The following is a 71,754-nucleotide window of genomic DNA, read 5'->3' as shown; positions in this document are numbered from 1 at the left end:
TTCTTAACTCAAAGTCAATTAACTCATAGCTTCTTTCTCCACTCTCTTTTTGCTGTGTCTGAAAGGAAATGGACAAGAGACTGCTTTCCAAATTTCTTATAATATTAGCATTTCTCTCACATATTAATAGCATGAGTTCTTTCTAGTCTTTGACAGGAACTGGAACCAATGAAAACTTTCCCATATTCCTTACATTCATATGGTTTCTGTCCACTGGGAGTCCTTTCATCTGTTGCAATGTACTTTGAACAACAGAAGGTTTTACCACCATGCTGACACTTATAGGGTTTCTCCACAGTGTAAAACATTTTATATATTCAAAAAAGAGTTAGAACAACTGAAAGCTTTACTACATTACTCGCATTCATAGGGTTTCTCTCCTGTGTGAGTTCTGTCATGCATATGAAATACACTGGGAACAAGAAAGGCTTTCCCACATATCTTACATATATAAATTCCATTTCCAGGGTGCATTATGTATCTTCAAAGGCTTGCGAGACAGGTAAAGGCTTTCCAACAATCCTTGAATTCATAGAATTTCTCTCCAGCATGACTCTTTTGTTAATTTTGAACAGAATTGAGATGTCTAAAGAGAAACCACATAGTTTACATTCATAGTGGTTCTCTATAGTTTGACTTTTCCTGCATTTGAAAATAACTGCTGAAGCCTTTCCCACATTGCTTACATTCATAGAGTTTCTCTGCAGTATGTGTTCCTTCATGCATCTGAACAGCATGGGAAAATCAAAGGCTTTCCCTTTGTATGTAAGATATTCCCAAAGGCATATCTTATATTTGTAAGGTCCCACTCCAGTATGCATCATCATGTCTTCAAACCTTTATGAGACAAGTGAATGATTTCCCACATTTCTTACATTGAAAAGGTTTCTCTCCTGTGTGCTTTCTTTTCATGAGTTCGAAAAGAACTGCGATAAATAAAGGCTTTGCCACATGTTTTGCATTCATAGGGTTTCTCACCAGTGTGAATTCTTCCATGCTCTCGCAAGTTATTGGGATGAGTGAAGGCTTTCCCACATTGCTTGCATTCATAGGGCCTCTCTCCAGTGTGAGTCCTTTCATGTACAAACAATAAACTGGGATAATCAAAGGTTTTCCCACAAGGCTTACATTTATAAGGTCCACGTCCCATGTGTATTACCACATGTCTTCGAATAGTTTTCAATGAAATGAAGGTTTTTCCACATTCCTTACACTCATAGGGTTGCTCTCCAGTGTGAGGCCTTTCATATGTTGAAAGAGAGTAGTAATCAGTGAAGAATTTCTCATATTGGTTACGTGTATATGGCTTCTCTCCAAATTCCTTAAATTCATCTGCTTCATGTCCATTGTGATCTCTGATGTGCCTATTGTGAAATGAATGACTCATGGCAACTCCTCCATACACACTGTTTTCACATGCTTTTACTCCAGAAGCAGTTTTCTTGTTCAGAACACACTCTGGAATCTGGTTCAAGGTTTCTCCACCTTGACGCATTTCCTTACTTTCACGGAGTCTCTCTGCCACATAACGTCTGTAAAAAATGTGAAGCACATTGTTGAGGATTTATTTATAAAGGACTGTACATGTGTTAATAGGTTTTAAACTTAAATTTTTAACAGTATCAGGGGAAGTGTAGGCTTTGTGTCCTGTCTTGAGTTCTTTGATGTGAATGAACTGAATGCTCTGCAAATGGCTCAATTGCAGCTATTATCAAAACAGTGGTATTCATACAGGGTTTCTTAACACTGTTTCCAAGGAAACCATTTTGCCAACAGTAAACGTCTATGTCACTTTTATGTGTATATTTTGATGACAATTTTCTAAGAATAAACAAATCTGAAGCTGGGCTTAACTTGTTATATTTGCTTGTTTTTAACACTTTCTGATATTCTAAGATTCTCTCTCAAGGAAATCGCCTTCTCTCCTGAGTGCAAATTACCTTAGATTTCTCCCTGGATTTTTGATTTGATCTTCACTGTCCTGGTCTTTCCATTTTATTCCTAAATATAAACACAGAAAAATTACAGAATTATAGAGACTTAGATTGTCGGTTGATTGCACACATCAGTCATGCTTTATTTTTTCACCAAAGCATTCCCTTTCCATATTGAGCAAGAAACACTTGTTTTCTAAATCACTTAAGTGAAGGAATAATATCCTTACCTACAAAGGACAGGTTCCGCAAGGTTTCCCGTATCACATCTCTGTAGAGACTCTTCTGGGAAGGATTCATTAAAGCCCATTCCCCTTGAGTGAAGGTCACAGCCACATCCTCAAAGGTCACTGAGTCCTGAAACATCCCACATGTTCAGAGGAGATGGATGACACTGAATAGCAGTGGGGATATATACTCAATTCATAAGAGGTTCACATGATGCTGTGGTCTCCAAACATTTATTCCATGACTTTGTCATCAGACTCTTATTCATTGTCTACACTCACTCCCCCAAACAACAATTATGATACTAGAATTGAACAATTTAGTGAAGTAACAACTGAATAGGAACATGCCTCTTGTTGGTGAGTTCAGGAAGATAGGTCACCTCTAATGTCTCTCAGTACAGTGGGTCTGTAATGCCTGTAATAATAAAGCCCTACTACCTAGTGTTCAGAAGAAATACAACATTAGCTGTCCTGAGACTGTTTATCCTTAGAAACTGCACCTGGCTTATTTCACATGTTTTGTCACAAATTTTTGCCTTTGGGATGTGATTATATTAACAGAGAACATTTGGAAGCTGTAACCTGGTTTCCTACAGACCAAATTTAACTAAGTATGATGAAAGGTTAACGAGGCCGGGTGCTCTGGGAGGCCGAGGCAGGTGGATCGTTTGAGCTCAGGAGTTTGAGACCAGCCTGAGCAAGAGTGAGACCCTGTCTCTACTAAAAATAGAAAGAAATTAGCTGGACAACTAAAAATATATATAAAAAATTAGCCAGGCATGGTGGCACATGCCTGTAGTCCCAGCTACTCTGGAGGCTGAGGCAGGAGGATCGCTTGAGCCCAGGAGTTTGAGGTTGCTGTGAGTTAGGCTGATGTCACAGCACTCTAGCCAGGGCAAAAGAGTGAGACTCTGTCCCACAAAAAAAAAAAGTTAATGAAAGGTATCCCACCATTGTAATAGAGAAATGTTAAACTCTTTATTGGGTAGTAACAAAGAAGAAGCAAACAGGAGAAAAGATGGCACATGTTCTTGAAATGAATTCAATATCACCAAGATGATACCTCTCACAAATATCTAAAGTTCCTTAAACTCCACAGACAGACTTTTAATTAGTCAACAAAAACTACATCAAACCTAACAGAAGTATCTAATGTCTAACAATGGTAAAAAATCTTTTGAACAAAGGAGTGACAGCATGCCTAACCTTCATAAGGAATTTTGAGGCTAGGTAAGGTGGCTCACACCTGTAATCCTAACACTCTAGGAGGCCAAGTGGGAGGATTGCTTGAAGTCAGGAGTTCAAGATCAGCCTGGGCAAGAGGGAGGCACCATCTCTACCAAAAAAAAAACAAAAAAAAACAACTAGGAAAATTAGCTGGGCATAGTGGCGCATGCCTGCAGTCCCAGCTACTCAGGAGGCTGAGGCAGTAGAGTCGCTTAGCAGTTTGCAGCTGCACTGAGCTATGATGACACCATTGCACTCTATCCTGGGTGACAGAGCAAGACCTTGTTGCAAAAAAAAATTTCTTTTGAAACTGTAATATTCAGGGCACCATATTATTAGCAGAGAGATAAACAGACCAAGGTTAAGAAAAAGAATCTTCAATGAAAAGTTGATCACAGATAGAACAGATATTGTGAAATACTGGAAGAAATCATGACCTTTTTAATACATGAGGCAGAGACAAACTGATATCTAAGTGGATAAACGCTCTGTATTCCCCTTTATTCCATGGACAATAAGCAATTTATAGCGCAGGCAGGTAAATGTGAAAGATAAAATTAGAATGCTTTGATAAGTCACAGGTAAATGTCTTTTTGATGCAATGATAGAGAATTTTCTCACATAAGAAAAAGAGTTTTTAGCCATTGTAACAAAAAAAAAAGAGTAAGCCACAAACAAGTCAATTGGAATATTTAAATATGTTATAATTAATGAAGGTAAAAGACAAAGTAGGAGAAAAATATCTGTAATACATGCATATATAAAATGATTAGTGTGCAGAGCAAAAGTGAATGAATACAGAATCAATTTCTGGGAAAATGACCAAAACATATTTAAGAGAAGATAAAAGACCATATCTGAAAAAGGGTCCATCTCTTTGGTTAAAAGGAAATGGCCAAATAAAACATCAAGTAGATCCTATTTCACAGTGATCAGAAAAGCAGAAATTAGCCAATCAGATAATGCCAAGTGTCGATGACCACAGCAAAAAACTAACTCCTGATGCATGAGTGGAGGAAGGATGAACCGATACATTCAGTTACTGTTTCCAGTAAACAGAACAGTAAATCACACTTGAAAAATCCCAAACATTATAATCAGTGGAATAGATGAGGCCAAAAGCCTCAGATACTTGAATATGTGAAACACAGTGATGCAAAGGAACCACTGATAGATCTTTTTACTGTAATAAACTCACTGCAAGTTTAAAGGAGGCAAAAAGAAAAGCACATAGCTAGGTAAAAAAGAAAAAAAAAACAGATGTTAAAGATTTTTACAAAATAACCAAAGAATCAGGACAGCCAGTCACCTATGGCACAAACTGGAGATGAGCCAAGGAGGGGACACTTCGGAGACCCTACCAACTACCCAAGGCCAGTTTTATGAATTTTGATGAGGATTGCAAGGATATTTATATTGTTATTATTATAAGTCTTATAACAATCTTTTTATTCATCCTTGTGTGAATATAATTCACAATAAAAATGTAAATTAAGAATTAAATTTGGAAAAGAACATAATTTGTTACGTTCATCTGCCATATAGCGTGGCAATTTGAGTTTTAATTCACATATTTGGCATTGAAAAACAAGCACAAAACAGCACAGTTCACAGTCTGAGCTCCCCAGCAAACACAGCAGGCCACTGTGCATGATGAGGAAGCAGAGCTGGTGAGCGAGTCAGAACAACGTAAGACAGACACTGGGAGGTGGGCAATGTCCAGACATCCTGCTTATGGCAAGTATTTTTACAGTCACCTTCAGAGAGATGTGGTTCTGATATGGAGAGTGATGGTTATGTGGCACATTGTGGGGAAAAACACCCTCAATGTGTTCTTTCCGGTCTCTCACTCAAAACCAACAACCAACACAGAAGACTTCCGTGACCAAACGTGTGCAAGTTTTCCCCACACACCATGAAAGCAATCAATTCTACAGTGTATGTCAGCTGGGTGTTCTCCAATTTGAGTCAATATTGGCACTATCTACTGTAGATAGTGTCAGATCCAGCAGGTTGAGGGCTCAGTGTCACAAGACTGCCTCCCCTTCAGAACACCTGTTGAAATCGAGGCCTCTGAAACTTCTGACCCAGTGGCTTCAAGTTGGGTTCCCATGACCCCCTTTGGGTTCCATTAATTTGCTAGAGTGGCTTATAGAACTCAAAAGAAACACTTATGTTTACTATTTATTCAAAAGGGGGTCTTATGACCAACAACCAATGTAGGTCACAGAATTTTTTTATAGCCAGCTCCAACACAGGAAGAGGGTGGTACATTAGAGTCTTGACACGGGAAGAAATAGGAATAGGTGAACAGAGGCAGAAGGAAGTCAGAGAGAGATTCTGTTTTCTGAGGCTTCCTTCTGAGGCCTAAAGGACTCCAACCTTATAACAAAAGACAATAATAAGGGATATGGGAATTACAAGCCAGGAATCATGGAGGAAAAACTATATATAAATATATCATAATATCACACACATGCATGTACACAATTGTTGTCTCCGGGGAGAATAGAACAGGCCTCTTAACCGGGTGTGAAATGTCCTGAGAGAACAACCTGGCTTGGGTGTTTCATTAAGATGAGGTGGGGAGCTGGGTGAGAATTCACTCTCGTGTGCAGAGATTAGCTTGGTTTGAGTCTTCTGTCAGTGCCAAAGGAGGGAGCACTCAGCCTTTCTTACACAGGAAGACATAGGGTTGAGGCTTAAAGCTGTCAGCAAACATCAAAAAATGGACTCAGACACTTGTGGTTTCCACTCTGGCATGAAAAGACATGAGGGCACATTCATGTCCAACAGGAAAAAAAGCAAACAAACCTAAAATCAACAATCTTCTTACATCTTTTGAGAACTGAGGTCATAGGGCAAACTGCTGTCTCCACAGAGAGGCAGAACCAGAGAATCATAGACACCCATAAGCAGAAACCTTTGTACAGGCAGTACAAAGGTAGGAAAACCTCAACTATACTTGAAGAATTGCTGAATGCTGAGTATGGATTAGTTTGAGACATGAACAATCCAGGAAAATTCATATGGGGTCCACACAAATATGTGAGATTTACCCTACTACTTCTCACATTCACCATCAGAGAAAAATCTTTTCCTGCTTCTGGAAGGAGGAGGGGAAAGGTCACCATTGTGACATATGCTCATAGAATTTTCTTCTTCTTAACAAGTTCTGCCTTCAAAAGAAACTATTTCAAAATGCCTAACCAACTAAGATTTTATTACAGCCAAACCTCTGTGGTAAGGGAAGTAACCAGTTCCATCCCCTCTAATCTCCTGCCTCAGACAATGGAGGGATGAGGATCATAAGTACTTAGGAAAGTCACAATGCAGGGACATAGGCTTCCTAAAAAATGAGGCCAAATCATAGGTCAATGGAATGTGAAACAAATAAGGCTAAATCACAGGTCAATGGAACTATTCACTGTTCACAAAAGAAAAGGGCCAGGCCCAGATGAAATCATTGGTTTGTTCTGCCAAACACTTAAGTAAGAAACAATCTTGGCCTGGCGCGGTGGCTCATGGGCGTGGTGGCTCACGACTATAATCCTAGCCCTCTGGGAGGCCAAGGTAGGTGGATCGCTCGAGGTCAGGAGTTTGAGACCAGCCTGAGCAAGACCCCGTCTCTACTAAAAATAGAAATAAAAATTATCTGGACAACTAAAATATATATATAGAAAAAATTAGCTTGGCATGGCGACGCATGCCTGTAGTCCCAGCTACTCGGGAGGCTGAGGCAGTAGGATCGCTTAAGCCCAGGAGTTTGAGGTTGCTGTGAGCTAGGCTGACGCCACGGCACTCACTCTAGCCGGGGCAACAAAGTGAGACTCTGTCTCAAAAAAATAAATAAATAAATAAAGAAACAGCCGGGCGCGGTGGCTCACGCCTGTAATCCTAGCTCTGGGAGGCCGAGGCGGGTGGATCGCTTGAGGTCAGGAGTTCGAGACCAGCCTGAGCAAGAGTGAGACCCCGTCTCTACCAAAAATAGAAAGAAATTGTCTGGCCAACTAAAAATATATATACAAAAAAAATTAGCCGGGCATGGTGGCTCATGCCTGTAGTCCCAGCTACTCGGGAGGCTGAGGCAGTAGGATCGCTTTAAGCCCAGGAGTCTGAGGTTGCTGTGAGCTGGGCTGATGCCACGGCACTCACTCTAGCCCGGGCAACAAAGTGAGACTCTGTCTCAAAAAAAAAAAAAAAAAAAAAAAGAAACAATCTTTATGAGAAAATAGAAGCAGAAGGAACTCTTCCTACTCCATGCTAGGAGGCGAACATTTGCCTAAAACCAAAACTAGACAGAGACATTACAAGGAAGGAAAATCACAGAACAAGATCTCTTACGAACACAGATGCAAAAATATTCAACAAATGTTAGGAAATAGAATCTAACAATGTATAAAAAGAATTATACAGCACAACCAAGTGGGAATTATTACAGGTATGTCAAATTTATTCAACATCTCTTAAATGTAACCAATGCCATCAACAGGTTAAAGTACAAAAATCTTACGATCATAGCAATAGATGTAGGGAAAAGAGGGCAAGAAAGAAAAATAAATGGCATTGAAATTGAGAAGGAAGATATAAATTGTTGACAGATGACATGACTGTCTATATAGAAAATCCCAAGGAACCAACTATTAATAAAAACTCCTGGAATTAATGAGACTGTGGCAAGTTTGTAGAACTAAGTCAATACGACAACAACAACAAAAAAACCCCATCATTTAACTATACACCAGCCATGAACAATTGGATTTGAAATTAAAACACAACACCATTTATATAGCACAAAGAAAATAAAGAAAAAAAGAAACAATATCACAGAAAATGAAAGACCATGTAGGAAAAATGCTCAACACCAGTGGTAATCGGTATAAAGCAATATATAATAATGCAGAGATGTTAATGCTAGATGGACAAAAATAAATAAAGCAGATAATTTTCAGTATAGGCAAATCACAAGAATAAATACATATGCAGGAATGCTTGTATGTCTAATTTAAATACTCCATAGACATTTCCTAGTAAGTTTGAATTTATTCATGATCCACAAACCCAGCAGTTTTTTTCCCATTGTGTAAACAACTGATGATGCATTAGCAGGTGGGGACAAGAATAACATTGTCAACAAGATCAAAAAATAAACTTCAGGCCGGGCGCGGTGGCTCACGCCTGTAATCCTAGCACTCTGGGAGGCCGAGGCGGGTGGATCATTTGTGCTCAGGAGTTCAAGATCAGCCTGAGCAAGTGAGACCCCATCTCTACTAAAAAAATAGAAAGAAATTAGCCAAACAACTAAAACTGTATAGAAAAAATTAGTCGGGCATGGTGGCGCATGCCTGTAGTCCCAGCTACTTGGGAGGCTGAGGCAGTAGGATTGCTTGAGCCCAGGAGTTTGAGGTTGCTGTGAGCTAGGCTGAAGCCACGGCACTCTAGCCTGGGCAACAGAGTGAGACTCTGTCTCAAAAAAAATAAAATAAAATAAAATAAACTTCAAACAACCCAAGTCCCATAAGCAGTAGAAAGAATGAGTAAATCGAGTGATCCACATCCTCAGACAGCAGAAAGTGTGCCTAAGACTGAAAAAAAAAAAACAAAACACACACACACACACAAAATCCCTTTTCAGCATAGTATTAATGATAATATTAACTTATTGAAATTTTCAAACAGGCAAAACCTAGCATAACTCAGCTGCATAATAAATAGATGGGAAAGTCATAAATATCCAAAAGAGGGCTGGGTGTGGTGCTGTAATCCTAGCACTTTGGGAGGCCGAGGTGGGAGGATTGCTTCAGGCCATGAATTCCAGACCAACCTGAGCAAGAGGGAGACCCCGTCTTTACAAACAACTAGAAATATTAACTGGGCATGGCATCATGCACCTGTAGTCCCAGCTACTAGGGAGGCTGAGGCAGGAGGATCACTTGAGCCCAGGAGTCTGAGGTTGCAGTGAGCTATGATGATGCCACTGTACTTCAGCCCAGGTGAGAGTGAGCCCCTGCCTCACAAAACAAAAAAACAAAAGAATGTAAAAAACAATCAGGACTCTGGTTTGTGGTTATAGAAGGGAGATGAGATCAGGGAGACAACCCTGAACTGTTTATTTACCTGGGTGGTGTATCCATATGTGTTTACATTCTTATTATTGAAACGTACCATAAAACAAATAATTCAAGAACTTTCTTTGCTTCTTAAGACCTCATCATTTGATCCACTCAGGTTCCAACCAAGAAAAATGAAAAACTTTACATTCACATTGTGGATTAAAATTATTAAATGTATGGACAAAGTACAATTATATGGAGCTATATTCTAGAAAGAAAACAGAAGGGAAGCAGCTCAGGTAAACAGCCTGCATCACCCACCGTTCACAAGAACACCCACAGTCAGAAGGTTCTACATCCCCAAGACAATGCAGCCTCCCAAATAGCATTACCCCCCCGTCCAACCACATGGGCTTGTGGGTCCTTAGCTTTTCAGTGCTCAGCACCAAGGCTTCCTTCCTTGCTGGATGTGAGCAGCTGAAATACCTGCTCCTGCTCCCCACCCACCCAGGAAGAACCAACTAGGCCTTCAATTACCTCCCTTTGCAGGCCCAGAATTGGCCTTTGTTTACAGTCTATGGCCTCAGGATTCCGATCTCCAGTAAAGGCTATTCACTTATATTATGAGAGAAAAGGGGAGTGTATATTCAAGGTGACAAAAATCTTTGCTCCCTGGTGGCAGGGAATAAATAAATAAGAGATAAAGTTCCCAAGCTTGGGGACCACTCTCTCCCAAGGTGGCTCACTCTCAAGTAGTGCAAGATGGAAACCTGAACAGCTGGGAAATTTACTTCTGGGAGCTCCACACACCCTACTCTCCCCTCCTTACAATGTGTAAAGGCTCCCTCCTCCAGGAACTCAGTTCTCAGCAGAGACCAACCAAACAGCCAGGATAAGTTTAGGTTTTTACCTATGAGTCTTTCTTACACCAAATGTATGGTGTTTCCTGATCACTGATTCTCCAACATCAATTGGGTGTCCAACAATTCAACGCTTACACCACCCAGAGACAGCAGAAGACTCCACAAGTTCAAGTCTCAGTCCCACTAATCTGCCCCCAGCTCAGATGCCAGTGTGCAATATGTGTTTGCTGTTTCTGGTCAGAAGTCCCCATCCTGAAGCTACCTGGAGGAGCCACCCAGAGAGACCCAATTAGTGTAAATTCAGATACTACCTGCAAAGGCTTGTTATGACCAAGAAGATACTCCTATTGCTCAAGAAATTCCAACCAAGAGTTTTAGGACCTCTTGCAGAAACTGGTGACAAAGATCAAATACAACTAAACTCTTAAACCCATTAATCTTTTCTCCAGGAGGCAGAACTGAAAGGTGTCTGTCTTTCTCTGAATCTGACCATCAAAGACTTTCTCAACTGGCACAAATACACTAACTATACCAACTCTGTGCATGTAAAACCAAACTGGGAACAATTTTGAATTTTACTCAAACCCTATAATCCTGGTAAATACCTACAATCAATTTTTTTGTGCTCTGGAGAGGCACTCTAATGCAAAAAAAACACCCTTCCCATTTAAACTTAGATAATGTCCTTCCCCCCCCCCCCCCCGTTTTTTTTAACCTATGACAAGGCCAGACACACACTTTCCAAATTCACATTCTTTGCCTCATCAACCGTTAGCTGAACTGAACAGCTGGAAGAAAACACTTGTGAATCAAACTTTCCTTTAGTTTCTCTCTTTCCTAAGGACCCTGAACCTGCCTGCAACTCCCATTTCATTACCCTCCTAAGAACGGGCTAAATTCAGGGTAAAACGTTCTCTGATCTGCTATCTGATTTTGCCATCCTCCATGATTCTCTCTCTTCCAATCTTCCTTTTAATCCTGTTTGCTGCAGGCTATAAAATAAAAGTCACTTTCAGTCCAACCCTTGGGATGCTAGCAGATCTTTTTTTTTTTTTTTTTTTTTTTTTTTTTGAGACAGAGTCTCGCTCTTTTGCCCTGGCTAGAGTACTGTGGTGTCAGCCTAGCTCACAGCAACCTCAAACTCCTGGGCTTAAGCAATCCTTCTGCCTCAGCCTTCTGAGTAGCTGGGACTACAGGCATGTGCCACCATGCCCGGCTAATTTTTCTATATATATTTTTAGCTGTCCATATAATTTCTTTGTATTTTTTTAGTAGAGACAGGGGTCTTACTGTTGCTCAGGTTGGTCTCGAACTCCTGACCTGGAGCCATCCTCCTGCCTCGGCCTCCCAGAGTGCTAGGATTACAGGCGTGAGCCACCTCGCCTGGCCTAGCAGATCTTATAATTGGAGTTTTACCCTATCATGGTAGTCCTTTCAAGGGAAGTCACTTTCTACCCCAATCAGGATGTCATTTGCAAAACAATGTCTAGAAACACCCCCAAGACAGTTAACAATTACAACCTCCCAAGTAGCATTAACCCTGCTTCCACTCCACCCCCAGCCACACGTGCTTGTGGATTCCCCCAGCTTTACCAGGCTCAGCACTAAGGCATCCTTCTTGCAGGCTGTGAGCAGCTGGAATAACTGCAGGGGAGCACCCCCACCCCAGGAAGAACCAATTAGGCCTTCAATTACCTCCCTTTGCAGGCCCAAGATTGGCCTTTGTCTGCACCCACCTGCCTTAGGATTCCAATCCCCAGTAAAGGCTATTCACTTATTTTACAAGAGAAAAGGGGAGTAATATATTCAAGACAACTTGAATCTATGCTCCCAGGTGGCAGGAAATAAATAATTAAAAGATAAAATTCCCAGTGTCTGAAGAATCCAGTAAAGTCATTCAAACTATATATACATAGGAGGAAAGGACAAATTGTAAGGTACTTATATTTTATAGCTCAACAGGAAAAGCAATTGTATCTAATCCTTTCAGACAATAAAGAGGTCATTTAATTATTTCCATGATGAACAAGTCTCGGGGTTCCCAAGTCCCAACTCATAGTATTAATCTCTGAAGGCCACAGACCAGAGTTATTCACTGTCATGGTTTTCCACCATGGAAAGGAGAGCAAGCCATGTTTTGGTACATCTGTACAATTCACCAATTTATCTACCACACTTTCTTGTAGAAGTGTATTCATTTCTCCGGAATGGAAGAGTGACTTTCCCTATTTCTTTGAGATTCTTATCCCCAGTAACATCCTCAAGGCTAAGAGGAAGACAAAAGGTAGAGAGGCACATAGATTTTTTTTCCAGCAGAGTGTCAGGTGGATATTCTCTGCTTTCCTCACATGTGAAATGCTCACAAACAAAATAATCTTTATTAGAAAACAAACAAACAAACAAACAAACACTATTAGTTGGAGACCAGCCTGGGCAACACAGCGAGACTCGTCTCTACGAAAAATTAAAAAGTTAGCTAGATGTGGTGGCATGTACCAGTGGTCCCAGCTACTTAGGAGGCTGAGGCAGGAGGATGGCTTGAGCCCAGGAATTCGAGGTTGCAGTGATCTATGATCCGGCCACTGCACTCCAGCCTGGACGACAGAGTTAGATTCTGTCTCAAAAACAAAACAAAACAAAACAAAAAAGAACCCCTTATTAGTCTGTGGGAAAATGATAAGCAACTAATATACTGCAGCTGAATGTAATGTAGTATGAGGGGTAAATAGTTGATAAAGTTGTTGTGAAGTAGAGAGTAGTTAGTGTTTGGAAATGTGGGGAAGGATCTGGAAATTTAGGGATTTATTCCCAGCGCTAGGAAGAGCTAGGCTGGGGTTTAAAGCCGTAGGTTTGAGACCCAGCTTCATAAATGTTTCGAACACTCTGAAAAAGAGGGGAGAGAAGGGAAAGACTTGGGACCCCACGGACGGCAGGCCCTCACACGCACGACCCCTCACACGCACGACCCCACACACCGAGTCGGGCCCCTCCCCTGATGACCCTCCCGCCGTCACCGCACAATCTGGAGACATGCGGAGCTGCCCAGGGAAGGTTCCCGGGCCGGGGCCCAGATCGCCGCCCGCTGACCTGACAGGACGCCCGGGGGGGCCCGGCTGCCGGCCCAGCCCCACCGCACGGGCCGGAGGGACCGAGGGTCCAGCAGCACTAGCGGCGACTCGGGCCCGCAGACTCCGGAGCGGACCGCGGGGAGGCCCGGGTCCCACCACAGCTGGTTCCGAACGGTTCCGACCAGCCCCTTCTCCACAGTCTCGGACCCCTACTCCGCACACTCACCATTTCTCGGCTTCTGGGTTGTCTCCAGGTCTCCCTACGCCTTTCACGGTCAGGTCACAGCTCCAACATAGGATGCAGCGCAGACCCGATGCCAGAGCTAAAACCCTGCGATTTTGTGGAGCTTCCCGCCCTCCCCTCAGCGGAGCCTGATTGGACATCTTGCGAAATACCGCTGCTGATTGGGTAGCCCTACAGGTCCCACCCATTAGGGGGCGGAGTGAGAGTAGGACGGGGCGTGGCTGAGCGGATCCCGAATGAAAAGTTGCAGCCACAGCCTTTGAGAGGCGGGGCTTCCTCCTCCCAGCTAGGACCTGGCCCCAACCCTGGGGATATTTGCATTTCAGTAGAACTTGCTTCGGGCTTTCCGGAACAGACACTGGTGTATTCTCCTCTTCAATGAGCTCTTCCTTCTTCCTCCTGGATGAGTCACTGGGGTGCACTGCGAATTGGAGACTCATTGTTTAATGGAGCAATCACCTAGCCTCAGGGCATGAGGGATGCCCAGGGCTGGTCAGGCCACACTGGAACAGGAGGGAGGACCTGATGTCCTCCAGGGGCCCTGAATTTTGGGCTAGGCATAGCCAAAGCTTTTTGACACCTTATCTCTTAATCTATTTCCACCAATAAAATAAAAACATGCCAACAACGAAATACAATAAGTGCATGAATAAACTGGAGTTATGTGGCAGCAATATCATAAAGGAAGCACAAGGGAAGTAAAGCAAACATTTCAGCTAGTTCAGATAACCAGCCTGGTTCACCCACACTTCACAAGGAAAACCTGCATTCAGACGATTAAATAAATTCCCAAGCTTGGGAGCCAGACTGTGACTGCTGACATGGAGCCCGAGAGTGGATCAGTCCCTGGTGATGTGGCAGAAACACCTAATGATTTAAGTCTGGGAGTTCAACATGCCCTCCTGTTCCCTCCTCAGTGTGGAAACCGTCCCTCCTTCAAAATCTTCATTTTCGCCAGCAGGAAACTCTCACCTGGAGTCAGTCTAAGGTTCTGGCCTAAATAAACTGTCAAATTCATAAACTCTTTCTCCAGGAGACAACCCAAATGAGTCTTTCTCTGAGCCTAACCTTTCCAGATTTTCTTCATATATACAAATTATAATCTGACTCCAGCAACTTTATGCATGCTAACCCAAGACATTCTCCAGGAAATGACCCAAAGGCACCAGAGGTACAACCTCAGAAAGCACAGAACCCCCCAACCGCATCTGCACTTAGGTCATATGTCACCTGATTTCCAATGCTCTGCAGCCTCTCAGAATCTACCTTCGGCATCTGTCCTGAGCAGCGGGAGGCCACCTACAGGGAGGGCAGGCTGCCCAGGAAGCCCTGAAGGGAGCTCCATTTTTGTTTTCTCTTTGTTGTAGGTTGTCTCTGTGTGGAAGATCATCCATTGTTGTACATATAAGGTCTTGTCTGCTATTTTCCGAGCCTGGTCCATTCCCTGGTCATGTGTGGTAACTTTGTCATATTTCCTGTTAATGTGGTTGGTTTCGAATAACCTAATCTTTAATGTCTAGCTCCCAAAATAGGAAAAAGAGAAAAATGAAAGGTAAAAAAAAAAGTGACCCCCCCCCTTTTTACATACAATACAAATGCTTTAACAAGTCCCAGATCATCCCCGTGGGCCAAGTGGTCCATTCCAACAACCAGGACCCAGCAGCCAAGTTTAGTGCAGCCTCGAAGCCTCTGCCTCTGACTCCAATGGGGTGAGCACGTGGCCCTCTCCCATGGGGTCTTTCACGTTGCAGATGATGGACTGGCTCGTGTTGCATCCATTAATTCCATGCACAACTGTGTGCACTGTCCCTGCAAGCTGGTCCTGCCCAGCACCTTGATGACCCTGGCTGTACAGGGCTCCTGTCCAAGATGGAACCATGGAGCTTTAGGTACCAGCCCTTTAATAAGTCCTTGAATAACTTCAGCTAGAGGGGGAGGGGCTTGCAAAATTGGGAAGGAGGATGCAAGAACAAGGGCTGGCCAACTTTTTCTCTTCATCTTTGTGACAAGAAGTAGCCATTAAGAAGCAGAGCACAGATCTGCAATATTTGGAGAACTTTGTTCTGTTTGTGTCCACTGGCTTCTACAAGCTTTCTACACAACAGCAAGCCTTAGGGATGGGGGTAGGGATGGATAGCTTCTACTGTGCTAAGAGCTAAAATTGCATGAAATTAACCTTAATTTACCATTCAATCCTTTCCTTGGAAGTTGCAAACCTTGAATAGATTCCAGAGTTCCAAAATAGCTACATCAGACATCAGATAGATTCCTCATGCTTCTTACTCTGCCATCGTCTCAGCATCCTCTGCCCTGAATTTCTGTACTAAGCTCTGTCAGGCCTCACCCCAAATGCCATCTCCTCAGCAAATCTTCTTTCTCCCACCTCAGTTACTCCTAATTCCTTCCACAGGTAGATTTTTTTTCACTGCAATTTTCAGAGACACATTAGTACAATCAAGGTTCACAGGGTTTAATCGCTTTGTTTTATCAACCTATGAAAGTTAAACCATGTAAATGAAACTAGATTGCACAGTATTACCTATACTTTTATCAACTGTATGTCCCTATATAAAAGTCTTCTAAGAAACTGCTTTGAGGCCAGGCACGGTGGCTCACGCCTGTAATCCTAGCACTCTGGGAGGCCGAGGTGGGAGGATCGCTTGAGGTCAGGAGTTCAAGACCAGCCTGAGCAAGAGTGAGACCCCATCTCTACTAAAAATAGAAAAAATTAGCCAGGCAGTGGTGGTGCGCACTGGTAGTTCCAGCTACTGGAGAGGTTGAGGCAGAAATATCGATTGAACCCGGGAGTTTGAAGTTGCTGTAAGCTAGTCTGACACCACGGCACTCTAGCCTGGGCAATACAGTGACTCTATATAAAAAAAAAAGAAGGAAAAAAAGAAAGAAAGAAAGAAAGAAAGAAAAGAAAAGAAACTGCTTTGAGCCATTTTCTAGAAAGGGAAGAGTCCGTGAAGCTCCCTCTTGTGGTGAAGGAGGCATCAACATCTACAAGCTCTATCTGGGGTGTGGATTTCTCAGGGTTGAGACCTCCACTGTTACAGCAGGTGATAGTTTAGAATATTCTGTGTTTTCCCTCAATGAGCAGAAGACAGGATAGGGAGAATAGAACTAAATACAATGGGCAAGGTACTTACCCAAGATATCACAGTCTGTCCTGGAAGACAATTTTAATTGGATAATTTAAATTGAGGAAAATGAGAGAGCCACGGGTAGATTCAAACTGAGGCCAGTTACACTCCTTGAAAGGAAACGCTATGGATGCAATACTTAGGATCTAGCTGCAGAAATGATTGGGTGGGTCAGTGGTGGTGGGGTGGGTTTGATTGAGAGTTTGAGATGGGAAAACTGAACATGTACATACCAGACACAGCGCACATGATGACAACCATGAACTGATGAAGGTCAGGGAGAAATGAGAAAAAAAAATGCAATAGATCACACTTGGTTAGTTGTTTTACATGACAATTTATTATTGTGAACATCATATTTTGCTGGCATTTTTGTTTTCTGAAAGGAATGATTTGCTAGCTTTTTTAATTAATACAAATTATCTTGGAATTTTCCTCCTCTACATTATATACAAACACAGAAAGAAAGCAGGGGTCCTGCTGTTTTTTTATTGAAACAGTGGGATAGCAGGTGTTTGTCCCATTTCACTGATCAATATTGGTGAGAAGCAGGTGAACACCCTGCAGTGGGCAGCAGAGCCTGAGGCCAGTGGCTCCAAGCGGAGGCCAGTCTGGAGGCTGCAAAGGGAGGGACATGGGGCTCCCCTTGGGCTCCCCAGGCAGCCTGCCCTCCCCGCAGGGGCCTCACAGGGGCCCCCGCAGGGGCCTGCTCAGGACAGACACAGCAGGAGTGTGGACTCTGAGAAGCCCCAGCACTGGACAGCAGGGGACCCAGGTGCACATGCAATTGGAGGGTTCTGTACCTCCTAAGGTTGTACCTCTAGTGCCTGGAGTAGTAGTATCTGGAAAGGTGTGCATTGTATAAATAACTTTCCCTTTCAAGCAGTCTAACTGGCCCCAGGTGAACCATTTGTGGCTCTTTAGATCCCAGATTTAAATTATTCATTAGAAACTATCTTCTAGGACAGGTGGTGGTATCTTGGGAAAGCGCACAGAGTGTAGAGTAAAACCGGGAGTGCTGGCAGGGACAAATCCTGTGTGACAGCCTTGTGTGGAACATAGACTAGGGCTTATGGCAAAAGCCATGAGCACCTCCCAGTGACAACCAGAGGCACTTTGGACTAGAGAATTTCCACTTGAGGGGACATTTACTACCTTGTTATGGGACATTAATTACCCCCATGACTGAAGTACATAAAATTGATCTTTATTTTTTCCCCTGTGTTGGTAATTTATATTAAAAAAAATGACACCCCAGTTATTACAGTTTATCCATCATTTTCCTTAACAGAAGTTACCAAAAAGTTGCAGACTGACCCTTTTGCAGAGGAACTATGATTAATAATGATTCAAAAGCTCCTAGTTTACCTCTTGAATCAAGAAAAGAATAAATAACATAAATTTTCTTTATAGCAATATCATAATACAACATTGAATTACTATAGTGCAGTGCCTGAAGTTTAAGTTCATAATATTAATAGAATATTCTTAGCCCAAACGCCAAATTAAAATCATCCAACTGCTTATAAACTGGAATAATCAGTGGAAGTAGTTGTTGTATCAATAGTGAAAACTAAAATCAATAAGGTTTTTGGGACAGTGCGTCTCTGACATGAATGGCTCGGGTGCCCTCACTTTTGAGTCTGAGCCTTTCTTTTCATCTAACAGGGCAGAATGGTTGGCCAAACATGGTGAAAAACCGCCTGTAGTCCCAGCTGCTTGGATGGCTGACACAGGATTGCTTGAGCCAGGAGTTGGAGGCTGTAGTGAGCTATGATAACGCCATAAGAAATTCTACTAAGAACCCTCTTACTGATGAATTCCATAGTCATTTACAGCTTGTAGTCACATGTTTAACTGCAATTTACTACACCTTCTTTAATAACAGGTATAGTACTGGTGGTCCTTGGCAAGAGGGTACTCAGAACAGCATGATTTAACTTTTGGAATTATGAGTGAAGGAAAAATTAGGATGAAGATAAAGATTGTAAGTATATAAGCATGAAAAGTAAAATTTCCAGGAGGAAGATGCCTGAAGTTATGTATGCACATGGCAATACTGACTCACAATGTTGAGTGAACAATTTGGCAGCACTGTAACCTTGATCTGATCCATGATGACAATGGGACATTTTAATATGTATTCTCAGTAAATTAAAAAAACAGTAACATGTGCTAGTATACCAGTTGTCAAAAACAATAAGGCCAGGAGCAGTGGCTCATGCCTGTAATCCTAGCACTCTGGGAGGCTGGGGCAGGAGGATTGCTTTCCAAACCAGCCTAAGTAAGAGTGAGACCCTGTCTTTACTAAAAAATAGAAAAATTAGCCAGGTGTGGTGGCTCATGCCTGTAGTCCCAGCTACTAGGAAGGCTGAGGCAGGAGGATCATTTGAGTCCAGGAGTTTGAAGTTGCAATGAGCTACGATGACACCACTACACTGTAACCAGGATGACAGAAAAAGACTGTCACACACACACAAAAAGTTAATAAATGATTTCAAGGAAACATGCACAGAAACCATCTTTGTAAACAAAATACATATTTTTAATCACATGTGATCAAACATAACTGAAAATGAACTGAGACGTTATATGTAACTGTGAATAACAGGTAACAAATAAAATATCCTGACAAAAGGAAGGTGCTTATTCTCACATGAAATTACTGGGTGAGAGCAGTTCACTGCATAATACAGCAGAGGAACAAGCTCCCACCTACATGGTTTTAATAGTGGCATTACAGCTATCATCCCAACTCAAGAACAGAGTCACTACTAATAGGCACAATGGTATGTGAAATACAAATTATGCCTTATGCCAATTCCATCTATACATAAGAGCACCTGAGAACACTACCACCCATAACAGTCTGAATTAATTGCCTGGTTAAACACATTACAATGCCTGAAAAAAACAAAACTGTTGATACATGTGAAACTTCTAAGGATATCTTTGGAAACACCAAAGAAATAATTAGTCAAGTGATTTTGAGGATACTCTTGATTGGTAAGTCAAAGAATCAGGAAAATGGGCTGGAATCGGGTACTGTACAACCCATATGAATCTGTCTGTCTCCCTGCGTGGTGCCTCCAAAATGGAACTAATGCCTTCTTCATGTTTGCCTTCAAAATCTCATGTGAAACAAGCTACTGGTGAATTGTACCATGGAATCATAAATGGAATAGATTCTGGGAAATCTAGGTCCCAACATGTAATCCAGAGATCCAACTCCAACTGTAGATTTTATTGTCCTATTACAAGGCTTTCTTCTTAATTCAAAGTCAATTATCTCATTGGGTCTTTCTCTACCCTCTTTTCCTGTGTTTGAGAGGAACTGGGGACAACTGAATGCTTTCCAAATTCCTTCCCCAAATAGTATTTCTCTCATACATTAATAGTATGAGTTACTTCATGTCTTTGACAGGTACTGGAATGAATGAAGATTTTGCCACACACCTTACATTCATAGGGTTTGTCTACAGTATGAGTCCTTTGATGTCTTCTAAAGTACTTAGAACAAGTGAAGGCTTTACCACATTGCTTACATTCATAAGGCTTCTCTCCAGTGTGTGTCCTTTTATGATATCAAACTGGAACAACGGAAGCTTTTCCCACATTGTTTACATTGACAGGGCTTCTCTCCAGTGTGACTTTTTTCATATCTTCGAAAGGAACTGGAAGTATAAAAGGCTTTTCCACATATCTTACATTTATGAGGTCCATCTCCAGTGTGCATTATCGTGTGTCTTTGAAAGCTTAGAAGATGAGAGAATGCTTTCCCACATTGCTTACAGTCATATGGTTTTTCTCTGGTGTGAGTTCTTTCATGTCTACGAAAGGAACCCGAACAAATGAAGGCTTTACCACATTTTTTACATTTATAGGGTTTCTCTCCAGTGTGAGTCCTTTTATGTCTAAGAAAGGAACTGGGACTATTAAATGCTTTCCCACATTCCTTACATTCATATGGCTTCTCTCCAGTGTGAGTTCTTTCATGTATTTGAAGGGTAGCGTTATTACTAAAGGCTTTACCACATTGTTTACATTCATATGGTTTCTCTCCAGTGTGAGTTCTCTCATGTATGAGATATAAACTGAGACAATCCAAGGCTTTCCCACAAAACTTACAATTATAACAACCCTCTCCAGTGTGCATTACCATGTGTCTTCGAACATTTGCAAGAGAAATAAAGGATTTTCCACATTCCTTACAATCATAGAGTTTCTCTCCGGTCTGAGGCCTTTCATGTGTTTTAAACGAGTCACGATAACTGAAGGTTTTCTCACATTGCTTATGTGTGTATGGCTTCTTTCCAAATTCCTCATACTCATATGGTTTGTGTCCACTGTCAACTCTGATGTGCCTATTAAGGGATGAATGACCAATGGAGACTTTTCCAGGCACACTGCTTTCACATGGTTTTACTCCAGGAGGAGTTTTCTTGTTCAGGATGTGATCTGGAACCTGGCTGAAGGTTGTTCCACACTGACTACCTTCTTTACTTTCACACACTCTCTCTTCCAGAAGACTTCTGTGGAAAATGAGAACACATTTATAAACAAACTAAGTGTTTGTTTATAAGTGATTTTATATTGGTAAGTACTGGACTTGTGTTTTTAACATTATCAAAGAAAGTGTAGCCTTTCTGTCCTGTATGAATTGTTCGAATGTGAATGGACCACAAGCTGGCAAGACAGCTTGGCCATACCTATTATCAAAAAATAATATTCATAGAGTTTCTTAATACTATTTCAAGTAAACTATTTTATAATCACTAAACATCTATGTTACATTTAGGTATATGTTTTTAGAGAAAATTTTCTAAGAAGAAATAAATTGATGCTGGGCTTATTTATTTTGTTTGCTTGTTTTTAACATTTTCTGACATTCTAAGATTCTCTCTCAAGGAAATTGCCTTCTGTCCTGAGTACAAATTACCTTCGATTTCTCCTGGGATTTTTGTACTGATCTTCAATGTTCTGGTCTTTCCATTTTTTTCCTAAAATACAGACCCAGAAAAAAAATTATGAAAAAATTATTAGATTCTAGGTTCATGGTACACTGCAGCCATGTCTGATCTATTCATCAAAGTATTCCATGTCCATATTCCAAATTACCGAACAGCACCAATAGGTAAGAAACACTTGTTCTCTAATTCACTGAGTGAAGGAATGTTGTCACCCTTACCTACAGAGGCTAGGTTCCTCAAACTTTCCCACATCACATCTCTGTAGAGATTCTTCTGGGAAGGATCCAGCAAAGCCCACTCCTCCAGGGTGAAGTTCACAAACACATGTTCAAAGGCCACTGAGTCCTGAAACATCCCACATGTGTAGAGGAGGATGGGTGAGACTCATAGCATTAGGGACCTCTGCTCTATTCAAAGATGTCCACATGATGCTGTGGTCTCCATTTCTTCCATGACATGGTCATCAGACTGTCTGTTGTTAACTTACAAATCATATAATTTATAAATTTGGAAAGGAGTGCTTTATTTGTAATAAAGGGTTACAGTCTGCAAGGTGGCCATTGCAGAGCCCAGAAACAGGCACTCTGCAGGGGATAAGACAGGAATTTATGTTGAATGGGTTGGCCAAGTATACATATTCAAAAGGTTATAGGAGGGGCTATAAATGTTCATGACAGGGGATCCCATGCATGCATGGTAAGCAAACATGCATGTTACACGAGTCCCATGGTCACTCTGGGGTGGAGACTTAACATTTAAATGTATTACAATTAGTCCCTATACATCAAAAGGTGAAGCAAAGACACCAAGGCACTCAAGCGTGCAGCCTCTATAATCTGGCCAGAACTAATCCATGGTTGGCGGTGTCTTATCAGGACAAAGTTACTTACATCAGTCTCTTGATCCTTTTGTAGTTCATAAGAGTGATGACTGGGTTTGTACATTTATATGTGAGATGTGCCTCCTTCAAACCTTGTTACGTACATCAGCATATTACTTATCTGACATGAAAAGGAAAAAAAAAGAAATTAGTCTCTTATCTAATAATCAAAGCTATAACTATGGCTTATGCAATAGGGGGTCAGTTAGTCAGTGTCTACTGGTAGATGAGATGCAATTGTTTTTTTTTTTCTTTTGAGACAGAGTCTGACTCTGTTGCCTGGGCTAGTGTGAGTGCCGTGGCATCAGCCTAGCTCACAGCAACCTCAAACTCCTGGGCTTAAGCAATCCTACTGCCTCAGCCTCCCGAGTAGCTGGGACTACAGGCATGCGCCACCATGCCCGGCTAATTTTTTCTATATATATTTTTAGTGGTCCAGATAATTTATTTCTATTTTTAGTAGAGACGGGGTCTCGCTCAGGCTGGTCTCAAACTCCCGACCTCAAGCGATCCACCCGCCTCGGCCTCCCAGAGGGCTAGGATTACAGGTGTGAGCCACTGCGCCCGGCCAGATGCAATTGTTTTAATATCACTTATCTCGAGGCGAATGCTTGTTTAGCTGCTAGAGAAAAAGAAATACCTTGTGGCAGTTAGAACATAATTTATTCCTTAAGTGTGAGGGTGCATGACTTAACCTTTGTTTATAATTTGGTATCTTATTGCCACAAAGAGTCCATTCTGTGAGTCTTACGATCTCTTTTTTAATATAAACGCTGGTCAGTAGTTGTGTCTAAACTGCAAAAGGGGGAATAAGAAGGCAGATCTGACCTACCATCCTGTGATGGCCAGAAACTCAGTTTTAAGGTTTTTTCCTGGGGACCCTTGGCCAAGAGGTGGCCTGTTTAGTCACTTGGGGGGCTTAGGATTTTATTTTTCCTTCTGTGTATACTCACCTCCTCCCACACAATAATTCTTATGCTAGAATTAAATTACTGAGTAAAGCAACAGCAGAATAGGAAAACATGTCTAAGTGAATCCAGGGAGAAAGGTGTACTGCCTGGGACACCCCTAATGCCTGTTTGTTCAGTGGATTTGTAGCACCTGTCACAACAAAGTCCTACCAATTAGGGTATAGAACAAAGTTATCATTAGCAGTCCTCAGACTGTGCATCCTTGGAAATATTTGTCCACAGAGTTTAATCTTTGATGGTATCTGGAGACTAGATTTTACTCAGACTCCACCAACCCAACTGATAAGAGAGTCATAACTTACTGGAACAGGAACCTATGAGCAGAAACCTCAGTAAGAGGCAGGAGAGGTAGGAAAACCTAAACTGTAATTGATGAATTGCTGAAGGCTGAGTGGGGACAAAGTTGAGAAGTAAATAATCCAGGAGCCCAGTCTTACGGGGTCCACACAAATTTGTGAGATTTACCTCCAGAAACTCTACCAGTTCTCACGTTTAACATCGAGAAAAATCCCTTCCTGATTCTAGGAGGATAAGAGTAGCCATTGTGAAAGATGCCCAGCGAATTCTGTTGTTCTTAACAAATACTGCCTTGAAAACAAACTATTTCCCAAAGCCTAACCAACTTGGATGTTAGCAGTGCTAAAACTACTGGGAAAAGGAAATATCCAATTCTAGCCCCTTCTAACCCTCCTGCTTCAACTAAGGAGGGGTGAGGATAAGAAGCCCTTATGAAAGTTGTGACTTTCTTAATTCAAGGACATAGCCTTCCTAAAAATGGCACTAAATCATAAGTCAATGAAATGTGCACCCTACCCCCTACACCTTATGGCCACATCAGTAGGGCTGTAGCATAATAACAGCGAGATACAACTGATAGAACTGCACCTACAACTGATAGAACTGCACGCCTCATACCTTATTAAAGAAGTCTCTAGGGTATATCAACAAATGGCATAACACTGATTAAGTGGACAAATGTCTATTGTTTTATTTTTTATTTTATTTTCTTTATTTATTTTTTTTGGAGACAGAGTCTCACTCTGTTGCCCGGGCTAGAGTGCCGTGGCGTCAGCCTAGCTCACAGCAACCTCAAACTCCTGGGCTCAAGCAATCCTTCTGCTTCAGCCTCCCGAGCAGCTGGGACTACAGGTATTCACCACCATGCCTGGCTAATTTTTTCTATATATATTTTTAGCTGTCCATATAATTTCTTTCTATTTTTAGTAGAGACGTGGTCTCGCTCTTGCTCAGGCTGGTCTTGAACTCCTGAGCTCAAACGATCCACCTGCCTCGGCCTCCCAGAGTGCTAGGATTACAGGCATGAACCACTGCGCCTGGTCAAAAATGTCTAGAAACATACAACGTACCGAGGCAAAGTCATGAAGAAGCAGAAAATCTGAAAAGAACTACAAGTAATAAGGAGATTGATTACATAATAAAAAACTCCCAACAATTGAAATCACAGGATGAAATATTTTAACTGGTGAGATATGCCACCAAACATTTAAAGAAAAGTTAACACCAATACTCCTCAAACTTTTTCAAAACATTGAAGAGGGAGGAAAGAGTGATGATTAGATGGAGCCCAGGGGGATTTCAGGGCAGTGAAATTCTTCTGTATAAGGCTGTGATGGTGCCATCTTTTTGTAGTTCATAATAAGAGTGATGATTGGGTCTTCATGCACATGTGTGAAATGCACCTCCCTCAAACTTTGTTATGATTGGCATATTGCCCATCTGATGTGAACTTAGAAAAAAAAGATTATGATGGTGGCTACATGACACATGGATTTGTCAAAACCCATAAAACCACAGATCACAAAGAGGGAACCCTAAGGTAAAATATGGACTTTAGTTAGTAATAATGAATTGGTTCATAAATTCTCATCATCATCAAATGTTATATATTGCTTTATCAATTGTTAACATACCCTACATACAGTCAGGATGTTAAAAATAGGGGAAACTATGAGCCAGGAAGGAAAACGTGGAACTCTTTGGACTCTCTGCTCAATTTTTCTGTCAAACAACTGCTGCTCTAAATAATGCGGTCTACAAGATTAAAAAAAGTGAACAAACTAGCATTCCATGGAAGAGGCATTACTGAGTAAAAAAGAAACCTGACATACAATATCACATACAGCTGCAGTCTCCAACCCCTGTCCATGGAAAAATTGTCTTCCATGAAACTTAAGAAACAGGGTGGGGGATGGAGGTGCAAACAGCAGGAGGTGAGCAATGGACAAGCAAGCAAAGCTTCACTGCTCCCAAGGCTGGCATCATTGTTTCCTATCGCTGGCATCATTGTTTCCTATCGCTGGCATCATTGCCTGAGCTCCACCTCCCCTCCCCACCCAGTAGAAAAATTGTCTTCCATGAAACCAGTCCCTGGTGCCAAAAAGGTTGGGAACTGCTGACGTATAGTATATCATTTATATAAAAACATCCAAAAGTAAAATATGAGACACAGTTATGCATATACAGCTTGTAAAACTAAGAAGAATAGGAAATTAATGTATAATTCAAAATACTGGCACCATCAATATTTAGGTTCACTGTGTATAACTTTTTATGTATTTTCTGCATGTTATATGTTTAGTAAGTTTCTAGAATGCAAACTCTATACACAAATAAAGCTCAGTATATTTTTAATTACTAGCAAAAACTCATTTGAACATAATTTTTTAGATAATAACATAGTCTGTTAAAACCACTTTCTATTAATTTTCTTGAAATCCAAAAAAGTCTAATGAAGGATAAAAAATGATTATAATGCAAAAATTATACATTGAAAGACATCGATGTTACATGATATAAATGGAAAGACATCATAGGTCCTTAGAAAGGTGACTGAGTATCACCATGATGTAACCTCTTTGAAATAGATCAAATGTTTTAATATATTCCATGAAATTCAAAACCAGGTTTCTTTGTCACTGAAATTTTAAAACACAAATTCTAATAACTGAAATAGAAGACAAATGACTAAGACTAGCCAAGATGCTGTACAGAACATCCTGGTGTTCTAGTGAGTGTTATGAACTGAAAGTCTCCCTGCCCCCAAAATTCATACATTGAAATTCTAATCCCCAATATCATGGTAATGGGAGGTGGCATCTCTGAGAGGTAATCAGGATTAGAAGATGTTCTGCAGTGGGCAGTCCTATGCAATTCTACTGCTAAAGTCTGAGGAAGCTGAGAGCCCAAAGAAAGAGGGTGACAGTTTAAAAAAAAAAAAATTTTTTTTTTTAATAGGAACTTATGAACAAAAGCCGTGTCTGGGGCACCGCTGAGAAAAGAGGTGAGCCTCAAACTCCTGAGCTCAAATAATCCTCTAAATAGCTAGGACTACAGGTGCATACCACTATGCCCGGCTAACTTTTACAATTGGTATTAGAGATAGAGTCTCACTATATTGCCCAGGCTGGTCTCAAACTCCTGGGTTCAAGTGATCCACCTGCCTCCCAAAGTACTGGGGTTACAGGTATGTCCGGCCCTGTAAAACATTTATATTGCATTTTCACTTGGGGACAAAAACAATAATCACATTGTAAAAAAGATCAAAAGTAAAGTTGAAACAACCCAAGTCCTATAATCAATGCAATGGCTGAGTAAATTGGGCGACCAACAACTTCAGACAGTAGCATGTTTGCAACAGACTGAGGCAAAGAAACCACACACACACACAAAAAACCTTTTTCAGCTTAACAATAATGCTACATTTTTTTTGTTTTTCTTTTTTTTTGAGACAGAGTTTTACTCTGTTGCCCAGGCTAGAGTGCTGTGGCGTCAGCCTAGCTCACAGCAACCTCAAACTCCTGGGCTCAACGAATTTTCCCTCCTTAGCCTCCCAAAGTGTTAGGGTTACAGGCGGAGTTAGCTATTTAGATGAAGGTTATACCAGGAGACTCCTCCCAGCCCCAGGAAATCCAGCTGATCCCTCATCCCCACCCCATCAAAGCTGTCCTCTGGGAAGAATGACCCGAGGCTGATAATAACTAGACCCTCCAAGAGATTCAGCAGCTGTGGGCAACTTGGGGCAGCCCCAGGCAGTTCTAAAATCCAGGATCAGGAAAAGATAGAGTGGGCTGAGGACACATCACCCTGTAAAGTTTCCAAAGGGGAACCTCAACCCAAAGACATTCTGATAAAGGCATGTGTGCCTAGGACTGATAGAAGGAGAGGCACAAAGATTTTTTACACCAAAGTGTCAAGTTGTTATTCTCTGCTTTCCTCTTATCTGAAATGTTCACAAGCAATATTCAGAAACAGAACCCAAATGTTTTAAAAAGAGTTATCCATTGCTCTGTGTATAAAAGGATACATAATAAAATACTGCATCTGTTTGAGACAGACAAGGGACAAATAAATAAAGGACAACAGATAAAGAAAACATTGTACAAAAAAGGACAAATAGTTGATAATATTATGTATTGGAGAGGGGAAGTTGGCCTTTGGGAATGTAGGGAAGGAAATGGTAATTAAGGATTTTACTGCAAGCCCTAAAAGAGTAAAGCTGGGGGAGCAGGGTCCATGATTTGAGATCCTGCTTCCCATACACGTGGAAAATGCAGGGGAAAACCAGTCCCTCTGGGGAGTGTTAAAATAACTAAATAGGAGGCAATTAGACTGAACTGGCTATAGTGCCCTAGGTTCCTAGCCAAGGACACAGAAATCTAACTCAAATGCAATTCATGGATTTCCTGAGCCCAGGAGTTCGAGGCTGCAGTGAGCTATGATCACACCACTGCATTCCTGCCTCAGTGACAGAGTGAGACCCAGTCTCTTAAATAAATAAATACATTTCTAAAATGGAAAAAAAAAAAAAACCAACCCATAATTGATGTAAATTACTAACTTAGAGGGAAAAGAAATTTAACCTAATCAACGTCTCCAATTAACCTCTGATTACATAACCTGGAAATTTCCACACCTGGATACAACGAATAATGCAACTGTATCACAGTAACCAACGAAGTATTTAATTTAGTTTGCTTGCTCTTGACCTACTGAAGGAAATTAAAATATATTACCCCAAAATATACTTTGACATATTTGGGAATGGCTTTTTAGAGAGTCAGCAAACAGAAGTAGGTCTGTAAAGCTGTCTATTGTGGGGGTGACAACTACACTTGTCCAAATTCTAAGAAAGATTAACTGAGCCTGAAACCTTTAAAAAAAGAAATCATTTACCATCAGTTCTCTCTGAGAAGTGTTACCTGTAAGGGCATCATGGCCTGCTTCCTGTTCCAGTCTTTCTGGCCAGGTCTGGGGCAAAAGAATCGCTGTACTGGACACTGAGTCTGGAATTCCCTGCACACACTTGTGACCCGGTCCAGGAGGAAGAAGCAGGCACAACCCAAGGAGTGAGGAAGATGTCAGTGCTCTCTCTGGCAAGCCAGGAAGGAGCAAATCCCGCGGAAGTGGAAATGTCCCCTTGACCCAGGCCTGCCTGGGAAGGAGCTCAGCCCAACAGGGGCTGTGGCAAGAACTTGTCAGTCTGGCTCCACAGTCAGGTTTCCCATCCGAAAAAGACCACCTTTGCCAGCCAAGGCCTGTCTTCTCCCTCTCCCATCATCTGTTTCGCTATAATCCAAGCCCCAATTCTTTCTGTAACCTCAAAAACCTTTCCTTCAGGCCCCTCCAATGGGCCCCCAAACCACAAAGCATGTCTGGGTGTTTCTCATGCATGAATCGCTGTTTGCCGAAACAAACTCTTTAATTTCAGTTTAATTTTTAACAGGAGAATGGAGGGGACTGGGGACCCCACAGACCGCAGCCCCGCCCACGCACGACCCCCCAGCCCCACGGAGTCGGGACCCTCCCTCGATGACCCTCCCGCCGTCACAGTACAATCTGGGGACACGCGGGGCTGCGACCGCGGAGCTGCCCAGAGAGGGCGCCGGGGCTGGGGCCGAGGCAGCCGCGCAGGCACGGGACAGGACGCCCGGGGGCCCGGCTGCCGGCCCAGCCCCACCCTCAGAGGGCCGCAGGGACCAAGGGGCCGAGCTGCGCCAGCGGCACTCGGGTCCGCAGACTCCAGGGCTGACCCCGGGGAGGCCCGGGTCCCGCCACAGCCGGTTCCGGCCAGTTCCAACCAGCCCCGGCTCCCCGCCTGTGGAGAAGCCCGGCCCGGCACACTCACCATATCCCGGCTCCCGGGGGTCCCGGCGTCCTCTCTACGGCTCCTGCTTGCCAGTGCGGGTCACAGCGCGACAGAAGTTGTGGCGGAGGCACCAGGGGAGCAGGAAAGACCGGACCCGCAGCGCGGCCGCCGTGACCCACGCGAGAGTGGGGAGAGGTTGAAGGTCACCCCCTTCCCGCGGCGCGTTTGAACCGCCGTCCTCCATGCCCCGCCTGTTGTCCCAGATTGGATGGGACTCAAAGCCCCGCCCCCTGGGGACTGAGTGACAGGCGAAGCGAAGGGAAACGTGGACCTGCGAAGTCGGACTGACAAGTTCCATACACAGCCTCTCTCGGGCCCACCTCCCTCCCTGCGCCCGGCCTAGGACAAATTTGCATTTTGGCAAACTTGCTCCTGGCTTGCTAGAGAGGGCACTGACGTCTTCCTCACTCAAAGACTGTCCATGCTTCTTCTTCCTGGACAGGGTCACAGGTGTGTGCAGGGAATTCCAGACTCGGTGTCCAGTGCAGCGATCCCCTCACCTCAGAGCAGGAGGGGAGCCCAGACCCGGCCAGACTGGAACAGGATGGAGGTCTGATGTCCTCCTGGGGTCGGGAATTTGGGATGGGGCATGGCCAAGGCTTCTTCACATACCCCTCCTCCTCCTCACAGTGAGGAAATGCTCCCTCCTCCAAGTCCTTCATTTTCACCAGCAGGAAACTCACTTGGAGTCAGTTTCAGCTTCAGACCTAAATAAACCATCGATTTCATAAACCGTTTCTCCAGCAGACAGCCCAAACACGGCAAACAAGCCTGACAGTCACAAAGTTTCTTCATATTTACAAATTATGACCCAAAGTCTGACCCCAGCGACCCTATGCATGCCAAAACCAAAAACACTGTCCAGGAAATGGCCCCACGCACCAGAAGTACAACTTCAGAAACACAGAACCCCCCAACCGCATCTGGACGTGGGACCCCTGCTGTCCAGTGCTCTGGGGCTTCTCAGAGTCCACACTCCTGCTGGGTCTGTCCTGGGCACCTGAAGCTCCCTGCAGGGAGCTGCCTGAGAAGCCTGAGGGGAGTCCCATGTCCCTCCCTTTGCAGGACCAAGACTAGCTTAAGCTTAGAGTCACTGTACTCAGACCTCCAGCTTATTCACTTGCCTCACACCAACATGGACACGTTAAAAGAAAGAGTCAAGTCCCTTAATCCTATTGTTTAAGTAAGAAACCAACAGAGTCTTTACTTCCCTTCTGTGTTTCATTATAAAGTAGAGGAAGAACATGCTAAAATACTTTATATGGATTAAAAAGCTGGCAAATAATTATTCCTGTGAGAAAAACAAAATATGCCACCAAACTATTATTTTCCCTTAACACAAAGGAGAATCACCTCCTTGAGAATGCCACAGAGGTCGTGGCTTTTATGATTGAAATAGTATCAGTAACAGTCTGACCTTGTGAAAAGAGACAAATGTGCATGGACCCACTTATGTCTGACCTTGCCCCGCTCACAATGAAACCATCCCTATAGAAATCAACTGAAACCAAAGGGTTAAAATTGTGCTAGACAAGATGTGGTCACAGTTAAGAATTAACCACCTTCTTTTTTTTTTTTTTGAGACAAAGTCTCACTCTGTTGCCCAGGCTAGAGTGCCGTGGCGTCAGCCTAGCTCACAGCAACCTCAAACTCCTGGGTTCAAGCGATCCTTCTGCCTAAGCCTCCAGAGTAGCTGGGACTACAGGCATGCGCCACCATGCCCGGCTAATTTTTTCTATATATATTGTTAGTTGTCCAGATAATTTCTTTCTATTTTTTTTTGGTAGAGACGTGGTCTCACTCTTGCTCAGGCTGGTCTTGAACTCCTGAGCTCAAAGGATCCACCTGCCTCGGCCTCCCAGAGTGCTAGGATTACAGGTGTGAGCCACCGCGCCCGACTGATACAGAGTCTTGCACTGTCACCCGGGCTACAGTGCTGTGGTATCAGCCTTGCTCACACCAACCTCAGATTCCTGGGTTCAAGCGATCCTCCTGCCTCAGCCTCCCGAGTAGCTGAGACTACAGGTGCACACCATGATGCCCAGCTAATTTTTTCTATATTTAGTAGAGACAGGGTCTCACTCTTGCTCAGGCTGGTCTCAACTCCTGAGCTCAAGTGATCCTCCCTCCTCAGCCTCCTAGAGTGCTAGGATTACAGGCGTGAGCCACTGCACCAGCCCAACCAGCTTCTGCTCCTCCACTGCTTCCCTATAATCGCTTACTGCTTAAGAGTTTGGTCACAAGATTTATAACTTTTCGTAATCACTTCTATGCATAACATATCTGTTATAAGACCCAAGACTGCCTTTAACATGTTTCCCAGACACTGCATTCCTATGGGCCCACTAACACCCACTGGATCAGTGATCTAAACCATGTAACTGACTCAATGGGTCCTATGACCCCCACTGAGTGACCGACTCAGCCCAAGGCACTTTTTACATTCCTGATTTGACCCCCAAAACAATCAGCAATGCTGATTCCCTTCCCCTGCCCCCCTCACCAAATTCCCCTTAAAATCCCCAGCAGAAAGCAAAGAAATGTAACAGGATTACATTTTCTATACCAGCCTAACTTATGGGGTACAATAATTTAATTTGTTACAGTTTGTTTTCTTATCTGTGATGTTTTCTTTTCTTTATAGCTGGTTTCATTTCCTTTCCAACTTAACATTTCATCTTAAGACAATGTGAGGCCGAGCGTGGTGGCTCACACCTATAATCCTAGCACTCTGGGAGGCCGAGGCGGGAGGATCGCTTGAGGTCAGGAGTTCAAGACCAGCCTGAGCAAGAGTGAGACCCCATCTCTACTAAAAATAGAAAGAAATTAGCTGGACAACTAAAAATATATATATGTAGAAAAAATCAGCCAGCCATGGTGGCGCATGCCTGTAGTCCCAGCTACTTGGGAGGCTGAGGCAGAAGGATTGCTTGAGCCCAGGACTTAGAGGTTGCTGTGAGCTAGGCTGATGCCACGGCACTCTAGCCAGGGCAAAGGAGCAAGACTCTGTCTCCACAAAAAAAAAAAAAAAAAGAAAATCAAATATTAAGACAATGTGAGAGCCATGAAGTCTGTGTGTGAGAAAGGTAAGAGTGAAATTAATCTATAATGAACATCAACAAAAAACAGGGAAAGGGTCTTCCCTAGCTCCCTTAGTCATTTACAACATTTTACCAAATGGTGTAGGTGACAAAGAAGGTTCTCTAATCAGAGAAACAAAGATTACAATTGCCTTGGGAGTTAGTCCCAAAATCCCATTGCTTTAAGGCTCAAAATAATTCAGAGTTCCATCAGCTTAGATCCTCTTGCCTCAGCCTCAGGAGTAGCTGGGACTATAGTGCACTCTCCCTGCCCCCACCCCTCCCTCACACTCAGGCTGGTCTCAAACTCCTGCCCTCAACCAATCCCACCTTAGCCTCCCAGAGTGCTAGGATTTCAGGCTCCCAACCCTCACCAGCTTAGATTTTGAAAAACTCACTTTCACAGCCCTTAACAGTCTTCAGGTCACATTTCCTCCTGTCCTTTTCTTCAAGATGGAGGGATCCCAGGGACTGGACCTGAACTGCTATCCTTGTATCCCTGAGAGGGAGTGTGATCCTCTCCTGTTTGGAGAACCCATCCTGCTCTTTCCCCTTTATGTGTAATTAGTGTTGGATCATCTCTGTGCTTAGCTTAGATTCCCTTCCCTCTGGTGTTGAGGAAAAGGAGACACATCTGACCCATCTATGTGTGTTTGCAAAACAAGTGACAGCAAATAGTCATTTCAGTTCCTAGGCACCGGGCTCACACAGGGTGGAGAGATCAAAGCCCTTCAGGGGGAATGTTTCTGAACAGATCACAGATGATTAAATTCCCTAAAAGTAACAGCTTTCCTACTGAAGAAAATTTAAAGTGTTTCTAGTTAAATCATTCCCTTATCAAGCCACCCAATGTTTTCTGGTAATATTGATGATCCTGTTAATTACCCTGATGTTCTTTAATTAATGCATACTGAATAGTGTGGCACTTTAGCTTCTGTAGCCTGGAACTCCTGGAATCAAGTGACCTTCCCACCTCAGCCTCCCCCAAGTAGCTGGCTCTACAGGTGAGAGCTGTGGCTCCCCACTTGCACTTAATTTTTTAAAATGTTTCCTTTAAAACCCAAAGAACACTTTTCGCCCTAAACAGCCTGAGTTGATTCATGAAAATGGTTCATTATTCACTTGACCCAGAAAAACTCCACAAAGTCATGAACATTGAAAGGCTGAAATCTTCGGATTCACTTCAAGAACACTCCTGAAGCTGCCCAGGCCCTCAAGGGTATGCAAATAAAAAAAGCTACCAAGTGTCTGAAAGATGTCCCTTGATTGAAACAATGTGTAGCATTCCATTGTTAGTAGGGTGAAGTTGGTAGGTATGCCCAGGTCAAACAATGGGGTTGGACACAGGGTCTGTGGCCAAAAAGAGCACTGAATTTTTGCTGCACATGCTTAAAAATGCAGAAAGTAATGCTGAACTTAAGAGATTAGATGTAGATTCTCTGGTCATCGAGCACATGCAGGCAAACAAAGCACCCAAGATTCGACAACAGATGTGCAAACGTCATGGTCAGATGGACCCATCCATGAGCTTCCCCTGCCACACTGAGATGGTCATTACTGAAAAGGAACAAATTGGTCCTAACCCAGAAGAGGAGGCTGCACAGAAGAAAAAGATTTCCCAGGGCCTGTGAGGTGACCCACACCTGTAATCCTAGCACTCTGGGAGGGAGAGGCAGGAGGATCACTTGAGCTCAGGAATTCGAGACCAGTCTCATCAAGAGTGAGACCCTGTCTCTCCTGTCTCTACAAAAATAGAAAAATTAGCTGAGCGTGGTGGCGCTTGCATGTAGTCCCAGCTACTTGGGAGGATGAGGCAGGAGGATCACTTGAGCCCAGGAGTTTGAGGTTGCTGTGAGCTAGGCTGATGCGGCAGCACTCTAGCCCGGGCAACAGAGTGAGACTGTCTCAAAAATAAATAAATAAATAAAATAATGAATCAATTAATAAAAAATAAATAAATTTTTCAAAAAAGAAAAAGATAGTGGAGAAGAAAACAAAATTTATGGCATGGAAATAAATTCAGCATAAAGTAAATGTAAAAAAATAAAACAGAGCAACCAAAATCACCCTAAAATAAAAATAGCATACTGTACTAAATAAATAAGCATTTTTGATACCTCTCTGATAAAAGTTGGCTGTGACAGACAAAATGAAAATAAGTGTTGCTGATTGGCAGGTTCTGTGTTCACCACGTGTAGGGACGGACTCTTGTCACTAGGGTACAAGTAATTCATCAGGGCAACTGCCAGGCTGGGCTTGTGGAATTGGCAGCACCTGTGCAGCTAAAGCACAATTCTTGAGCAGGTAGTTGCAGAATCACATGCCACAGTGACAAGAAAATACTTGGTCTTTAATGGTTTACGTTCCATTCACATGTGTGAAATTGCACTTTGTTTCACATTTCTCAATATCTGGTGTTGACTTGTTAGTGAGATGATCATAGAGACAGGAAATTCTTCTATGTGTTTCTTTTAGATTACTGATGTTGACTGAAGAAAAAATTAAACTTTTTAAAGAACTAAAGTTACATTTATTTAGAAGTGTCACTGAGAACTATAGACCAAGGAGGCCTAGAATCTGAGAGCAGTGCAGTTCTGCTAGACTGCTCCAACACAGTATTTCAGTTCAGGTTATATTGTGAACTAAAAATAAAATCCTAAGCTCCTTGCCAACTAAATGGATCCCCTCTTGGCCAAGGGGATACCAGAAGAACCTTAAAACTGAGTTTTCGGCCAAGAAGAGAAGGGAAGTTGGACATGCCTTGTTATGCCCCTGCCCCTTTGGAGTTTAGATTAATTGCAAACAGGACCTAACACTACGCAAGGCAAAGGTTCAGTCATATCTAGCAACCCCTAAAATTTCATTAAATGGGTATTTTATTTACCCAGAATAATGTGGCTTACTTTGCAACCAGACATGGCAGATAGTAGACCTTTATCTTAACTCAAGCATTCCTATCTACTGGCTCCAAATCTTTAGACAAAGCTTTATTTCCTTAACTAATTACAAACCAAAGAATCTCTGGACTCTCCTATAAGCTATAAGCCTCCGCTTTGAGATGTCCCACCTTTTTGGGCCAAACCAGTGTATACTTTCCATGTATTGATTTATGATTTTTTCCTACAATTCCCGCTTCCTTAAAATGTATAAAATCAAACTGTAATCTGGCCACCTCAGGTTCATTTTCTCAGGACCTCTTGAGATATGTTCCCTGAGCCAAGGTCACTCATATTGGCCTTAGAATAAATTCTTTTACATTATTTTACAGAGTTTGGTTTTTTTCTGTTAACAATATACAGGCGGTGGAGACTATGTGCAAACTCACATCTAAGTTTAGGTGCAAGAGTAGATCGTGTTATAATTTACAGATGCATAATCACTAACACAGTCAGACTTTATCTTATGTGTAGAAAAAGGCCAGGACTAGGGTTATTTATTTATTTATTTATTTTTTGAAACAGGGTCTTACTCTGTTGCCCAGACTGAAGTGCAGTGGTGTCATCATAGCTCACTGCAACCTTGAACTCCTGACCTTAAGAGATCCTCCTGCCTCAGCCTCCCAGAGTGCTAGGATCACTGGCATGAGACACCGGGCCTACATGGGGTATTTATCTTTTAAGGAATATAGGCCAGGTGCGGTGGCTCACGCCTGTAATCCTAGCACTCTGGGAGGCCGAGGCGGGTGGATTGCTCGAGGTCAGGAGTTGGAGACCAGCCTGAGGAAGAGTGAGACCCCGTCTCTACTAAAAATAGAAAGAAATTATCTGGACAACTAAAATATATATATATATATATATAAAAATTAGCCGGGCATGGTGGCGCATGCCTGTAGTCCCAGCTACTCGGGAGGCTGAGGCAGTAGCATTGCTTAAGCCCAGGAGTGTGAGGTTGCTGTGAGCTAGGCTGACGCCACGGCACTCACTCTAGCCAGGCCAACAAAGCGACACTCTGTCTCAAAAAAAAAAAAAAAAAAGGAATATAGTGACTCAGGCGTGGGATGTGGTGAGCTCTATCCTATTTTCTTTCTTTCTTTCCTTTTTTTTTTTTTTTTGAGATAAGTGTCCCACTCTCTCACCTTGGGTAGGGTGCAGTGGTGTCATTATAGCTCACTGCATCCTCAAACTCCTGGACTCAAGCAATCATCCTGCCTCAGCTTCCCGAGTAGCTAGGACTTCAGGCATGCACTACCATGCCCAGCTAATTTTTTTCTATTTTTAGTACAGACAGGGTCTCACTCTTGCTCGGGCTGGTCTCAAACTCCTGAGCTCAAGCAGTCCTCCCATCTCGGCCTCCCAGAGTGGTAGGATGACAGGTGTGAGCCACCATGCCCAGCCTATCCTGTTTTCTTTTCAAAGCATCTTTCTAGAGAGCTGCACAGCCTCACAGAGTCAGGGGCTTTGTGAAATTATGCTTGTAAGGAAAAATAAGCAAACATGGCCTCTTGCATTTTATCATTTTGTTTCACACTTAGTAGTATGCCCTAGACATGGTCGTACACAGCCCCATTGTATTTCTGGCTTTATACCCTATGAATGGGAAGGAAATAGTGGTAATTCAGTGTTTCTAGTACTTATATACTAGTTGTTGTAGGAAAACAGCCTGAATGAGACTTAGCAGGGTCAAAAAAACCCATAATCAAACCATAACAAAACTGAAATAACCAATCTCTCAGATCAAATCCCCAGTTTGAATGATTAGCTTCATAGCTGATGTGGGTCCTGGGGTGATTGGTGGCAGAATGTGTTTCTTGGAGTAGGTATTATATTCATATGTTGTTTACTATCCTGTTTTAGCCTTTAGTGTTACTGCACCATCTCCCTCCAATGGAGCCAATGCACTGCTCCTAAAACTATACAATATCAAGCACCCTCTCTCTAGGCCTAGGGACTGTTGAAGAAGAGGAGGGCATGTGAGATTGGAAGGGCTGGTTTCCAGGCGTGAAGTGTAGGAAAACAGCCTGTTGCATGTCAGAGTGACATTAATATCTTAAAGTGAAACTACCAGGGTGACTGATGTTTGACTCCTGCATATCAAAGTGTTCTACAGCAAAATGTTTAAACAATGCCTGTAGCATAGCTAATGATTCATAAAGATGCTTATCTAACCTCACAAGGGGTCACAAGTTTTGGTAAGAAAGCCTGCAAATATGACCAGCTATACATGTCTGTTATCCTAAAATCTTGCTATATAAAGGATACTTTCTGGAAGATGGGTATAGGGACCCACCATGTCACGTAGTCACCCAAGACATCCCTTCTCTTGGTAATTCTTGATTAAATATTTCTTTCTGAGAAACTAGAATTGCCATTCTCTTTCTTTGGTCCCTTACCTACCAAAGTAGGTTAGGTTTGCATACATCTGCTCAAAGAGGAAAAGAAGGGAGGTGATGATCTTGGCACTTTAAAAAAGTCATGCCATAATTTTCCCAAGATATGGTACTTGAGCTGAATCTCTGAGAAAAAGTACAAACTAGCCCAGTGCTAAAGACACTTATTTACCTGGTAGATGCACTTTCATGCTCTATATGGTTCTGTGTCCCACGAAGCTAACCTACAAGTATAAAAGTCAGGTTCCCTCAGCCTCTGGGTTCCAGTCGGTTCAACTCATGGTACCAGGAGGAAACCAACATATAGGAAGAGAGAAAAGTGAGGTTCTTCATTCGCCTGGCTGCCACCATGCTGTCCTGGGGAGCTGGCAGTCTTGTTTTCCTCTGCTACAGGCCACAGCTCCTGCTGAATTGGCCTCCATTGAAGTTCAGGGTCTTACTGGAGTCCGGTGATGGCTCCATCCTGTTTTTCCTTGAGGCCTAGTGATGATGCTGTTTGCTCCTTGCTGTTGCTACCTTGGTCATTTTTCATGGGAGTTGAACATGAGAGAATATTCCCACCCATGGCAGTCTGAATTCACTTTCTGGTAAATATATTACAATGTTTGAAGGTCAAGCAAACTGCAGATTGTTGGTTTCTTTTTTCTTTTAATCTTCTTCAAAATATTTTTTCTCTTATTTTTTTTTTCCATTTCTTTCTACCACAGAAACATCTTTGAAATCCTACACCTCTGATAAAATGAAAGTCAAATGATTTTGAGGATATTCTTGGTTGTCAAGCCAAGGAATCAGGGCTGGAAGCAAGTTGGGCTGAAAGCAAATGTCCACACAGCCCGGGTGAATCTGGTTGTCTCCCTGTATGGTGCATCTAAAACATAACTAATACTTCTCCCTTGTCTGCCTTCTAAATCTCATGTAAAATGGGCTACTGGTGAATTGTATCATGGAATCATCCAACTCTAGATTTTATTTTCCTATCACAGGTCTCTTTACTTAAAAGTCACTTATCTCACAAGGTTGTTTCCACTCTATTTTCTAGTGTTTGAAAGTTCTGGGACAACTGAATGCTTTCCAAATTCTTTACATTAATAGGATTTCTCTCATATATTAATAGTATGAGTTCTTTCACATATTTTGCAGGAAGTGGGATAAATAAAGCCTCTCCCACATTCCTTACCTTCTTAGGATTTCTCTCCAGTGTGAGTCTTTTCATGTTTTCGAACATACTTGGGACAACGGAAGGCTTTACCACAATGCTTACACTCATAGAGTGTGTTAGTGTGACTCCTTTCATGATATCGAAATGAACTGGGACAATTGAAGGCTTTCCCACATTGCTTACATTGATAGGGCTTCTCTCCAGTGTGAATTCTTTCATGTCTTTGAAGTGCACTCGGAGTATAAGCCCCTTTCCCACACATCTTACATTTATAAGGTTCATCTCCAGTGTGTGCCTTTATGTGCCTCTGAACACTTTTCAGATGAGAAAATGCCTTCCCACATTGCTTACATTCATAGGGTTTTTCTCCAGTGTGAGTTTTTTTATGAGTATGAAGGGAACCAGAACAGTTGAATGCTTTCCCACACTCCTTACATTCATATGGCTTCTCTCCTGTGTGAGTTCTTTTATGTCTACGAAAGGTACTGGGCAAATTGAAGGCTTTCCCACATTCTGTACATTCATACGGTTTCTCACCAGTGTGACTTCTTTTATGTCTATGAAAGGAACTGAAATAAATGAAGGCTTTCCCACATTCCTTACATTCATATGACTTCTCTCCCGTGTGACTCTTTTTATGTCTGTGAAAGGAACTGTAATGAATGAAGGCTTTCCCACATTCCTTACATCGATAACGCTTCTCTCCAGTGTGAGTTCTTTCATGTGCTCGAACAGAACTGGAGATACGGAAAGATTTACCACATTGTTCACATTTATATGGTTTCTCTCCAGTGTGAATCCTTGCATGTATAAGATATAAACTAAGATAAGCAAAGACTTTTCCACATAATTTACATATATAAGGTCCATGTCCATTGTGCCTTACCATGTGTCTACGAAGACTTGTGAGAGACTTGAAGGTTCTTCCACATTCCTTACATTCATAGGGTTTGTCTCCAGTGAGAGGCGTTTCATGTGTTTGAAAAGAGTTACGATGACTGAAGACTTTCTCATGTTGCTTACGGGTGTACAGCTTTCCTCCATGTTCTTTATATGCATACGGTTTGTGTTCAGTGTCAGCTCTGATGTGCCTATGAAAGGATGAATGACCAATAGAGACTTCTCGACACACACTGCTTTCACATGGTTTTACTCCAGGAGTTTTCTTGGTCAGCATGTGTTGAGGAACCTGGCTGTAGGTTGCTCCACACTCACTATCGCCTTTCCCTCCAAAGAGTTTCTCTCCCATAATACTTCTGTAGAAAATGAGAAGCACAATATTAAGGGTTTATTTATGAATAATTCTATACTTATTAATAAGTATTACACTAACATTTTTAACATTATAAAGAAAAGCACAGGCTTTATGCCCTGTCTGAAGTGTTTGAACATGAATAGACCACAATGCTCTGTAAGATGGCCCAGCCATACCTACTATCAAAAAATAATATTCATATGGGATTTCATAACACTATGTCCAAGTAAACTATCTCACAAACATTAAATATCTTTCTCGAATTTAAGGTTTTTGTTGTTATTGTTGTTGTTGAGACAGAGTTTCACTCTGTCACCCTAGCTAGAGTACAGTGGCCTCATCACAGATCACTGCAACCTCAAACTCTCGGGTGCCAGTGAGTCTGCCTCAGCCTCTCAAGTAGCTGAGACTACAGGCGCCTGCCACTATGCCCAGATAATTTTTTCTATTTTTTTGCAGAGATAGGGTCTTGCTCTTTCTCAGGCTGGTCTCAAACTCCTGGCCTCAAGCAATCCTCCTGCCTTGATCTCCCAGAGTGCTAAGATTACAGGCATGAGCCACCGTGCCTGGCCTAAGTATGTTTTTTAAGAGAAAATTTTCTAAGAATAGATACATTTGATGGTGGGCTTATTTGTTTTGTTTACATGTTTGGAATATTTTCTGACATTCTAAAATTCTCTTTAGAGACATTGCTATGTCTTATAAATACATTACCTTAGATTTCTCCTGGGATTTTGGTACTGTTCCTCAATGTTCTGGTCTTTCCATTTTTTCCCTAAAATATAGACCCAAAAGGGGGGGATAAAATAAAATAAAATATAGACCAAAAATAGTCATGAATTATTACAAAATTATGAAAAAATTGTTAGTTTCTATGTTCATGGTACAATGCAGTCATGCTTGATTTATTCACCAAAGTATTCCTGTCCATATTCCAAATCACTGAACAGCACTTATAAATAAGAAACACTTGTTCTCTGAATCACTGAGGGAAGGAATGTTGTCACCCTTACCTATACAGGACAGGTTCCTCAAGGTATCCCGCATCACATCTCTGTAGAGATTCTTCTGGGATGGTTCCAGCAAAGCCCACTCATCCAGAGTGAAGTTCACAGCCACATCCTCAAATGCCACTGAATCCTGAAACATCCCACATGTGTAGAGGAGCATGGGTAAGACTCACAACCCTGGGGACCTATACTGTATGCTAAGAAGTTCACATGATGTTGTGAACTCCAAACATTTATTACAAGACTTGGTCATCAGATTCTTATTCTCTATTCACACTCACTTCCTTCCACACAGGAATTCTGATGCTAGAATGGAACTATTGGGTAAAGCAACAGGGGAATAGGAAATTCCATCTTGTTGATGAATCCAGAAAGATGTGCTCCCTGGGTCTCCCCTAACGCCTCTTTGTGCAGTGGATCTGTAGCACTGATCACAACAAAGTTCTGCTGATTACTGTGCAGAAAAATGTTAGCATCAGCAATCCTGAGACTGCATATTCTTGAAAATGCTTGTTTGCAAAATTTAACGTTTGATGGTATTTTGGATGGGACACCACCACCCAACTGATAACAGAGTCATAACTGAAACAGAAACCCATGAGCAGACACTTTTGTGGGAAACAGTACTGGGGTAAGAAAACCTAAATTGTAATTGATGAATTGTTGAAGGCTGAATGGGGACAATGTTAGAGGTACAAACTCCAGGGTGCCCAATCTTAAGTTAAAAAAAAAGCATATATGAGCCAGGCATGGTGGCTCACACCTGTAATCCTAGCACTCTGGGAGGCTGAGGCAGGAGGATCACTTGAGGTCAGGAGTTAGAGACCAGCCTAAGCAAGAGTAAGACCCCGTCTCTACTAAAAATAGATATTAGCTGGACAACTAAAAATATATAGAAAAAAATTAACCAGGCATGGTGGCACATGCCTGTAGTCCCAGCTACTTAGGAGGCTGAGGCAGAAGAATTGCTTGAACCTAGGAGTTTGTGGTTGCTGTGAGCTAGGCTAATGCCACAGTACTCTAGCCCCTGCAACAGAGTGAGACTCTGTCTCAAAAAAAAAAAAAAAAAAAAAAAAGAAATCCTATGACTCAACAACAGGAACAACAAAATCAAACACCTCAAATAAAAAGGTTTGGTGAGAATGTTGAGAAATTGGAGCCCATGTCATTGTCCAAAGGAATGTAAGCTGGTTCAGCCCATATGAAAAACACTATGGCAGTTCCCCAAAAATAAATAATAAAATTACAACTCTTTCCCCATACATTAAGATTCAATTCAAAAGAATTGAAAGCAGGATCATTTTTTTTTTTTTAAACAGAATCTCACTCTGCTGCCCGGGCTAGAGTGAGTGCCGTGGCATCAGCCTAGCTCACAGCAACTTCAAACTCCTGGACTCAAGAGATCCTTCTGCCTCAGCCTCCCGAGTAGCTGGGACTACAGGCATGTGCCACCATGCCCTGCTAATTTTTTCTATATATATTTTTAGCTGTCCATATAATTTCTTTCTATTTTTTTTAGTAGAGACGGGGGTCTCGCTCTTGCTCAGGCTGATCTCGAACTCCTGAGCTCAAACAATCCGCCCGCCTTGGCCTCCCAAAGTGCTAGGATTACAGGTGTGAGCCACTGCACCCGGCCTGAAAGCAGGATCTTGAAAAGCTATATGAAAAGAATTGATCATGATAGCCCACAGGTGGATTGACCCAAATGTCCTTGAGGAATGAGTGGGTAAGCAATATGCGGTATGCACATACATTCAATGGGATACTATTTAATCACATAAAATAACACCCTGTCCAATGCTGCAACATGCAATGAAATGCAGGACACTACACTAACTACAAAAAGCCAGTCAGAAAAAGAAAAATACAATATGATTCATCTCAGGTAAGTGATGAAAGTTGTCAAACTCAAAAAATAGGAAGTGGAATGCTATTGTCAGTGGCTGAGAGGAAGGGGAAGAGAGATGTGGTGTTCAGTGGGCATAAAATATGAGCGTTACAAGATGAAAGATTCTGGAGAGTGGCCACACAACAAGGTGAGGATAGTTAATATTATTCACTTAACTGTATGCTTAAAAATTCTGAAGTTGGTAGTATATTTTCCAGTATATTCTTTACAACAATTAAAAATAATAAGTCATATATATTACCAAAGCAGCAAACAAATTGATTAAAAGATTGGTAAAGGATTTGGTAAAGGATTTTAATAACATTTCTCTGAGTCATACACAAATGGCCGTAAGCACAAGAAAAGATGCTCTCAACATCACAAATCATTAGGCGCAAGTATTTCACAACTTTTTTTTTTTTTTAAGACAGAATCTCTCTCCGTCGCCCCAGTTAGAGTACAGTGGCATCATCATAGCTCACAACAGCAACCTCAAATTCCTGGGCTCAAGTGATCCTCCTGCCTCAGCCTCCCAGCTAGCTGAGTAGCTGGGATTATAGGTGCATGAGACCACGCCTCGCTAATTTTTTCTATTTTTACTAGAGACAGGGTCTCACTCTTGTTCAGGCTGGTCTCGAACTCCTGAGCTCAAGAGATCCTCCTGTCTCAGCCTCCCAGAGTGCCAAGATTATAGGCGTGAGCCACCATGCCCAGCCCATTTTACACAATGTAGTTTCAGGTAGTTCTTCAGTGCTTTCCTCTCATCAAAAATATTCATATAAACAAAATTTAAAACTTTTAAATAGAATCATTTACTGCTTTCTGGAAAAACTGTAATGAAACAGCTGTTCCAAATGTAGTATGGGGGACACATAGTTCATAATCATGACAGTTGGAGAGGGGAAGTTGGTGTTTTGGAATGTGAGGATGGAGCCAAAAATTTAGGGACTTATTGTCAGGCCTAAGAAGAACTAGGCTGGGGCTCAAGGACTCTCTTCTTGACCAAACTTGAATCAGCCTCCTCAGAACCCTCTTCTTGACTAGGCTGTCACCTTGTCTTGCAGAGCTCAGTTACAGCAAGAATCCTTCTAAGGCACTCTTAGAAGAGAATCCCCCATGCTTAATATTCAGTCAAGTTCCCTTTCCCTCACCTGTCATAATCAAGCAAGCTTATCTTCCCTGACTCTTCCTACCTAACCAAGTTCCATTCTTTCCCTCACCTTGTCCATTGGCTATAATTTCAATAGTGTCAGTTGCAATCAAGTTTGGGTTTAATCTCTCTCTGCTACTATAGTTCTTGTGACTCATATTGCAATTGGGTTGATTATAGACTTTCTTGACATTTTGTAACAAGTTTTCAGAGCAATCTCTTTTCACAAAAGACAGCTGATAGACTTCAGACTCAGCTTCACATGTTTGGAATTCACAGGAGAGAACAGGCTCCCTCCCTGTAGGGAGGAAGGGAGAGCTGGGGTCCACATAGGCCATCCTGCTGGGCCCACCCAAGCCTGATTCCATGGAGGGAGGGGGTGTCCTGAGAGTCCCTCCCAACCATAAACCCAAAACACCAGGAAGTCAGATTTCTCTCCTTAAGGCCTCTATGTTGTAATCTCATAAACTGTGTGAGATACAAAACTGTGGGTGCCCAGAAAGGGCCCAGGGTGGAGCTTGACTCCTGCAGTGATGGGACAGGAGGCCTGCGAGTCTGGCTGCCAATCCACCCCCGATCCTGTGTGATGTAGAAGACTGAAGTTCAAGCTCATCTTGATATATATCCCTGCCAGATAAAGGATTTGCAAGGTTTTCTTCTACTTGGTGAATTCTCTTTTCAATTTCAATCTTTTCCTTTCTTTCTTTCTTTTTTTTTAGAGCTTACAGTACCTGGTATTCCCAGGTGCTCTCCTATCCAACTGCCAACTGGGGTCAACCCCGCTTAGCTACCCTAATGACTTCAGTTGAGATCTGCTGGGTTCATGGTTGTATGGCCTATGGCCATATACTTTTCAATTTCTTGATGGTGTCTTTTGAAGCACAAAAGTTTTAAATTTTGATGTAGTCTAAATTATATTTTTTTCTTTGTTCCTAGTGCTTCTGTTGTCATATCACAGACTCTTTCTCCTAAATCAAAGATTATGAAGATTTTTGGATGGCACACTCTATAGCATCAAGGGGGTGAGGTGAAGCTTTGTTCCCATAAAAGGCTGAGACTGGCATATTTGAATTATTCTGCAGGCTGACATGGAACTGAAACCCACTATACCATAAAGGATAAAACTATATAAATTTATACTATAACAGCATAATAACATATTATACTGTAATACCACCCATATATGTAGTTGTGGATACATTATATACAATATTAACCAATTACTGATATAACTAGGCCACATACTACATACATTCGTGTGCATGAATATATGTATCTATCTATAAACACACATGACACTATAGTAAACAATGATAGACAGTATTATGATACTGTATATGAATATCCCCTTTAAATGCTGATACAAAAAGCCCCAGTGATATATTTTCAAGAAGAATCCAGCAATATACGATGATAATAATACTCCACAAACAATAAGATTTAATCCAGGAAAATAACATTGCTTTTACCTCTTAAAATCTGCTCATGCAATCCACCAAAGTAATAGAATCAACATTAAAAACAAGTACATCCTAATAGATGCCAAAAATCATGTGACAAACCTCAACACCCCTTCATGATAAAAATACTCAATAAACTAGAAATAGAAGGGAACTTCCTCAATCTACCATAAGGCATATACAAAAAACACACAGCCACACACACACTCAATGGTGAAAGATCAAATCCTTTCTCCCCAAAATAAGACACAATAAATGATGCCTGCTCTCATTCCTTCTATTCATTTGGGAAAGGAGGTGCTACTAGGACAACCTGGCCAGAAAATAAAAGAAAAGCCTTCCAGATTCATAGGACATACACATAGTAGCACCCCTGACAGAAAAACAGACTTTGTCACTGCATATACAGATATGCAAACACAGAGAGAGACACAGAAATACAAAAGACCCCAAATGGCCAACATAATACTTAAGGAAAAAAGCTGTCTATAACACTTCCTATAAAGCTACAGTAATCAAGACAGTATGGTATTGACATTTCAAAAAGAATGCACAAATACATTAATGGAACACAACAGTCAGCCCAGAAATAAACCCAAATGCATTATTAATATGCATCATTAACGTAAATGAAAAATGCAAAATTTGGAACTTCTAGATGATAACACAGGTGAAAAATCAAGATGACCTTATTTGTCAAGGTCTCACATGCAACAGCAAAAGTAAGACCTGTGAAAATTGCTCAATTGGACTTCATTCAAATTAAAAACTTGCTGTTTTGCAAAAGACACTGTTCATAGAATGAAAGATGGGTTGCAGAGTAGGATAAAATAGTTGTAAAACACCTGTCTCATAAAGAACTGCTACCCAAAATGTACAAAGAACTCTCAATACTTAAAAAAAAAATAACCAACCAATGAAAAACTAAGCAAAAGCTCTGGAAATACACATCATCTAAGAAGACATGCATAATAGCCAACAAACATAAGACAGGATGCTCAACATCAGATGTCATGAGAGAACAGCAAATGAAAACAATGAAGTAACACCAAATACCTGGAAGAGTAGCTGAAATCCCAAACACTGACACCACCAAAGGTAAGCTGGTCTCTAACTCCTGGCCTCCAGTAATCCTCCTGCCTCAACCTCCCAAATAGCTAGGACTACAGTTGCCAGACATGACACCAAGCTCAAGATGAGGCTTTCAATAGGTGAATGGATAAACAAACTGTGGGACACCCATACAATGAAATATTATTCAATAATAAAAAGAAATGAGCTTTAAAGCCATGGGAAGACCTTAAATGCATATTGTTACAGGAAAGGAGCTATTCTGAAACGGCTACTTACAGTATGATTTCATGTATATGATATTTTAGAAAATGCAAAACTCTAGGGGCAGTAAAATCATCACTCCTTGCCAGGGATTAAGGGGGCTGGGGAGATGGAGAGGAGAGTAATGATTCAGTGGAAATGAGTTAAACTCCAAGTGTTAGTAAATCACAAGAATAAACATGTATGAAAGTGAGATGATTAATTCATACACACTTTACTGCATTTCCTACTCAATATCAATGTATCCATTATCTACAGCCCAGCAACTTTTTCCCAATGGATAAAAAACTTCATGTTCCATTTTCACTTGGGGACAAAACCAAGAATGACATTCTTAACAAGATCAAAAAATAAACTCGAAGCAACCCAAGTCCCATAAGCAATGCAATGGATGAGTCAATTGGGTGTCTGATGCCTTTAGATAGCTGTGTGTGTACAACTGAGGCAAGGAGAGAGACAAAGGCACCAGAAATAAACCATTTCAGCATACCACATTAGTGGTATATTAATGGTAATATTAAGTTACTGAAAACTCAAAAGTGGCAAAACTCTGCTTTGTGATAAAGAGATGATAAAGCTATGAAGAGTAACGAAAAGAATCACAACTTTGGTCACCTCTGGGTGCCAAAGGGAGGTAAGATCAGGGAGGCACACCAGGACTGTCCGAGGTCTTTTGGTTTCCCTGGGTGGTGTGTCCCTGGGTATTTATATTATTATTTCAACTTAGCATCAAACAATTTATTGCAAGAACTCTATTTGGTTCTTCAGACCTTATCACACACTTTACTAAGGTTCCGACCAAGTGAATAAAATTCTTACACCCAGATCATGGAAGAAAATTCGTAAGTGCTTAGGTAAAGAGCAAATATACGGCAGCAAGATTCTGCAAAGGAAACCAAAGGAATGCAGCTCAGGCAGGCAGCTGGCATCACCCGCAGTTCACTGTAAGGCTGGTAGCAGGTACCCCTCCCTTCCCTAATGGAAAAAAGAAGAGGTCCCTCCTATCCCTCAATACCCGCCCCAAAGCTGAAACAAAGAAATTCTTCACTCCTTGCACCGACATCTCCTGACCATAGAAACTCTCATGCCCCAGCCCTAAGAACCTATATAAACCCACTCAGACTTCTGGGCGGGGCGGCCTCTCTGGTACCACTCCGTGGGTCCCGTGAGGCTAGCCCGGGTCCCTCTCTCGGGACTCGTTACCCCCACCTGGGAGCGCTCCAATAAAGCCTCTTTACTTATTCCTTTCAACTTTGTTCGTCTTTCTTTCTCTGGAGCTGGCTACTTCAAAGAAACCTTACATTCACAAGGGACCCCACACTGCCATAGGTCAGCACATTTCCAAGCTTGGGACCCACCCTGACCCTGCAGATGGAGCCCAGGGTGGCTCACTCCAAGGCAGTGTGGGAGGGAAACCTGAGCAGCCAGGAAACTGAATTCTATGGAAAAAACACAACCTGGAATTAATTAAACTCTTGTACCCCCTAAACCAGCCTTGTATACAAAACGTTGCAATCCTGCTACATTTCTTTGTTCATTGCCTGTATAAAGCGAGAACTTCACTTTTAACTTCGGAGCACTGAACCTATTTCTCTGGAGTATGTACTTTCTAGAATGGTCATTCTCAGCTTTTCGCTTGAATAAAATCTTTAAAAGTGAACTGTGATCCTTTCACTTATTTCAGGTTGACAAATTCAAATAGGGCAACAACATAACTGTAACCAATCAAGTGCTTAACGTGGGTTGGACTCTCCTGCACCTTATAAAAGCCTTTCCTTGCACCACAAACCACCAACCACGACTGGGGTTTTTCTCATTCATGAACCACTGTTTGCCCAAATAAACTCCTTAATTTTTAACAGTGCTTCAGTTGAATTTTTAACAGGAATAAGGAGGGACTGTGGGGACCCCACAAACCACAGCCCCCCGCCTCGCTCAGGAACCGCACACATCTGTAACCGGCTCTATGAACAAATTTCAACGACCCAGGTATGGTCTTTTGTAGTCTTTCCCCTTAACTAACCACTGGACCTTTTGGGGTTGTTTTCCAGAAATGGCGGAATTTCTGCAAAACAAAGGAGTTGAGACTCCTCCGAAGGTCCCCGCGCAGACGTCTTGGCACGAAGACTCATCCCCCACAACCCGCCCCAAATCACGTACCCGCCCCCCCCCACACTTTCGGAGACAGAGATTTGAGGCTGCTTGTCCCGCTCTCCCTAATTCCTATTAAAAATTCCTTTCTTCCTTGGGAATTCTCCTTGTCTTAATAACTGGCCCTCACTGCAGCGAACAAACAGACCTAGCCGGAAAAGCTCTTGAGGTTTCCATAACAACCAATCAGAACCCTCCCCCGATGACCTCCCGTCGTCACCGCGCAATCTGGAGAGATGCGGGGCTGTGGGCGCGGAGCCGCCCAGAGAGGGCTCCGGGATCGGGGCCGAGGTCGCCACACAGGGACAGGACAGGACGCCCGGCGGCCCGGCTGCTGGCCCAGCGCCACCCCGCTGGCCGGAGGGACCGAGGGCCGAGCTGCGCCAGCGGCGACTCGGGTCCGCAGACTCCGGAGCCGACAGCGGGGAGGCCCGGGTCCCGCCACAGCCGGTTCCAGCCGGTTCCAACCAGCCCCTCCTCCTGATCTGGGGCCCCCGGGCCCCAGCACACTCACCATTTCCCGGCTTCCAGGTGTCCCGGCGTCCTCTCTACGGCTCCTGAGATCAGTACAGGTCACAGGGTAGGTGGCGGCGAGACAGGATCTATGGTGGAGGCACCTGCAGCCTCTCGAAGCAGCGAAGATGGGACCCAGACCGCCGCGGGCGGGACACACGCAGGAATACTGGGAGCTTGGAGGTCGCCGCCTCCTTCCCGCGGCGCATTTGAATGGACAGCGCGCAGGCCCCGCCCCAGCGCCCCTGATTGGATGGCGCCCCAGGACTCAGTGTCCAGGGCCCGGACCCTGTCGCCTCAGAGCAGGAGGGGACCCCACACTAGGCCAGGCAAGACTGGGAAAGGACAGAGGGCCTGATGTCTTTGTGGAAATAGGAATTTGGGACGAGGCATGGCCAAGGCTTCCTCACATATCTGTCTGTCCCCTTGTCACAGTGTGGAAATGGTCCCTCCTTCAAATCTTTCATTTTCACAAGCAAGAAACTGTCATTTGGAGTCAATTTAAGGTTCTAACCTAAATAAACTGTTAAATTCATAAACCCTTTCTCCAGGAGACATTCCAAACAACTCTTTCTTTGAGCCTGACCTTGACAGATTTTCTTTTCTTTTCTTTCTTCCTTCCTTTCTTTCTTTCTTTCTCTTTCTTTATCTCTCTCTCTCTCTCTCTCTCTCTCTCTTGTCTCACTCTGTTTCCTGGGCTAGAGTGCCGTGGCGTCAGCCTAGCTCACAGCAACCTCAAACTCCTGCGCTCAAGCAATCCTCCTGCCTCAGTCTCCCGAATAGCTGGGACTACAGGCATGCTCCACCATGCCCGGCTAATTTTTTGTATATATTTTTTAGTTGTACAGCTAATTTTCTTTCTATTTTTAGTAGAGACGGGGTCTCGCTCTTGCTTAGGCTGGTCTTGAACTCCTGACCTTGAGCAATCCTCCCCCCTCGGCCTCCCAGAGTGCTAGGATTACAGGCGTGAGCCACCGCGCCCGGCCGACAGATTTTTCTTAATACAGAGAATTTAAAGGCCAGGCGTGGGCCGGGTGCGGTGGCTCACGCCTGGGAGGCCGAGGAGGGAGGATTGTTTGAGCTCAGGAGTTGGAGACCAGCCTGAGCAAGAGCGAGACCCTGTCTCTACTAAAAATAGAAAGGAATTAGCTGGACAACTAAAAATATAGAAAAAATTAGCCGGGCATGGTGGCGCATCTGTGTAGTTCCAGCTACTCCAGCTACTCGGGAGGCTGAGGCAATAGGATCGCTTGAGCCCAGGAGTTTGAGGTTGCTGTGAGCTAGGCTGACGCCATGGCACTCTAGCCCAGGCAACAGAGTGAGACTCTGTCTCAGAAAAATAAATAAATAAAGGCCAGGCTTGTGGCACACGCTTGCAATCCTAGCTCTTTTGGAGGCCGCGCGAGGAAGATCGCTTGAGCCCAGGAGTTTAGGACCAGCCCAGGCAACATAGCGAGACCCCGTATCTACAAAAAGGAAAAACAAGTAGCCAAGCATGTCGCCCTGTGCCTGTGGTCCCAGCTACTCAGGAGGCTGAGGCAGATACCTTGAGCCCAGGAGTCTGAGGTTGCAGTGAGCTATGACGACACCACTGGACTCTAGCCAAGGCAACAAAGCAAGACCTAGTATTAAAAAAGAAAAGAAAAAAAAATTACAGCCTGCTTGCAGCGACCCTATGCATACTAAAACCACCGTCCAGGAAACCGCCCCAGACACCAGAAGTAACCACCCCAGGTGTCACGATTCAGTCCACGGCTGGACTTTGAAGCGTCGCCCCAGTTCTTGGGCTCTAGGCTTGGAAGAATCACGAGCCATGGCCCGCACGACGGAGAGAGATGACAGACACCCAGCAAGTATGCATGAAAAATTTATTGCAAGTAAAGTTTAAGGGTGCAAAGCGAAAGTACATTTCCTAAAAGGAAATGGGTCTGTCTTCAGGAGGGGAGAAGACACCGTCTACTTCTATGTTTTTCCTTTTATATGTTAGAAGTTTAGGTAAAAGACAGTTATACTTATTCATAACTATATGTCACTGTTTTGGGGACTGAATTCTTTCCAGGTATGCACATGACTTAAAGGTTATGTTTCAGTGATTCTTTCTAATATACGTATGGTGGGGAAAGTGCCATAACCTGTTTATGGTGTTTTTTCCATTCTCTGATTGGTGGTCAGTGTTCTGTAGCCTAATTACCCCATTCTTTAAGACTGAAATAACTGTTCTCTCTTTTAATTTTTCTGCAACCATTTCCTCCTTATTGTTTTTCTGTAACTGCTTTCTCGTTTCTGTTTTTCTGATTTCCATTACCTCTCACTTGTTTTTCTGTCCCTAACACCAGGCACCAGAGGTACAATCTCAGAAAGCTCAGAAACACCCAACAGCATCTGCACGTGGGTCCCCTACTGTCCAGTGCTCTGGGGCTTCTCAGAGTCCACACTCCTGCTGTGTCTGTCCTGGGCAGCTGGAGGACCCTGCAGGGAGGGCAGGCTGCCCTGGGAGAGAGAAGGGAGCCCCATGTCTCTCCCTTTGCAGCCTCCAGACTGGCCTCAGCTTGGAGCCACTGGCTCAGACTCTGCTGCCCACTGCACGGTTCTTACCTGCTTCTCACCAACGTGGATCAGTCAAATGGGACAAAGACCGGCAACCCAGTGTTAGACACCAGCAGGGCCCCTGCTTTCCTCCTGTGTTTGTGTACAAAGCAGAAGAGGTAATTTTTAAGATAATTTAACTGTATGAAAAGACTTTCAGGTCGGGCACAGTGGCTCACGCCTGTGATCCTAACACTTTGGGAGGCCGAGGCGGGAGAATCGCTTGAGGCCAGGTGTCCCAGACAAAACTGAGCAAGAGTGAGACCCCGTCTCTACAAAAAACAGAGAAATTTAGCCGAGTGTGGTGGCCCATGCCTGTACCCCCAGATACTCTGGAGGCTGAGGCAGGAGGATCGTTTGAGGCCAGAAGTTTGAGGCTGCAGTGAGCTACGATGACGCCAGTGCACGCTAGACCTTCTGACAGAGCGAGACTCTGTCTCAAAGAAAACAAAAAACAAAAACAAAAAGACTCTTCCAGATCACTCCAGCTAGGGACCCTTGGAGGGGACAGAGTGGCACCTGCGGATGGGTGGGGGCGGCTCGGGGAGGGGGCGGGTAGCAGAGCCTGAGGGGGTGAGGGGAGGGACCGCAGGAACAAATGGTGGCTTGGGCTCCGCTGCAGAACTGGCTCTGAGATAGGGCCCTGCCAAGCGGAGGTGGGGGCTCGGGGACAGGCCGTGGGGTGAGTGCAGAGCTCCCTAGCTGGGGGAGGGGAAGGGCTGCTGCGGTCTTGGAGCCCTGGGCTGGGGAGGTAGATGCTGGACACCTGGGAGGCGCCTGACCTAGACAGTGGGGGTTAGCAGGTAAAGGCGGAGCGAGGTGAAGGAGCCTATGGGGGAGGGGCGTCGTTGTGTGTCGGCTAGGGGACCTGGCAGAGGTCAGTGAAGTTCAACGCCTGTCCAGAGGTGGGTCAGTCAGAGGGTTGAGGGCGCCCTGAAGGGGATTAGGGTCTTGCCAGGTGCTAGAGGGTTTCTGGGTGTGTTTAGAGGGTTCAGGTCGACTGGGGCTAGTCCGGGAATTAGGGAGGTTCATAGGGAAGAGTTGGAGGCAGGACGTGTGCCTGGCCGGGGAGGACAAGGAAGGAGTTTGGGACCGGCAGTAGGGAGGTTGTGGGTGTGTGCCCTGTCAACCTGAAATATTGGAAAGGGTCAGCATCTCGATTAAAAGTGTTTCTTCAACCGGAAAAATATGGGAATGGCCATTTCGGAAAACACAGATTTGAGAGAAGTGGAATAAGTGCTTCCAAAATAAAAGTGAAGTTCTTGCTTATATAAGAAGAAAACGAAGGAATTTAGCGGGATTACCAGAGCTATAAACAAACAGCCTTTATACAAGGCTGGTTTATGAGTTAGAATAATTTAATTGGTTACAGTTTCTTTTCTGTTCTCTGCTTCTAGTGTAACCAGCTCCAGAAGCAAGAAAAACAATTTTAATAGTGTTTTTACTTCCCTTAGTTTCAAATGAGTTATCAGTGTTCACACTGTGGTGACAGTTGGCTGCTCTAAGTGGGCTTGAATTGGTGGTACTTAGACGCTGAGTTTTATCTCAACACCAGTAACTTAGCAACTGCAGTTTCCAATTGGGCAGAAAGGAAAATAGACAGAAAGCTCTCAGTAAGATCTGATGACCAAAACTTTGTAACTTTCTGTCGCACTAATGCATTCCTTTTGAGTTTTTTCCCCAGAAACAGCAAATCTCCTTGCAGCAGTGAGATACATACAAAGCCTTACAGCACCTGTTTGTACAGAGAAGACAAGATAAGCGACACTCACCACAGATCACACCCAAAGATCCGCTGGGCAGCCTCCTCCTCTTATCCCACCTGCACACAAAGCTGAAAAAATGACCAATATTAACTCCTAGTTCATTACACTACTCAAATCCCCACCCTGGGAGAGACTTATCCACCATTTTTTTGATCATGGGATGTATGTACTAGCATGATTTCTCACTGCACTTGCGTGTCCTGCACTCCACCCCAAACATGTAATGATGCTCACTTCCCTCATGCTTTATTCTTTCACCTCCCAAAAAACCCTTGACCCTGTTGGTCGGGGGGTGGCCGATTTGAGGCAGTCCATACCTCCCACCTCCTAGTTGAATATCTCCTGCAATAATTCCTTTTTTCTTTGACAATCCTCCTTTGTCTCAGTAATTGGCTTTCTGTGTGCAACAGTAAATCCCCCAAGTGGGTTTGTTAATATTTGTTTCCTTTACAACTGATTTTCATTTCCTTTGAAATATAAGAGAGTGTATTTAACATTCCATTTTAAGACAATGTAGTCACCATGAAGTCTTCCTGTGAAAAAGTTAATCTATAGTGAAGGGCATCAGTGAAGAGGGAATTGGTCTTTCCTGACTGCTCTTAGTCATTTACATTTTACCAAACAATATAGGTAAGGAAGAAGGCTGATCTCTAATCACAGAAACCCAGGTTAGAGCTCAATAGATTACAGCTACCTGTCACCTTGACTCAGATCAAATAATCACATTCCTTTTGGGTTCAAAATACTTTAGAGTTGCAGCACCTTAGATTTCGAATTGCTCATTTTCACAGCCCCTAACAGTCTTCAAGCCATATTTCCTCCTGTCCTTTTATTCAGGATGGAAAGATCTCTACACTGGGACCTGACTTAACTGCAATCTTTGTATCTCCCAGAGGCTTTGTGACCCTGTCCTCTGGAAAACCCATCCTGCTCTCTTTTCTCTTTATGGGTGATGACAGTTGGATCATGTCTGTCCTTTGTGCAGGCTCTCCATTCTACTTCTGTGGTTGAGAAGGACACAGACACATCTAACTTGTGAATGTGTGTTTGTGAAACTGACAGTAGCAAACTGTCATTTTGGCTTCTAGAATTAGGCTCCTACAGGGTAGAGAGATCAGAGGCCTTCATGGGAGAAATTTCTGAACAAATTACAGATGATTAAATACTCTAAAGAAATGGCTTTCCTACTTGAGAAAAATTACTGTTTCTAGTTACCTTACTCCACCTCCCACTTTTTTTTTTCAGACAGGGTCTCACTGTGTCATCCAGGCTAGCACAACCCTAGATCACTGAGGCCTCCAAATCCAGGGCTCAAGGGATGCTCCTACCTCAGCCTCTCCAGTAGCTGGGACTACACGTGTGCACCTCCATGCCCTGATTTAATTTTTTTTTTTTTTGTAGAGTCTGAGTGTGGCTATGTTGCCCAGGCTGGTGACTTCCAAGACTCAGCCTCCCAAAGTGCTGGGGTTACAGGTGTGAGCCACTGGCCCAGCCTACTTATTTGCTCCTATAGCCATCTAAAGTTTCTCATAATATTGAAGATCCTACTAATTATCAGCTGTTCTTTAATTAATGCAGATCCTGCATCAGCCCCCACAGCCCAGGGCCCCAGAGGCACCACCATCACAATCTTCCCCTAGCCTGCACCAAACACAAAGCTCGGAACTCACAGCAGGGCTTATTCTGAGAGCCCCCACCTCCGCCTGCTCTAGGCGGAGAAATAGAGCTAGTTCAGCTGCAGGGCCCAGGCTGCCATCCTGTCCTGCTGCCCCTCCACCCCCATAGGGCTCTGCATCCCCTTTCCAACCCGCTCCACCCCACAGTGTTGCTGTGTCCCAATTCAGGTACCTGAGTAGCCACACTTGTGATCTGGAATGCTTTAATGCAATTAAATTATCTTACAATCTTCTTGCTCTACTTTATCCATAAACACAGAAAGGAAAGCAGGGGCCCGGCTGGTGTCTTATTCAGACACTGGGATTGTGGGTCTTTGTCCCATTTCACTGATCCATGTTGGTGAGAAGCAGGTGAACACCCTGCAGTGGGCAGCAGACCCTGAGAAGAGTGGCTCCAAGCTGAGGCCAGCTTTTTTTTTTATATGTATATTTTTAGTTGTCCAGCTAATTTCTTTCTATTTTTGGTAGAGACGGGGTCTCACTCTTGCTCAGGCTGGTCTCGAACTCCTGAGCTCAAATGATTCTCCCGCCTCGGCTTCCCAGAGTGCTAGGATTATAGGCACAAGCCACCCCACCCAGCCCCAGATTTTTAAAATATATTTTTTATTTCTATGTGTTCAGGCAGTACAAGTGCAATTTTGCACATTGATGTATTTCATCGTAGAGTGATCCAGTGTACACACTAAGCAACTCCCATCATCCACCCACCTCTCAGCACCCCCACCCTCAGAGTTTCCCTTGTCCATCATTCTACACTCCACTTAGATATGATTTCATTCATTTTTATGAGAATAGTATTCTGTTGAGTATATATATATATCATTTTTTTAATGTTCTCTTTCTTTTTTAGAGAAAGGGTCTCACTCAGTCACCCAGGCTGGAGTGCAGTGGTGTGATCATAGCTCACTGTAGCCTACAACTCCTGGGCTCCAGTGATCCTCCAAGTCAGCCTCCCAAGTAGCTGGGACTATAGGTGGGCACCACCATGCCAAGATAACTTTTAAAATTTTTTGTAGAGACAGGTCCTGCTATGTTGCCCAAGCTGGTCTTCCATCAACACACATTTTACACATAGAGGGGAAAGAAAGTCAGATGGGTTTTCCAAAGAGGACAGGGTCAGGAACCCTTCCAGGTGATACAAAGATAGCAGTTAAGGTCCTGGCCCAGGGATCCTTCCATCTGGAAGAAAACGGCAGGAAGAAACGTGACCTGAAGACTGTTAAGGGCTGTGCAAATGAATAATTCAAATTCTAAACTGTTGAAATCCTAAATTATTTTGAGCCTTAAAGTAATGGGATTAGGGGGTCTGAGTCAGTGACAGGCAGCTGTAACCCAGAGGGCCCTAACCTTGTTTTCCCTGATTAGAGATTAGCCTTGTACCTGCCTACATTGTTTTGTAAAATGTTGTAAATAACTAAAGTAAGTCATTAAAGATTAACTTCCTTCTTCTCTTCCTCACACAAAGACTGTGTTCTCTTAAATGGTATGTTAAACACACTTTTTTAAATTCAAAAGGAAACAAAGCCAGCTTTAAAGAAAATAAGCAGCAGGGAGAAGAAAACAAACTGTAACTAAATTGTTTTAAGTTAAAAAGCAGCCTTGTGTAGAAAATGTCCCAAACCAGACCCGCCACGCTTTGAACTTCACTCCAAGCCTGGCCATGCCCCTACCCCCACGCATCCACTCCCATCCCCCAAAACACACCTTCCTTCCCTCTGACCTGACCCCTTCCAACCCCTACTTTCTCAGTCTTGAGCCCTGAGCCGCCGCCCCCGGGCCGCGTCAGCTCCCCAGCCCCGGGCCCCAGCGCACCGCAGCGTTCCCCTGCCCCAGCCCCGGCCCCACTCCGGACTCAGCGCGCGGCGGGTCACGGGAGCCCCCACTCCGCCCACTCTAGGCTGGGAAGTAGAACGGGTTCTGCCGAGAGACCCGGATAGCCATCTGATCCCACTGACCCTACCCCACCAACCCGCTCTGCCCCCCTCCTCCCACGCCCCACCCGCGGTGCCTCTGTGTCCAGCCCCAGGTCCCTCAATCACGGACGCCCCCGGCACCATCGGGAAGTCTTTTTAATCCACTTAAATTATCTTAGAATCTTCTTTCTCCACTTTATACATAAACATAGGAGGAAAGCAGGGGCCCTCCTGGTGTCTTATTCTAACACTGGGATTGCGGGTCTTTGTCCCATTTAACTGATCCGTGTTGGTGAGAAGCAGGTGAACACCCTGCAGTGGGCAGCAGAGCCTGAGGCCAGTGGCTCCAAGCGGAGGCCAGTCTGGAGGCTGCAAAGGGAGGGACATGGGGCTCCTCTCGGGCTCCCTGGGGAGCCTGCCCTCCCTGCAGGGGCCTCCAGCTGCCCAGGACAGACACAGCAGGAGTGTGGACGCTGAGAAGCCCCAGAGCACTGGACAGTAGGGGACCCACGTGCAGATGTGGTTGGGAGGTTCTGTGTTTCTGAGTTTGGACATCAGGAGCTGGGGGCCGTTTTCTGGACAGTGTCTTGGTTGTGGCATGCATGGAGTCCCTGCAGTCAGGCTGTAATTTCTACGTATGAAGAAAATCTGTGAAAGTCAGGCTCAGAGAAAAAATAGTTCGGGCTGTCTCTTGGAGAAAGGGTTTATGATTGGACAGTTTATTTAGGTCAGAAGCTTAAACTGACTCCAGGTGAGAGTTTCCTGCTGATGACAATGAAGGATTTGGAGGAGGGAGCGTTTCCTCACTGTGAGGAAGGGACAGGGGACCATCTGAGGACGCCTTGGCCATGCCTCATCCCAAATTCCCGACGTCTGGACAGCATCAGACCCTCTGTCCTGTTCCAGTCTGGCCTGGCCTGGTCTGGGCTCCCCTCCTGCTCTGAGGCAACAGGATCGCTCCACTGGACAGAGTCTGGAATTCCCTGCACACGCTTGTGACCCCGTCCAGGAGGAAGAACAGGAACAATCCGTTAAGTGGGGAAGATGATAAAGCTCCTGTCAGCAATGTGGAGAAGTTGGGCTGAAATGGAAACATCCAATGATCAGTACGCAGGGAGGGAGCCGGGCTTGAGAGAAGGTGTGGGTAGAACCTGTCAGGCTGGCTCCGCAGGTCCTCTTCAGATCGCTTCCCCGGTCACTCAAGCTTCTGGGGGCGGGGCCTAGAGCAATATCCAATCAGGGGCGCCGGGGCGGAGCCTGCGCCCCATCTGTTCAAACGCGCCGCGGGAAAGAGGCGGTGACCTTCAATCTCTCTCTAGTTGCGTGTGGGTCGCGTCCGCCGCGCTCTGGGTCCTGGCTTCGCGGCTCCAAGAGGCCCCGGGTTCTTCCGCCACGGCTTCTGTAGCCCTGTCATCTGCCTTGTGACCTGCACTCGTCACGACAGCCATAGAGAGGACTTCGGGATTCTTGGAGGCCGGGAAATGGTGAGTGTGCGGGGCCGGGTGTCCTCAGACCGAGAGGAAAGGTTGGTTGGAACCGGCCGGAACCGGCTGTGGCGGGACCGGAGTCTGCGGGCCTGAGGAGCGCTGGCGCAGCTGGGCCTTCGGTCCCTCCGGCCAGCGGGATGGGTTTGGGCCGGCAGCTGGGCCCCCGTGCCTCCTGTCCCGCCCCTGCGCGACAAGCTCGGCCCAGGCTCCGGAGCCCTCTCTCTGGCAGCTCCGCGGCCGCAGCCCCGCGTGTCCCCAGATTGTGCGGTGACGGCGGGAGGGTCATTAGGGGAGGGTCCCGACTCGGTATGTGGGGTCATGCGTGGGAGGGGCTGCGGTCTGTGGGGTCCCCAGTCCTTCTCCCGTTAAAAACTAAATTGAGGCCCGTGGTTTGTTAACAAAAACCCAAATTTCTAAAATGAATACGTTTATTCTGAGCAGAAAATAAAAGACAAAACCCAGGAACCGTTGACTAAATGGTTTTCAGGCGGTATGATTAGTTTGGTTTTATACATTTCTGGGAGACAGAAAGTGCAATTAAAATCATAAATCAATATGTGGATGGTATATATTAATTCACCGCCAAAAGGCAAGACATCTTGAAGACGGGGCTCACAAGCTATAAGTGGGTTTGGGGATTCTTTAGTGGCAATTGGTTGAGGGTGTTAATCTTTGTCTAAAAATTTCCAGTCAGTAAGAAGGAATGATTAAATTAAAATATAGGAATCTGTTGCCTGTCACGTGATACCATACCAGAAACAAAAAAAGAAGAAAAAGACCTGTTTAACAAAGTTTTATGGCCAGTAAGATTGACTTAACCCTTGCCTTGTATGGCCTTGGGTCTTGTATATAATTTAGTATCTTATTGCGACATAGAATCTTGTGATCTCTATTTTAACATTAATGTTGATCAGTTGTGTCTAAACTGCAAAAAGGAGAGGTTATAACAAAGCATGTCCAGGGCTGGAGGTGGTGGCTCACGTCTGTAATCCCAGCTCTCTGGGAGGCCGAGGCGGGAGGATCCTTTGCCTCAGGAGTTCCAGACCAGCCTGAGCAAGAGCCAGACCCTATCTCTACTAAAAAAAATTAGAAAGAAATAAGCTGGACAACTAAAAAATATATATATAAAAAAATTAGCTGGGCATGGTGACGCATGCCTGTAGTCCCAGCTACTGGGGAGGCTGAGGCAGAAGGATCGCTTGAACCCAGGAGTTTGAGGTTGCTGTGAGCTAGGCTGATGCCACAGCCCTCTAGCTCGGGCAACAGAGTGAGACTCTGTCTCAAAAAAAACAAACAAACAAACAAACAAACAAAAAACATGTCCGACCTCCCTTCTCATCAGGGCCTAGAACTCAGATTTAAGATTTTTCTTGAGGCCACTTGGCAAAGAGGGAGTCTGTTCAGTCAGTGAGGGTTTTTTTAGGATTTTATTTTGACTCTACAGTTTGAAAGAAAGGCCTTATAAAGTGCATGAGGAGCCAATCTAGATCAAATACTTGGTTGGTGACAGTTATGAAGTAGTCTCCTTATTTGGATTTGTCAACCTGAAATAATCAAAGGATTAGATTCTACTTTCAAAGAGATTATTCAAGGGCAAAGCTGGGAATGACCATGTGGGAATACACAGCATCAGATAATTGGACTCAGTGCTCCAAAGTTAAAGTTCTTGAATATATAGGCAAAAAACAAAGAAATGTATCAGGATTACAATGTTTTTCATACAACGGTGGTTTATGAGTACATGAGTTTAATTAGTTACAGTTTGTGTTTTTCCATAGAATTCAGTTTTCTGGCTGCTCAGGTTTCCCTCACACACTGCCTTGGAGTGAGCCACCCTGGGCTTCACCTGCACAGGCAGGGTGGGTCCCAAGCTTGGGAATGTGCTGACCCATGGGAGTGTGGGGTCCCTTGTGAACTGGGGGTGATGCCAGCTGCCTGCATGAGCTGCTTCCTTTTGGATTCCTTTGCTGCCATCTATTTGCTCTTTACCCAAGGATTTGAGAATTTTCTTCCATGATTTGGGTGTAAGACTTTTTACGCACTTTGTTGGAACCTGAGTGGGTGGTGTGATAAGATCTGAAGAACAAAATGGAGTTATTGCAATAAATTGTTTGAGGCTAACTTGAAATTGTAATAATATAAGTACCCAGGGACACCCAGGAGAATCAGAGAAATCAGGGGAAATCAATAGACCTTTGGGGATTCTGGTGTGCCTCCCTGATCTCACCTCCCTTTGGCACCCGGAGGTGACCAAAGATTCTTTCCCGAGGTGACCAAAGATTCTTTTTGTTATTCTTTATAGCTTTATTATCTCTTTACCAGGATGCAAAGTTTACCTCTTTTGAGTTCTCAGTAATTTAATATACTATTTATATGCCATTAATATTATGCTGATACAGTTTATTTATGGTTTTCTTGCCTCATTTTATTGCAAACATCCTACAGTCTGAAGTGGTGGGTAACCCAGTTTTCTCATCCATTGCAGTCCTTATGGAACTTGGGTTGTTTCAAGTTTATTTTTTTTAATCTTGTTGACAATGTCATTCGTGTTTCTTCTCCCAAGTGGGAATACAAAATGAATTTATCACCCATTGAGAAAAACATCTGTGTTATAGATGACGGATAAATTCAAATTTACTAGGAAATGCCGATAAAGTGTATGTATGAATTAGCCACCTCACCTTTCATGCATGTGTGTTCATTCTTGTGATTTACCAACACTTGAAATGATCTGACTCATTTCCTTTTGCCCATCTATCCTTAAACAGAATCTCTTTGTGAATATTTATTGCTTTATACTGGTTGCTATTGGCTGAGCATTTTTCCTATATGATCATAATTTCCAGTCATTTTCTCACATTTAATTCATTTGTATGTTTACTGCTTCTTCCTCTTCTTCTGTTTTTTTTTTTTTAACGTACTCTTAGCACTGTTCCTTTTTGATTCCTATGGTCAGCAAATATTTTCTTTCAGATTGTGGTTTATCTTTTCGTTCCATTCTATCTTTTGATGGATTCTCCTTAATTTTTTTTTTTTTTTTTTTTGAGACAGAGGCTCACTCTGTTGCCCGGGCTAAAGTGCCAAAGCGTCAGTCTAGCTCACAGCAACCTCAAACTCCTGAGCTCAAGCGATCCTCCTGCCTCAACCTCCCAAGTAGCTGGGACTACAGGCATGCACCACCATGCTCAGCTAATTTTTTCTGTACATATTTTTAGTTGTCCATATAATTTCTTTCTATTTTTAGTAGAGACCGGGGTCTCGCTCTTGCTTAGGCTGGTCTTGAACTCCTGAGCTCAAATGATCCACCCGCCTCGGCCTCCCAGAGTGCTAGGATTACAGGCGTGAGCCACTGCGCCCAGATGATTATCCTTAATTTTAATAGAATTGGATTCGTCAAAATTTTTATGGGGGCCTTTCTTATTTTCCTAGATAAAAAAAATATTCCCGGCCGGGCGCTGTGGCTCTCGCCTGTAATCCTAACACTCTGGGAAGCCGAGGCGGGTGGATCACTCAAGGTCAGGAGTTCAAGACCAGCCTGAGCAAGAGCGAGACCCCGTCTCTACTAAAAATAGAAAGAAATTATCTGGCCAATTAAAAATATATATAGAAAAAATTAGCTGGGCATGGTGGCACAAGCCTGTAGTCCCAGCTACTCTGGAGCCTGAGGCAGTAGAATCACTTAAGCCCAGGAATTTGAGGTTGCTGTGAGCTAGGGTGAGGCCATGGCACTCACTCTAGCCTGGGCACTCACTCTATCCTGGGCAAAAAAGCGCGACTCTGTCTCAAAAAAAAAAAAAAAAAAGAAAGAAAGAAAAAGAAAACATTCCCTACTGTAAAGTCATAAAATTTGCCTATAACTTCTGACAAATGTTCTGATTTTATCTTACTCAGGTGATTTATTTTTTTCTGATTTGGTCCCATAGTCCCTCTCAGGAGAGTTGTTATAACCTGTAGCTTTACCCTCACAGGGCTCTGGGGTATTTGGTTGTGGATATTTACAGTGTACCTTTTTAAGAGGCTTATTTTTTTTAATTTAATTATTTTTAGAGACAGAATCTCACTATATTTCTCAGGCCGACCTTGAACTCCTGGCCTCATGAATTCCTCCCACCTCAGTCTCTCAAGTAGCTGGAACTACAGGCCCACACCACCTGGAGTAGTTTTTTTCTAATTTCAATGAAAACCAAAACATCCTGGTTGTGAATTTCATGAAATTTAATACAACACTATCACAGGGATCAGTCTCTTTTCTAAAGACATATGATGTTTTTTAATGTATTTTATTAAATATTTATGTCTTTCCTTGTATACTTTTTGCATTATAATCATTTTACAACCTTCATTAGGCTTTCTGGGACTTCAGGAAAATTAATTTGAACGGAAATTAGTTTTTGGTTTTTTTTTTTTTTTTTTCCTTTAAGAGATGGGGTCTTGCCGGGCACAGTGGCTCACGCCTGTAATCCTAGCACTCTGGGAGGCCCAGGCGGGTGGATTGTTTGATCTCAGGAGTTTGAGACCAGCCTGAGCAAGAGTGAGACCCCATCTCTACTAAAAATAGAAAGAAATTATATGGACAACTAAAAATATATACAGAAAAAATTAGCTGGGCATGGTGGTGCATGCCTGTAGTCCCAGCTACTTGGGAGGCTGAGGCAGGAGGATGGCTTGAGCCCAGGAGTTTGAGGTTGCTGTGAGCTAGGCTGACGCTGTGGCACTCTAGCCTGGGCAACAGAGTGAGACTCTGTCTCAAAAAAAAAAAAAAAAAAAAAAAAAAAAGAGATGGGATCTTGCTCTGTTGCCAAGGCTAGAGTGCAGTGATGTGATCCTAGTTCACTGAAACCTCAGAATCCTGGGGTCAAGTGATTGTCTCACATCAGCCTCCTGAGTACCTAGGAGTGCAGGTAGGCACCTCCGCTCCTGACAAATTTTTAAAGTTTTTTGTAGAGATGGGGTCTCAATGTTGCCATAGTCTCAAATTCCTGACCTCAAGCATTCCTCCCTCCTTGGCCTCCAAAAGGGCTACAATTAGGGGCATGAGCCACTGGATTTGGCCTTCATTTTTTTTTCCCCCTAACTTATTATTTACTTATTTTTTGTCAGCCAACATGGTGCTTGGCAGGTCTTCATTTTTGTTTTAGTTTTCTCTTGTCTAATGACTTGAGATATTGAGCTTGTTTGTTATGTGTATTTCTTCAAGGGTGAGGTGTATTTCCAGAGCTTTTGTTTATTTTTTCATTGGTTGGTGGTTTTCCTCTTGAGGTTTATGAGTTTTTTATATATTTTATTTACTAATCCTTTATCAGATAGATGTTTTGGAAATATTATGTTTCAGTCTGCAGCTTGTCTTTAATTCCATTAACAGTGTCTTTTGTAAAACAGTTTCAATCTGAATGAAGTCCAATTTATCAATTTTCTCATTTGCAGATCTTGCTTTGGTGTTGCCTGTGTAATCTTCTTGCCAAATCCAAGGTCTTCTTGATATTGACCTGTGTTATCTTCTACACGTTTTGAATTTTGCATTTTCCATGTAGATTAATGATGTACTTTGAGTTAATTTTGTGAAAGTTTTGGCCTGGCTTGGTGACTCACACTTGTAATCCCAGTATTTTGGGAAGCTGGGGCAGGAGGATCGCTTGAGGCCAGGAGTTTGAGACCAACCTGAGCAACATAGCAAGACCCTCTCCACAAAAAATAGAAAAAAAATTAAGCAGGCATGGAGGTATGTGCCTATAGTTCCAGCTACTCAGGAGGCAGAGGCAGGAGGATCACTTGAGCCTGGGAGTTGAAGGTTGCAGTGAAGTATGATGATAGCACTGCACTCTAGCCTGGGCCACAGAGCAAGATTCTGTCTTAAAAAAAAAAAATTATATGTTTTGTGTTTAATTCATGTTTTCACATATTGTAGTCCAGATAGTCCAGCATAATTTGTTCAAAAGACTGACATAGAGCAAATATTGGCTCTATTTAAAAATTTCATGTTTAGTTTATATGAATATTTTTTATAAGATGAAAACACCGAATAACTACCTGAAACTATGTTGTTAAAAATATTTCTGCCTACTTATTGGTAATGTTGAGCATCTTTTTATGTGTCATTTGACCATTTAGTATATATCTCAGAGGAATGCCATTCAAATTTTTGTACATCCTTCTATTTGTTTCAATAATTTATTATTGTTAATTATTGTAAAAGAAACACTGATAAATTTGCCAACTTATGCATTTTCAAGTATACAGTTAATTGACTTGGTTAATTATATTTATTTTGTTGTGTGACCCATCCGCAGCAATTTTTCATCTTGTAATGCTCATATTTTATAGCCATTAAACACCACTCCTCATTTCCCCTTCCTCTCAGCCATTGGTAACTACCATTCTTCTTCCTGTTTTTTGAGTTTAACAACTTTTCATAGTTATATGAATGATATTGTATTTTTATTTTTGTCAATGGTTTTTTGTAGTTAGCATCCATCCTGAAGTTTCATACATTTTGAAACATGCATGGGATAAGATGTTATTTTGTAAGATTCAATAATTTCTTGTATGTATATACATACCACATTTTGTTTATCCATTCTTCAGTTAATGGACATTTGTGTTAATCCACTTCTTGGTTATTATGACAATGGTTTTCAAATATCTTTCTTCATGATTCTGCTTTCAGTTGTTTTGAATTGAATATGTATATATACTGGGAAGTGGGTTGCTAGAATACATGGAATTTTATTATTAATTTTTTTTTTTTTGAGACAAAGTCTTTCTCTTTTGCCCAGACTAGAATGCAGTGGCGTCATCATAGCTCACTGCAACCTCAAACTCCTGGGCTCAAGTGATCATCCTGCCTCAGCCCCTGGAGCAGCTAGGACTACAGGCTCATGTCACCATGCCTACCTAATTTTTCTATTTTTTGTAGAGATGAGGGTCTGTGCTATGTTGCCCAGGCTGGTCTCAGACTCCAGGCCTCAAGCAATCCTCCCACCTTGGCCTCCCAAACTGCTAGGATTATAGGCATGAGCCACTGAACCTAGCCTATTATTAATTTTTGAGGAGCCCACCATGGGAGCTGAGCCATTTTACTTTCCCTTGGACAGTGACATGGATTCTAATTCCTCCACATCTTCACCAAAAGTTTATTTGGGTTGTATGAATTTTTTTTTTTTGAAGTTGAGGCTTAAGGCTGGGCGCAGTGGCTGACGCCTGTAATCCTAGCACTCTTAAGGCCGAGGCGGGTGGATTGCTTGAGCTCAGGAGTTCAAGATCAGCCTGAGCAAGAGTGAGACCCTGTCTCTACTAAAAATAGAAAGAAATTAACCAAACAACTAAAAATAGAAAAAAATTAGCTGAGCATGGTGGCACATGCCTGTATTCCCAGCTACCCGGGAGGCTGAGGCAGGAGGATCGCTTGAGCCCAGGAGTTTGAGGTTGCTATGAGCTAGGCTGACGCTGTGCCACTCTAGCCCAGGCAAGAGAGTGAAACTCTGTCTCAAAAAAAAAAAAAAAAAAAGAAAAAAAGAAAAAGTTCAGGCTCAGGAGTTCTTTATATATTCTTAATATTAAGACCTTGCTAGACATTTGTGAATATTTTTTCCAATTTCATGGATTGCCTTTTCCATCTGTTGTTAATGTCCTCTGAGGCACAAATGTTGTTAATTTCAATAAATCATACTTGCTTTTTTGTTAAGACTGGCCCTCCGGAATTTTTACCTCTCAATTCATCCAAAATACCTTCGAAGGTTATTCTTTGTATGCAACCATATTAAGGATATGTATTCTCATGATTGATAATACTAACTTTTTTCTACACATTAATTAGTAGGATTTTGTTATGACAGGTGGTACAGACCCAATATACAAAGAGATATTAAGGACAACCCAAGCAGTACATCTTTCTCCCTGGATTCACCAACAAGACATGTTTTCCAGCCAGGCATGGTGGCTCACGTCTGTAATCCTAGCACTCTGGGAGGTCCAGGCGGGCAGATCATTTGAGCTCAGGAGTTTGAGACCAGCCTGAGCAAGAGTGAGACCCTGTCTCTACTAAAAATTTAGAAAGAAATTAGCTGGACAACTAAAAATATATATAGAAAAAATTAGCTGGGCATGGTGGACATGCCCGTAGTCCCAGCTACTTGGGAGGCTGAGGCAGGAGGATGGCTTGAGCCCAGGAGTTTGAGGTTGCTGTGAGCTAGGCTGATGCTGTGGCACTCTAGCCCGGGCAACAGCATGAGACTCTGTCTCAAAAAAAAAAAAAAAAAAGAAAAGACATGTTTTCCTATTCTGCTCTTGCTTTACCCAATAGTTCCATTCTACCATCAGAATTACTTTGTGGGAGGAAGTGAATGTAGACAGAGAATAAAAGTCTGATGACCAAGTCATGGAACAAATGTTTGGAGTCCACAGCATCATGTCAACTTCTTAGCAATAGAGCACAGGTCCCCAGGGCTGTGAATCTCACCTGTCCTCCTCTATGCATGTGGTATGTTTTAGGACTCAGTGACCTTTGAGGATGTGGCTGTGAACTTCACCCTGGAGGAGTGGGTTTTGCTGGATCCTTTCCAGAAGAATCTCTACAGAGATGTGATGCAGGAAACCTTGAGGAACCTGGCAGCTATAGGTAAGGGTGACAACATTCCTTCACTCAGTGAATTAGACTACAAGTGTTTCTTGCTTGTAAGTGCTGTTCAATGATTTGGAAAATGGGCAAGGAATACTTTGGTGTATAAATCAGGCATGTCTACAGTATACAATGAACATAGAATCTAATAGATTTTTTCATAATTGTAATAATTCAGGACTATATTTCTGGATCTGTATTTTAGGGAAAAATTGGAAAGACAAGAATGTTGAAGATCAGTGTAAAAATCCCAGGAGAAAACTAAGGTAATTTGTACTCACATGACAAAGCAATGTCTCTCAAGAAAATCTTAGCATGTCATGAAATGTTAAAAACAGGCAAACAGGCCGGGCGTGGTGGCTCACGCCTGTAATCCTAGCACTCTGGGAGGCCGAGGCGGGTGGATCGTTTGAACTCAGGAGTTTGAGACCAGCCTGAGCAAGAGCAAGACCCCATCTCTACTAAAAAAATTAGAAAGAAATAAGCTGGACAACTAAAAATATATATATAAAAAATTAGCCAGGCATGGTGGCGCATGCCTGTAGACCCAGCTACTCAGGAGGCTGAGGCAGGATTGCTTGAGCCTAGGAGCTTGAGGTTGCAGTGAGCTATGATGATACCACAGCACTCTAGCCCAGGCAACAGAGTGAGACTCTGTCTCAAACAACAAACAAACAAACAAAAAACAAACAAACAAAAAAAAAAACACCCAGGGAAACAAAACAAATAAGCCCAACATCAAATTTATTTATCCTTAGAAAATTTTCTCTCAAAGCATATTCTTAAATTTGACACAGATGTTTGTTGTTTGTGAAATAGTTTACCTCTGAGATAGTATTAAGAAACTATATATATATTTTTTCATAGTTGCTATAGACTAGCCATCTTACAGAGCATTTGGTCCATTCACATTGGACAATTCATACAGTACAGAAAGCCTCACCTTTCCTTGAGAATGTTAAAAATGCAAGTACAATACTTACTAAAAAATAAGAAATCATTTATAAAAAAGCCTTAATAATGTGCTTCTCATTTTCCACAGAAGTCTTATTGAGGAGAGAGTCTGTGAAAGTAAAGAAGGTAGTCAATGCGGAGAAACTTTCAACCAGGTTCCAGATGATGTGGTGAACAAGAAAACTCCATCTAGAGTAAAACCATGTGAAAGTAGTGTGTTTGGAAAACTCTCCATTGATCATTCTTCTTTTAATAGGCTCATTGGGGCTGATACTGCACACAAACCATCTGAGTATAAGGAATATAGACAAAAGCCATATACACATAAGCAGCATGAGAAAGCCTTCAGTTATCGGCAATCCTTTGGAACGCATGAAAGGTCTCCCCCTGGAAAGAAACCCTGTGAGTGTAAGGAATGTGGAAAAACCTTCAATTCTCTCACAGGCTTTCGAAATCACATGGTAATGCACAGTGGAGATGGACCTCATAAATGTATGCTTTGTGGAAGAGCGTTTGCTTTTCTCAGTTTATATCGTAAACATGAAAGAATTCACACTGGAGAGAAACCATATAAATGTAAACAATGTGGTAAAGCTTTCCGTACCCCTGGTTCTGTACGAGTTCATGAAATAACTCACACAGGAGAGAAGCCATATGAATGTAAGGAGTGTGGGAAAGCATTCATTCATTTCAGTTCCTTTAATATACACAAAAGGACGCACACTGGAGAAAAACCTTATGAATGTGAGCAATGTGGGAAAGCATTTGCTCAGCGGAGGAGCATTCAGTGGCACATGAGAATGCACACTGGAGACAGACCTCATGAATGTAAGATATGTGGAAAAGCCTTTTATTCTCCCAAGTCATTTCAAACACATGAAAGAAGTCACAATGGAAAGAAACCCTGTGAATGTAAGCAATGTGGCAAAGCCTTCAGTTCTTCCACTTCTTTGCAATATCATGAAAGAATCCACACTGGAGAGAAACCCTATGAATGTAAATTCTGTGGTAAGGCTTTCAGGTCTGCCAAGAATGTTCAACTACATGAAAGGACACACACTGGAGAGAAGCCATATGAATGTAAGGAATGTGGGAAGGCATTTAATTTTCCCAGTTCCCTTCATATTCATGAAAGGACTCACACTGGACAAAAACCCTATGAATGTAAGCAGTGTGGAAAAGCATTTCATTGTGTCCCTTCCTTTCGTAAACATGAAAGGACTCACACTGGAGAGAAACCCTATGAATGTAAACAATGTGGTAAAGCCTTTAGTTGTTCCACTTCCATTAAATATCATGAAAGGACCCACACTGGAGAGAAACCCTATGAATGTAAGCATTGTGGTAAAGCTTTCAGATCTTCCAAGTGGATTCGAATACATGAAAGGACTCACACTGGAGAGAAACCCTATGAATGTAAACAATGTGGTAAAGCCTTCAGGTCTTCCACTTCCTTTCGAAATCATGAAAGGACCCACACTGGAGAGAAACCCTATGAATGTAAGCATTGTGGTAAAGCCTTCATGTCTGCCAAGTGTGTTCGCATACATGAAAGGATCCATACTGGAGAGAAACCCTATGAATGTAAGACATGTGGGAAAGCCTTCATTCGTTCCAGTATCTGCCGAAGACATGAAAAGACTCATGCTGTTAATGTATAAGAGAAATCCTATCATTGTAAGGAATTTGGAAAGCATTCAGTTTTCCCAGTTTCCTTCAAACACCAAATAATAGAATGGAGAAAGACCCTATGAAATAATTGACTTTTGATTTGAGAAGAGAGCTCTGTGATAAGATAATAAAATCTAGAGTTGGAGTTGAATAATTCCATGATACAATTCACCAGTAGCTGATTTACGTGAGATTTTGAAGGCAGACATGAGGCAGGCATTAGTCACATTTTAGAGGCACCACACAGGGAGACAGCCAGATTCATGAGTTGTGCAGACGCCTGCTTCAAACCCATTTTCCTGAATCCTTGGCTTGCCCATCAAAGAGTATCCTCAAAATCACATGACTTTCATTTTCTCAGAGGTATAGGTTTCCAAAGATGTTCCTAGAAGTTCCACATTAAAGATCCATCTGTGGTAGTACGGAAATTAAAGAGAATTGAAAGAAGACTTAAAAAAATTTTTGAAAAAATAAAAAGATTACTAGAGAGCTGATTCCAGCTGTCATGGGTGGGGATACTTTCTCACTCCACTCCCCTAGTCTGTGGATTGAATTGTTATAAGGGATAATTTGTATGCAAGCATCATTGTTCCCACTGGTAGTGACTGTGTTCTTGAATCAGCATGACACCTACAATGTTTGCCATAAAAAATAAATGGATGGAAGGTTGTTCGTCTACTGCAATGTGCAGGGACTGCCCTCACCCAGAACTTTCATATGAGAATGAGCACCTTCCTCTTGTCCGGAAATTTTCTGTGTTTACTGTTATCCACAGTTAAATGTAAGGCCTCTTCATTTTCAATTATGTTTGATTTTATGTCATGAAACATAATATGTGGTTTTTTGGCCACCAAGATTTCTGTACATGTTTCCTAGAAATATTGTCTTAATTGTTTTTAACAACTCTTATCCTAACAAATGTTATGCTCTTTTTCAATTACTGAGGTGATATATTAAAATGTCTTATTGCCATCATGGGTTAGATCAAGTTATAATGATACCAAGTTA

At 43.0% G+C, this 71,754-nt stretch overlaps 3 protein-coding genes, 2 non-coding genes and 1 pseudogene across 5 annotated transcripts; 4 read left to right on the top strand and 2 right to left on the bottom strand.

The window, feature by feature from the left end:
- Positions 1–19,353: 19,353 nt before the first annotated feature.
- On the bottom strand, positions 19,354–22,892 carry LOC123637058 (zinc finger protein 627-like). The gene is given in 5 exon segments (XM_045549879.1): positions 19,354–20,348; positions 20,350–21,297; positions 21,705–21,765; positions 21,954–22,080; positions 22,626–22,892. Coding segments are annotated over 5 exon segments (1,389 nt in total). The 5' UTR covers positions 22,680–22,892; the 3' UTR covers positions 19,354–20,149.
- On the top strand, positions 22,638–22,742 carry LOC123630938. The gene has a single exon (XR_006732868.1). It is a non-coding gene; the product is annotated as a small nucleolar RNA U13 (small nucleolar RNA).
- A 2,332-nt stretch (positions 22,893–25,224) lies between the features above and the next one.
- On the top strand, positions 25,225–25,329 carry LOC123630953. The gene has a single exon (XR_006732880.1). It is a non-coding gene; the product is annotated as a small nucleolar RNA U13 (small nucleolar RNA).
- Positions 25,330–30,315: 4,986 nt separating this feature from the next.
- LOC123638893 (zinc finger protein 709-like) lies at positions 30,316–50,252 on the bottom strand. Its single transcript, XM_045552724.1, has 5 exons — positions 50,081–50,252; positions 41,586–41,712; positions 41,287–41,347; positions 38,331–40,573; positions 30,316–30,459 (listed from the first exon to the last, which is right to left on the bottom strand). The coding sequence occupies exons 1-4, from the start codon at positions 50,081–50,083 to the stop codon at positions 39,340–39,342; spliced, it is 1,425 nt and encodes a 474-aa protein (XP_045408680.1). The 5' UTR covers positions 50,084–50,252; the 3' UTR covers positions 30,316–30,459; positions 38,331–39,339.
- Positions 33,939–34,463, top strand: LOC123639007 (annotated as a pseudogene).
- Positions 50,253–59,355: 9,103 nt separating the features above from the next.
- Positions 59,356–70,823, top strand: LOC123637019 (zinc finger protein 20-like). The gene is made up of 4 exons (XM_045549803.1): positions 59,356–59,504; positions 67,995–68,121; positions 68,327–68,387; positions 69,164–70,823. The coding sequence occupies exons 1-4, from the start codon at positions 59,502–59,504 to the stop codon at positions 70,734–70,736; spliced, it is 1,764 nt and encodes a 587-aa protein (XP_045405759.1). The 5' UTR covers positions 59,356–59,501; the 3' UTR covers positions 70,737–70,823.
- The last annotated feature ends 931 nt before the right edge of the window (positions 70,824–71,754 follow it).

This window comes from Lemur catta, chromosome 1 (genome assembly GCF_020740605.2).
Source record: "Lemur catta isolate mLemCat1 chromosome 1, mLemCat1.pri, whole genome shotgun sequence".
In the NCBI taxonomy this organism is placed as follows: Eukaryota; Metazoa; Chordata; class Mammalia; order Primates; family Lemuridae; genus Lemur; species Lemur catta.
Note: the sequence above shows the minus strand (reverse complement) of the source record. Positions and strands in the feature narration are given on the sequence as shown.

Coding starts and splice junctions, on each gene's coding strand:
- LOC123638893 (XM_045552724.1), bottom strand. Junction 41,348..41,585: donor GAGGAACCTGTCCTGTATAG/GTAAGGGTGACA, acceptor TCTATATTTTAG/GGAAAAAATGGAAAGACCAG. Junction 40,574..41,286: donor AATCCCAGGAGAAATCTAAG/GTAATGTATTTA, acceptor CATTTTCTACAG/AAGTATTATGGGAGAGAAAC.
- LOC123637019 (XM_045549803.1), top strand. Junction 68,122..68,326: donor GAGGAACCTGGCAGCTATAG/GTAAGGGTGACA, acceptor TCTGTATTTTAG/GGAAAAATTGGAAAGACAAG. Junction 68,388..69,163: donor AATCCCAGGAGAAAACTAAG/GTAATTTGTACT, acceptor CATTTTCCACAG/AAGTCTTATTGAGGAGAGAG.